We start from the raw sequence: 72,089 nt of genomic DNA, 5'->3' as shown, positions 1-72,089 counted from the left end.
AGGGGGAGGCTGCTTTCTGCCTTTAAAAATGTTTCTCTATTTCTCCTTTAGGGAAATACAATATTCCGCCTTTTTTTAATATTTCCCCAAATATTTCATTCTTTGGGGGGGGGGAGCTTCCCACAGTGTGAAAAGCAAGGGGTGCATCACCTTGTAGAAATGAAATGGTCAGTTGTTTTCAGACGAGCAAAAGGGAGTCCTCCCAGCCACAGTTGCCTTTCTTAGTGGTGTGTTGTCACAACAATAGCTGAGCCAGGCTAAACACGGTTAGGGCAGAAGTGCGAGCTAGCAGGCAAATGCACAATAAATAGCTTGGTCTGAAAAGGTTTTGACATCTTTATCCAAATGAATAAAATTGCCAACTTGTGAAAGGGCAGCATTGTTGGGTTCTTTCAAAATAAAATAAATAATACGCTGAGCTGGCCCAACACAGAGGGATCCAAGCTGGAATTTTCCTTTCTGGGATGTCAGACTGGTTTTCTTCTCGCACTTTACTTGCATGGAAACTAATGAATATTATGATGCTCTCTGGGATGCTGAAATTTATTGAATCCCCCACAACAGCGCTTTATCGACTGATAAAGTTGTGCAGAGCAGAACTGTGCTCAGAGGAGGAATTATTAAAAACTCCCAGGGAGATGAAAATAGCTCCGGGTTTCAGCAAAAGAGCACAGCTGGAAATGAGGATATTTCAGCAGTTAAGAAACGGGTAAAGATGCCTGTGCACCGTGGGATGAAATATCCATCTGGTTCAGTTCCAAGCCAGGAAAAAGACACTGGAAACATGGAGGCTGACTGGAAAGATGGTTTAATGATGAAGCAGAAGCACCTGTTTGTGGTTCTGGGCAGCCGACCACATGGAGTTGAGAGTGGGTGGCTTTTATGCCTCCTTTTGGGCTTTGCATTTGAGCATCCTATTCCTGTGCAAGAACATGTGTTCTATTGGCTGTTGTCAGACTCCCATGGGGCCATGTAGGGGTTATGTAGGGGTAATAGCTGGCTCTAAAGGCGAAGTACAAACCCTGGGAGTTCATCTGAGCTATGTTTGGTTGAGGTTTCTGAGGGTGATGCAATGTCTAAAAGGGTTTTGGGTAATTCCTATTTTGGCTTAATGGCTTAGTCCTGGTTTGGCTTTTGGATGAGGGTATTTGCTTATGAATAGAGCTATCTAGTTCTCAATAAGCTCTTTATCTCTTAAGTGCTGCAATCTGCTGAGATCTATTAAGAAAGTTGGGGGCTGCTTTCTGTTTCCAAGAGCATGTTTCTCCGTTCCTCCTTTAGGGAAATATAATATTCCACCTTTTTTTTTTTTTAAATATTCCTCAAAATATTTCATTCTTCTAGGAGAGTGGTGGGTGCTTTCAACAGCACACAATGTCCCAAATAGCGGACTGCCTCAGACAATACATTTAAGCTTCTCCGACCTGCCTTTTCCCCTCCACAAGGGACTTGATTTACTTCACTTGAATGAAATAGCCGCTCTGGAATCTAAGCAGGAATTCACCAGGGATTTCCAAGCAACCGTCCAATTTCCAAATATGGGAGCAAATAAGCAAGAGAAGCACTGGAACCAGCATCCTATGACAGAAGGCAGGAGGTCCTGCCAAGATTTCCAACTTCAGGGCCTCTTTCATGTTTCCTCAGAAAGAGGCTCTACAGTTTTGGTCTAATTAAGAGGTTGGGGGTGGGGTGGGGGAATGAATGGCATGCAAAATACCCTATAAGCTTAATCTTTCTTTTTTTAGTGAATTGTACTCAATGCACAATAGTTTAGTTTAGATCTGTGATGGCGAACCTATGGCATGCATGCCACAAGTCTCATAGTTTATTTTTTTCGGTTGGTTGAGGCCTTTTTTGGCCTCCCAGAAGCTTGGAAAAAGCCTCTGCAAGGTTTTCAGGCGAATTATAGGCCTGTTTCGTCACTTCCAGTATCACAGGAAGTGACAAAACCGGCCTATAATTCGTCCTGAAAAGCCTTGCAGAGGCTTTTTCCAAGCCTCTGGGAGGCCAAAAAAAGGCCTCAAACCAGCCGAAAAATCAGCTGTGAGGCGCAGTGCAGGTAAGGGGGTGGCAGGGGGTAGAATTGCATATGCACATGCGCAGGGGGCATGGGGAGGGGGGCATGCATTGTATTCTGGGTGCTGGCATGCAAGTGGGTGTGCGCTGGTGCGCATGCAATTTTTGGCACAGGAGCCCCCAAAAAGATTAGCCACCACTGGTTTAGATAGTTTAAAATTCTTTTATTGGCCAAGTGTGATTGGACACACAAGGAATTTGTCTTGGTGCAAATGCTCTCAGTGTACATAAAAGAAAAGATACATTCGTCAAGAGTCGAGAATCATCAGGTACAACACTGAATAATAGTCATAGGGTGCAATAAGCAATCAAATCATACTAGGAAACAGTCCATATAAATCATAAGGATACAAGTGGCAAAGTTACAGTCATACAGTCACAAGTGGGAGGGGATGGGTGATAAGAGTGATAAGAAGATTAATAGTAGTGCAGACTTTGTAAATAGTTGGACAGTGTTGAGGGAATTATTTGTTTAGCAGAGTGATGGCGTTCTGGAAAAAACTCCTTGTGTCTAGTTGTTCTGGTGTGCAGTGCTCTATAGGCATTGTTTTGAGGGAAGGAATGGAATCAGTTTATGTCCGCGATGTGAGGGGCTTGTAGATATTTTCACAGCCCTCTTTTTGACTCATGTAGCATACAGGTCCTCAGTTGAAGGCAGGTTGATAGCCATTGTTTTTTCTGCAGTCCTAATTACTCTCTGGAGTCTGTGTCTGTCTTGTTGGGTTGCAGAATAAGTCTCAACTTAAAGTCTCTGGCTTCCAAAGGCATGGATTAGAGATCATGCACATCAACCGACAATCCACTGGATCTCTTGGGACTGCCCTCTTCTGCTTCAACCCAAAGCAGCTCCAACTGGAATCGGTCAACACCAAGATACTCCAAGAAGCCCCCAAAAGAAAGAGGCCATCAAAGCAAATATTCCTATTTACTTAGAAACGCAAGGAAATTCTTGTATGCGTGACAATAGAGATGGGGGAATCCAATAATTCACATCACTCCACCCCTGTTATTGTTGCTCAGATATTTCAATATGAGGGATAATTAAGATCACCATGTAATTTATTGTCTAAACCAGCCAGGACACAATTGGTTTGCATGCCATGTGGCCAGCAGCGTGAAATATTTCTCCCAAGGAGTTAGCTGCCCTCACCGCTTGGACACAAGCGTGGTCATTGGCCATCTGGCAGATTTAAAACACATCAACACATCAGTGAGATCCCTGTTCTCTTCACATGTATTCCACGTGTGATTAGAGAAGATCTTGGTGGAAGATGGAAGTCAAGAAGCCCCCTGAGGCACACCATGGCAAGCAGTCGGATGTTTTGGACTCAGTGCCTTGTTCCTTATGTTGTGGGCTCATTGTTTGTTCCTTGGTTCATGGACTTATTTTCCGGTTCCCTTGCTTTGCTGGACTGGGCGCAGCCAGAGGCTGCTGTGTCTCCCTGTGTGTGCGTGCACTTTGCTCTGGAACTTGCCAAGAACATGGGAGCATTTGGGGGAAAATTTGGAGCATTGACTGTGTGACCTTTGTGCCTTGTCCTGGGTCATCACACATGTAGGGCTTTAAAGGTGACACCCAGCGTCTTGACTTGGCCCCAGAAGCAAATCAGCAGTCAATGCAGCTCCCACAGGAGAGGTGATACATGTGCACAAAACCATGCAGGCCATTATATTTTAAACCAATTGAAGCTTCCAGATCTTAAATGAATTTTCCTAAAATCCATGGTTGCAAATAAATGAATTGCTACTGTTGTTGTTGTTAGTTGCGAAGTCATGTCTGACCCATTGCAACCCTATGGACAATGTTCCTCAAAGCCTTCCTGTCCTCTACCATCCCCCAGAGTCCCTTTAAGATCATGCTGACTGCTTCCGTGACTCCATCCAGCCACCTCTTTCTCTGCCATCCTCTTCTTCTGCTTCTGCCCTCCATCATTTCCAGCATTTGGCTCTTCTCCAGGGAGTCCTTCCTTCCTTCTCATGAGGTGGCCAAAGTCTTTGAGTTTCCTCTTCAGGATCTGGCCTTCTCAAGAGCAGCCAGATTTGATCTCCTCTAGGACTGACCGGTTGGATGGCCTTGCAGTCCAAGGGACTCGCAGGAGTCTTCTCCAGCACCAGAGTTCAAAGGCCTCCATCCTTTGGTGCTCAGCCTTTCTTATGGTCCAACTTTCACAGCCATACTCCTCAATAATTGTCTCACTGCTTTCAGAAATTAAAGGGTTACAAACCACGAGCAAGAAACAGAGGCCATAAAACAACATTGAGCTGATTTGATAAGCCATCGAGACAGAATGACCATGGATATAATTTAAATTTGTTTGAATGATGAAAAGATTAACGTTTATTGGATCTAAACCTGGGTTTGAGAACGGTGAACATATTGGGTGGAAGGTTATCACGATATTGCAAAAACATATCTGAGCAATGAATTTGTGAGCGATGTTTTGACTGGCATGCTTCTAAAAAATTATTCATTTCCCCCAGACAAATATTAAGGCTTTGCCTTCTTTGGAGAAGCAAGATTAAAGGCATATTGGCATTGCATTTTTAAGCCACTCTGTCTGGTTCTCATGGCAATTTAAGTCTAAATCATAAATATTCAGAAGAACCTGTCTGGGATGAGGTGGGCTGGGCTCCCCCTGTGAGATTGCTGGCTGGCGCTTGGACCTTTCGGTTCCCAGAGTAATAATGGCTGGTCAGGGTATTTACAGAGAATCCTTGACTCACAGCCACTCATTTAGTAACTGTTCAAAGTTACTGTTATGGCCCGTCAGTGACCAGCAGAGCTTGCAGCAGACTCAGACAGTGAGGAGGTTGGGGAGGATCATGGGCCAGTCCTGGAGTCTGGGGAAGGTTCTGACGAGGGCTCTGCGTCGGAGGCAGAAATGAGGCCAGGGCCATCCGACAGTTATCAGCTGCCTTCAGAGTCGGAGGTCAGTGGGGCAGAAGAACATCTGGAGCCTCTTCCCAGTGTGTGCATGTGCGGAACTGCCAGGAGAAGGGAACAGTTAAGGAACAAGGGTCAACTCGGGAGTAAAGGCACAGGTGGATGGTGAATGGCCCTTCCCAGAGAGAATAAAGAGGAGCAAAAGGACAATATTGGAAACAACATCAAACTCCATCAGATAAAATGATTATCGAAAAAATTTCAAAATGTGCAGAAATGGATAAACTGACTTTGGTGCTAAAAAACAAAGATACTTTACTATATTATAATAGCTGGAATTGTTGGTATAATTGGATTGATCAAATATAAATTATATATCATAAGGCATAAGAGAAAAGTATTAATCTATAATAATGATATAGTGATATATGTAAAGAACAGGTGTGTGTATATGACATAAATCAAAGGTTATGAAAAAAGATCTTGCAAACTGTAAAAATAAGAATGCTTTTAACTTTTCTTTTTTTCTAATTTTTTCTTTCTTTTCTTTTCTTTTCTTTCTTCTCTTCTTTTCTTTCGTTCATTTGTATATGTATTGTTGGTTGGTTTTAATTGTAAAAACTAATAAATTATATTTTTTTTTAAAAAGAGCGAAAGGAGAGTTTGCAGGAGACAATTAGTTCATTTAATTAGTCTGAAGATTTGTTCATGACTCTCAAAGACTCCTTGCCAAGTATTTCCTAATACAGCCTTACTCTTGGAAGTTATGGGCCTGGCAACTATCCAAGCCTGATAAGGTGTGTGGTTATAAATTACTCTTGAAAGGCTATTTGCCAAGACTTTGCTGGATGTGAATGATAGGAATCAGGGGTGGGATTCAAATTTCTTAACAACCGGTTCTGTGGGTGTGGCCTAATTTGTGGGTGTGGCTTGGTGGTCATGTGACTGGGTAGGTGTGGCTTGCTGACTGGGCATGGCTTGATGGTCATGTGACTGGGTGGGCATGGCTTGTATGTAAATATTATAAATATTGATGTAAATATTGATTTTTTTAATAAAAAAGAGCAACTTTTACTCAAAAGCAGGCAAAACAGGCAGTTGAGTTGCTCACAGAATCACAGATTCACTTAGAGATCTATCTATCTCCAATCGGCTACCTGAGTCTGACTCTGCACTGAAAAGTGGAAGCTTCAGTCCTAAGGAAGGTTCCGCTCTGCTTTTAGATTAGCTAGAAAGCAAGAAATCCAATGATTTCCTGCTTTCTAGCTAATCTAAATCTCCTGGCAGAGCAGAACAGCTGAGGGTCCCCCCCCAAAAAAGGAAAAATAGCAACTTACCAAACGGGGCAAGTTGGATGGTTTGCATGCCAGGTAAGAAGTGAGTGGGCAGGGAGGGGAGGGGCCAGCCAGTGGAGTGATTTGCCGGTTCTCCGAACTACGCATGTGTGCAGCGTTTGCCAGAAATCAGCTGTGTTGCCTGGACAGCTGACGAGTGCTGTGCAGGGGTTGAAAATCATCTTGTTTCCTGCTTTTTCAACCTCACCTGTGCCTCACAAAGCACCTGAGGAGGGAAAAGCAGGGAAAAAAGGACAGCCTAGAGCAGGGTGGGCAAACTACGGCCCGCTGGACACATCCGGCCCGTTGGTCATTTAATACGGCCGCCTCTGAAAAAAATATTCCTCTCTGAAAAAAAATTGGGGCCGGCCAAAGAGACCGCCCGCAGAAGCCTCCCCAACTGGCCAGGTGCTCTCCTCCTTCTCTGCCTCCTTCTCTGCCTCTCCCCTCTTGCTCCTCACAGTTGCCCTGAGCTGGTGCGGTTCTTTACTTGGGCAGCCAGACACCCGCAGCAGCGCCCGCAGCAGCAACAGTTCTGCCCGGGCTCTGCTCAGGTGTCCAGCTGGGGCTGTCAGGAGTTGCTACCACCGGCGCAGCTCCGCGCGGCTCCAGTCCCACGTTGCCTTGGGAAGGGAAGGCAAAACCAGGAGCCGCTGAGCCTGAACCTCCGGTGCCGCTGCTGCCGTTGCAAAGCACCGCCGTGGCTCTTCCTTTTTGCCTTTCCCTTCCCGAGGCAACGTGGGACTGGAGCCGCGTGAAGCCGTGCCGGCAGTAGCAACTCCTGACTCAGGGGCCTCCGAGGGGAGGGAAGGAGGAGAAGAAGGGGGGAAGGGGGCGATTCCCAAAAAATCTTGTGCTGACCCGGCCCGTCTGTCAAATTTTAAAAGTGAATCGGCCCCGAGCCAAAAAGTTTGCCCACCCCTGGCCTAGAGCCCGGGCAAGCGGCTGGGCCAAACACCAAGCTGATTCGATGTCAGCTGCTCTTTGCAGCTACAGGTTCTGTAGAACCGGGCTGAACTGGTAGCATCCCACCCCTGATAGGAATTCGGGTTAGCCTAAATAAAAAGGGTTTTTGTCGGGACGAGGAGTCTGCTTCGTGATTTGGTGAAACCTAGGTCAGAACAGTTACAACACTGAAAAAATTGACTTTAGGATTGTTTTTCTCACCACCATTGCTGCATCCCCATGGTCACGTGATCAAAATTCGGATGCTTGGTAACTGGTTCATTTTTATGATGGTTGCTGTGTCCCTGGGGGGATCACAGGGTCCCCTTTTGCGACCTTCTGACAAGCAAAGTCAATAGTGAAGCCAGATTTGTTTCATAACTATGTTGCTGACCTAACATCTGCAGTAATTAAGTAAGGCCATAAAATGGGGCAAAACTCACTTAACGACTGTCTTGCTTAACAACAGAAATTTTGGGCTCAATTGTGGTCATAAGACGAGGACTACCTGTACTGCACAGACACGTAGATGGATACACACACACACACACACACTCCCTATAGCAGTGGTCCCCAACCACCGGGCCCCGGACCGGGACCGGTCCGTGGATCGTTTTGTACAGGGCCGCAAAGAATGTTTGCTTGGGCGCTCGGTTAGTTAAGAAATGCCCTACCCAGAGAAGGAAGTGGTGCTGGAGGAGGAGGAGGAGGCAGTAGTGGAGAAGCAAGCAACTCAGGGTGCTACCGCTGTGGCGGCTTTGCCTGCGTTTCCGAGGCTTCGATGTTGGGAGAGGCAGCAAGGGCTGGAAAAGGGGAGAGCTGTGCAGGCTCCGTCTCCTTTCCTTCCTGCCTGCACGTGGGGGGAGGAAAGAGAGAGAGCCGGGAGCAATTCAAGGCTAGAAAACTAATGAGAGCTGACGACGGGCACTGGGGGAGGGGACTGTTGTTGCCGCCACCGCCGCTGTGTGTGGGAGCCCTGCATCTCAGGGACTTGAGCCGGGAGGCGCAAGAACTGCAAGTAGGAGCGTTTGATGATTTTGAAGAACTCCTGGAACATGGTAGATGGGCGTTTTGTAGGTCTCAGTGAAAGAGTGAGCTTTGTTTTGTCTCCTTTCCTTCCCTGGTAATGCGAGAGATACTTTCTCTCTTCCCCCCCACCCCCAAATAATCACTGGCTGTGGCTGGGTTTGGCAGCGAAGTGCTAAAGAGAGTGAAGTGCCCCCAGGGACACATTTCCTTGCCTGTCTCCAGGTGAGGCTGGAAGAGGCCCCCCCCCAGCTTTTCCTCGGCTGCAGATCTGAGCCTCTCAATCCTCCACCCAGGATCTGAAAGGAGCTCCCACTTTCTCCCCCTCCTCTCCCCCAATTAATCACCAAGAGCAGCAGTCCTTCTGCAGGCAGATGCCTGCTGAGAAGCCCCTGGAGTGGCAGCCAAGGGGCGCTTCCCCCCAAGGAGAACAAAGCATTCTGCACAAACAGAAAAATATCCACCATCCTAAGAAACCCTAAAGACAAAATCGAGTTAGAAAACCAAGGAGTATACGAAATCCCTTGCACCGCCTGCCCCACCACATACATCGGACAAACTAACAGAAGAATAAGTGCACGCATTGAAGAACATAAGAACTCAATCAAAAATGAAGAACCGACCTCTTCCCTGGTCCAACACCTCAAAGCCACAGGACATGAGATTGACTTTAAAAATACAAGAACTATCGCCAAAACCGAACACTTCAACAACAGAATAATCAGAGAAGCTATAGAGATAGAAAAATGCCCACATAGCATGAATAAACGAGATGACACCTCCCGCTTACCAGCCATTTGGAAACCCGCCCTCACGAACAGACGAGTACCTAACATGAAGAATGACACCAGACCCACACCCACAAGGGCCACACAAGATGCTACCACCACACTTCCACGTAGAAAGCAGACTCACACCCACACAGAAGATGAGACACAACCACAGACCAGAAGCCGCACTGCAGCTGCATCACTACCCGCTTCAAACCCCTCCGAGCCATACATGAAGCGAACTGACACCCACCATGAAGATGCAGCACGACCACGAACGCAAAGCCAAACAGCAGGATCACAGCTCACCAGCTCAAATCCCCCAGCAACTAAGACTAACCTGAGCACAACCAAGCCCCCACCTGAACAGAACACACCTCCAGCCAATCAGAACACGACCAACCCCCCAACCAATCAGAACACAGCCAAACCCCCGACCAATGAGAACACCCCCCACCCAATCAGAACACAGCCAAGCCCCCACCCAATCAAGTCACCCCCACTAGCAGTTAAAAGGAAGAAGCAGCTGCAAGCTCACATTACTCTGAGAAGCACAGAGCAGAAGACACAAGCCTGAAGATGATGAATGAGACTTCATCGAAACGTTGCTTAGATACTTCCAATTTTACACGGGAGAAAGCCCGAATAACCAAAGATACACACACACACACACACACACACACACACACATGTAACATTAACATAAAAAATATATTAAATATATTAGCTTTTTTAAAAAAATTCATATTAGTGGTCCTCGGGATTTAAAAGTATGAATTTGGTGATCCAAAAGGTTGGTGACCCCTGCCCTATAGTATGTATGTATGCAAAGTTTATACAAAAAGTTGAGAGCATCAACATACAAGCACCCCAACCAGCTTTAAAATAAAATTTCTTTTTTCAAGAGGACTTTTGTGGTTTTCCTTCAAAGTCATTTCACTTCTCATCCAAGAGGCTTCTTCAGCTCTTTCCTGGAGTTTCCTGAGCATGTGCTGGTGACCAAAAATCAGATCACGCCAGTGAGCCATGCTGCAGCCATTCCCTATTGGCTGGCATTTAAATGTCAGTGCCTCTATTAGAATAGAATTCTTTATTGGCCAAGTGTGATTGGACATACAAGGAATTTGTCTTGGTGCAAATACTCTCAGTGAACATAAAAGGAAAGATACATTCATCAAGAGTCAAGAATCATCAGGTACAACACTTAATGATAGTCATAGGGTGAAATAAGCAATCAAATCCTACTAGGACACAGTCAATATAAATCGTAAGGATACAAGCAACAAAGTTACAGTCATACAGTCAGAAGTGGGAGGGGATGGGTGATAAGGAGTGATGAGAAGATTAATAGTAATAATAGTGCAGACTTTGTAAATAGTTGAACTGGACAGTGTTGAGGGAATTATTTGTTCAGCAGAGTGATGGCATTCGGGAAAAAAATGTCCTTGTGTCGAGGAGGGCGGAGCTGGCATCGCGACGATACGGCATGCAATCTTGGAGGTCTGAGATCGCTGCCGATATCTTTGCTCCTGGACGGTCCTATCGGATCTAAACTGTCCCGAAGAGATGGTGAAAGTGAAGAGTGCATCCGGTCAATCTCAGGGATACCGCAAAGTCCCTGGTAGATCGAGGAGAAGCTCTTCTTGCCAGTGGCAAAGAGGCAGCCATTAAAGCTGCTGAAGTTGGGACAGTTCCGAAATGGAAGAGAACAGAAAGAGAGAGCGTGCCGCTTTGGTGAGAACTTTTTCTTTATTGTAAGATCTGAAAGGACACCCTAAGGAAAAGAAAGAATCTGTAAAAGTTTTAACAGAAGTGATTAAGTGGCGATTTTAAACAGGAATGTCAAAGTAATGTTTTTTTCTCATTGCTGGATTTTCTATACATGATCTTATATTTTGAAACTGGACTGGTTTTTTCTTTTACATCTATATTTTTTTTTTGATTTTGTAATATTTTAGGCTAGAGGCTCCCTTTTAGTTATTTTTTTTTTAAATATCGTTTTCTTTTTTTTATTCATTCTTATTATATCTTGCTTAGAAAAGGAGGGGGAAAGTGAGAGCAAAGAAACTTTGTAACACTGCCAACTAGAGGCTTGAAAATATTCTATTTCCCTGCGCATGTGCACACGATCACCCCCTGCGTGCCATCCATCTGCTCATGCATGCATGATCCCTCCATGTGCCACGCATCTCTGTACATGAGCACGCATCTCCCGCGCACCCGCGCACCTCCCGCGCATGCACACCAGATAACCGACAATCAGCTGTTGGGTGGCGGCGGCGTGCACACATACAGAGTGGGGCTCTTCCTGGTGAGCTCTCGCACGCCGGGGGAAATGGCTCTGCATGCCACTTCCAGCACGCCTGCCATAGGTTTGTCCTCAGGGCTCTAGGTATTCGCTGATTCGTTGCTTGATTAAAGAGTGCTTGAATAAATCCGTAACTCTCGTTCTAAACCCTACTGCCCTCTTGTAGTAAATAAGTCATGAGTGTTGAACAGTTAATGCATTTCTCAGAAATGAGCTCTATTGAAATCAGTGAGTGACTATTTGCCACCTGATACGGCAGTGTGTGAGGGTAACTACCTCCTCTGAAGTAAACCCCATTGAAGAAGCAACATTTGGTCCCAGGGAAAGCGGGATGGTCAGCTCTTAATGCTTGTAGATTTTTTTTCAAGCTGCTTTGCTCGATAGCTAAGGGGCTGAGTTTTGTTGACCTTCCCATCCCTTTCCTCACCCAAAGTTTATTTTGCATTGTCACTTAAAGAGGAAGAAGTGGTTTTCCTGCCCTATTTCTATCCCTCATCTACAGCTCGTGGGTAGGCTGTGAAAGTTGCACAGTTCATGCCCCTGCTTCAGCTGATAATGCCGAAAAGACTTTTCCCGCTTCAGATGAGAGACGACCTTGGACTCATCAGGGTATTTTGCAAATGGAAGGATGTCTTCCCAAACGAAGAGTGAAGCATCTGTTTTCAATTTCCACATGACTCGAGAGTGAACTATGCACTCATCTAATGATGAAGTCAGCCTTTCAAATACTGTACGTCCTTCAGCAGCGATGTAAAACAGTCAGGCTATTCTTTTATCTTCCTTCATTGTTATCCATGTTAGAGAAATCACCATGTTCCGTGTGGAAAAATGGGAAATTGGCTACCGAGTCTTTGTAAGACAAGGCAAATGTTGCAAACCTTGTGAATTTTTAAATGAGAGTTTGTGAAACTTCAGTGATTTTTTTAAAGAAGTAACTTTAAATTCTTATTTTTTTTTCAGTTGGAGTTTCCTCAGTTCTTTCTTAGTGAATCTAGAGTGCTCTATATTGGCACCATACTACTGATGAACTTTGAGGACTGCTCTTCCTCCAAAATATATGTTTTGCAGAGGTTTGTCTGAAATATCCTTTTTTTTTTTTTTTGAAACTTTTAAAGCAGCCATGTTGCTTTTTTCCTGGATTCAAACAATTTCCTTGGGCAACAATAACTTGTTCTTCCTAACACCCATTATTCTTGAAAGCACGTCTTATTCCTGAAAATGTGTTTGTTTTATTCAAATTCATTTCTATAATAATTTGATGTTTCTTTATATAATACATAGCATGATCAGATTGCATATTTTTTAAATAAATGAATATGGAAAGAGGGGAACAGTGACCCACCAAGTTTTTCCCCCCCCACATCAAGTCAAAAAGATTCACCACCATTGAGAAACATGTTTTTGCACAAAGGGGCCATGCTAATCTTCTCTGTATTGTTCCAATTTTAGTATATGTGCTGCTGCATCAAGTCAAGAAAATATTGGACGAAAATACACATGTGGTTAGAAAAGATGATTAAGCAGCCTATAGAATTGAAACCAGAAATATTTTTGTTAGGTATAACACCAGAAAGCTATGACAAAGGGGCTATATATTTAATATTACATGCACTGACTGCAGCAGGAATTGTATTTGCACAATATTGGAAAAACAAGAACACTCCATCAGATGAAAATATAATTTGGAAAATATTGGATTGTACAAAGATGGATAGTTTGACCTTGAAAATAGAAGATAAAGATGATGCAGAGTATTACTTAACGTGGAATAGGTTTTATCAATGGTTAGAGATAAGAGGTAGAAATTAGATGAAGAAAGAGCATTATGTTCAAATTAAACATGAACGTTGTTTATAACTATAAGTATGCTAATATAATCAATAGGATTACAAGCTAATATAATTATAAATATCATTAGAATCATTTTGTTGTACTATTACTATTGTTATCTGTAAATATGTTACTGTTTTCTTTTCTTTTGTAAAATGGCATGCCCGGACAATACACTGTATTCAAAATATTTATATATAAATAAAAAAAACTTGAGTTAGGAAAAAAAGAGAGAGAGAGAGACATGTTTTTGCACCAGAGGTGTGCAATGCCTTGGATTCGCTTCCCAAAAAGGGCTTTGGAAGAGCCTGTGAGTGCACACAGCCACTGCATGTAACCTCTTGCCAATGGCAGAAATAACATTCTGGACTGGGTACAGTGTATCTGTTTTAAGGAGTTGCAGGCAATGTCTTTGCTGTATTCCTTTTTGGAACCCCATCCAGCAAACTGTACAGTCCTCATTTTAATGGAATATCTTGCATGAATCTGTAGGAAGTTAGCAACCACCCATCTCCTAGAAGAATGAAATATTTTAGGAAATATTAAAAAGGCAGCATATTATATTTCCCTAAAGGGGGAATGAAGAAACATGCTCTTGGAAAGCAGCTTCCACCTTTCTTAAGAGCCCCCAGCAGATATTTTGTGCCCATTGAGAAAAATTGGGCCAGCCTATCTACAAAACAAAAGACCTTTAGCCCCAGGGGAATGGGATTAAGACATGACCCCCTCAGGACATAATAGGATTAGCCCACTACCATCTAGCAGCAGAGCTCACCACATTGCACCGTCTCCTAAGGACATTGCATCAGCAGCCCAAACTGCAACCAAACTTAGCTCAGACAAACTCCATGGGAGTCTGACAACAGCCAATAGAATACGTGTTCTTGCACAGGAACAGGAAGCTCAAGTGCGAAGCCCAAGAGAAGGTATAAAACCCCCTCACTCTCAACTCCATGTAGTCAGCTGCACCAGGACCACAAACATGTAGTTCTGCTTCATCAATAAATGGACCCGCTTTCCAATCAGCCTCCAGTGCCTTTCTCCCAGCTTGGTACTGAATCAGAGAGATATTTCTTCCAACAAATCCATGTGTGCATATACAAGTAGATAACTAGACTGTGTGGAATCCCCATAAAATTCTGTGAATGAGATGAGATATGTGAAGAATTAAGGGCCTCATCTGCAATATCTTAAGCCTTAGTAGTGGTCAGAAGATAAAAACATTTTTTCAATGGCAAATGCCTGCTGGAAAACATATCTCCAGGGTCAAACTCTTGTAAAACCTTCCCCTTCCCCAACAAATACTTTTACACCTCCCCTGTCTGTTATCAATATTTATCTCAAAGGTGAAAAATGAGCAAGCCCATTAATGTCTCTTAAATGCTTTTAAATTAAAGAAGAAAAAAATAAAAGAATTCTTGGGTGGCCTACTTGAAATCGAGGGCTGGCAAAAGTCACAATTAAGTGTTGCATGCGCTGAAAAGCACACCTCATTTTTCAAATCTTTGTTCCTGCATGTTGTTCCTAGCAGAATCCTGGAATCATTTTTTCAGAGCCACATGATCCCTTCTGCTACTTTTTTTTTTTACAGTAGCTTCATATATAGACTTTATCAGGTGAACTTTGGCCTCTCAAGACAATTCAAATTTTATGCACTAGTCCCTGCAGAGTCAGTGGCTGTTCCGCGTAAGAGTCAGATGGCATTTTCCCCCCTGTTCCGATTGTATCTGTTCACAACATTAGCCTCGCTTGGACTGTGAAAGTGTGCAGTCAAGCTGTTTGGTCCCTGCTGCATCTTATGGTTTTTGACATCAAGTCACAGCCAAGACACAACTGCTCAGTGGTGGGATTCAAATTTTTTTTTTACCACCAGTTCTATGGATGTGGCTTGGTGGGCACACTTTGCGCGCGCGCAGAGGGTTTGTTACTGACTTTCTCCTGCGATTCTGCACTCCCTGTGTGTTCAAAGCTGATGCGTGGCAATCCATTGTGACGCGCGAAGCAGCTGAGCTTCAAAACCAGGAAATAAAGGTCAGGATAGAGCTGGGGTGGGTGGGTGCGTCCAACAGCTGATCATCGGAGCAAACTGGTTCACTCACAGATGATCCGCGGAGCTACCAGTTTGGCCGAACCAGGCTGAACTGGTAGAATACCACCACTGCAACCGCTGAACATGATCTCCCACTGGTGGCAGGGAAACAATCTGAGGGTCAGGGTTCCAGAAAAGCCAACTCCAATTAAAAACTCCGAGACAGGCATTTTCTCAAAGTTCCCTTTTATTAGAGTAGGTATACTGGCACATCTGGGAAATCCCGAATCTGAAAGTTCCGGGTTTCCCTCTAATAAGTAAAACATTACAAATTCACCCCCTGAACACATCATTCCATCACATGCCCCAACCACCATCCATCCCAACTTGAGACATCCCTTTAATCACCCCTCAGCCAGGTGCAGGAATGACATGACCTTGGCGTAGAAGAAGAATGCTATTATGTTTAATCACATACGCTCCATGCAATTCCCCCCTCCCAAATTCCCACTCTCAATCAAGAATGTGGCAGCGTGGAAGCTTCTGGTGCTAATATGGCTTCCAAAGCTGACACTGAGCTGAAGTTTCAGTGGAAAGCAGCAGCTTTGTAGACCCTGACCAAAAGACATCTGAACCCATGAAGGCTTCTGCACTGTTCTTCTGGATTTGCAGGTTGTCTAAGGAGCCACCGGGTGCAGGTAAGCGGAGGTGGAATTTCTGGTTGGATTTAAACACAAAGACCATAATAGCCCTGCCAAAGGGCTCTGCCAAAGGGTATCAGGGAGGTGGGGGAAATAAAAAAGGTCAAGTTGTCCTTGTTGCCTGTGGATTCAATGATGTGGTCAGAGCTGCCACCTAGACATTTCTCACCTTCTCAGATCCTCATTTTTCTTTCACACAATATCCAAACAACAATTAGCTAAGTTAAATGATACATTATTCTGTTAAAGGTAAACATGAATGTACTCTATCAAATTATACATACATACATACATGCATACATACATACAGTGGTGGGATTCAGCCGGTTCACACTGGTTCAAAGGAACCAATTGTTAAACCCCCCTCATCCCCTGCTATCAAAGTGGATCCTGGATGCTGCCCTGCACTGCAATGGAGAAATGGGCAATGGAGCGGCTGCCATGAGGGAAGGAGAAGGTCGTTTCCCCTCCTTCTTCTCCCTCCTCCTCCTCCTTCCCTTGTGCCAGCCCTCCATTGCAATGTCCTCATTTTACCAATCTTGCTAGCATGGAAGGCTGGGTCAACCTTGAGCTGGTGAGACTTGAATTGCCAAACTTCTGGCAGTCGGCAGAATTAGCCTGCAGTACTGCATTCTAATCACTATGCCACCACAACCCCTAAGTAGGGCCTCGTGCTGGTTTCACAGCCAACGTTTCCACCTCTCTGGATATGCCTCGGCCTAACAAAGTCAGCCGGCTGGCAAGTGGCCTCTCTTCTTTGATGCCCCAACTGTCTGCCCACTTATTGTCTTTAGCCCCACCACGAGACAAAGGCAAAGCTATTTGATCCATCCTTCAGATATTCATAAGTAGCTCTAGAGGAAACAGAATGGTGGAGCCAACAGCCATGGCCTTTCACATGATCTTTGATTGGTATAAATGACATGAATTATTTCAGTCCTTCTTCTCTAGAAAAACTGGGGGACTGAAGATCCTACTAGCCAGTTTGGTCTAGTGATTGTGGGCTTGAATGAAAAGCTAGGAAATTGTGAGTTCTAGTCCTGCCTTAGACACAGTGCCTAGCTGGGTGACTTTGGGCCAGCCATTTTTTCCTCTGCCTTAGGAAGAAGTTTAGCAAGCATACCAAGTCATTCCTAAAAGGAGTCCCAAGAAAATAGCGAAGATGGAGAGTGGTCAGCCGGCAGTCGTTCACATAGTTGTCACAGCAACATGACCTTGATTTCCAGCCCTCATTAAAACATTCTGGGTGTTTGTAAGTGAACATGGTAACCAGCTTTTCAGACTGTTGACATTTAGGAAAAATGTCTCGAACACAAACAGAAATGCTGAAAATGGAGGAGAGCAGTCGGGACGCCACAGGCATCTCTGGCATGAGTTGTCTCGAACACAAACAGAAATGCTGAAAATGGAGGAGAGCAGTCGGGACGCCACAGGCACCTCTGACATCGAGCTGATCATGCCCCCCCTGGCCACACCTACTCTGCCCCCCTGAGGTCAAACACACCCTGATGCATTCCTCAATGAAATCAAGTTTGACACCCCTGCTCTAGAGACAACCCCTAGGAACTACAACCATAAAAGGTAATTTGTAAATAAGGGCAGAGGGCCAGAGGTGGTATTTAGCCAGTTCTGACAGGTTCTGGAGAACCGGTAGTGGAAATTTTGAGTAGTTGAGAGAAATCCCACCTCTGACTGGCCCCACCCCGCTCTCTTCTCTGCCTCCCATTGAGTCCCAGCTGATTGGCTGAGTCTGCTTTGTTGTCCTGCACAGGAGAATAGAGCTGGAAAGCAGGTTAGTGGGGTTGGGAGGGAATGGGGATTCTGCAGTATCCTTCCCTTGCCATACCCACAAAGCCATGCCCACCAAGTCATGTCATGCCCACCATGCCACACCTACAGAACTGGTAGTAAAAAAATTGGAATCCCACCACTGGTCTATGCCTATGTTGCTTCAATTTTTTGTGCAATTAGAGCTATCAGATCTGGGTTGCAAGCCATCTCTGTGTTTCTTTACTGCCTTCTGATGGGCCATCCAGATTTTTGTAGCCTAGATGTCATAAACTTAGTACAACCACGCACTGCTCTGAGCTGTTCTTGGTTCCACAATCTCACTTCTACCATGAGACCTTGTGGAACTCCTTCCTGGCTTGCTTGCTGAACATGATGCCCCTGCTTCCAGTTTTAGATAGGCTTTGCCTCATATCTGCTCTCAGCCCTTTACATTTTCCCTCAGATGGTGTCCAAAAACTCTAGAGACTGTTGGATCATTAGGCAACCATCTTGCCTGGTTCACTGGAGCAGTACATCACCCAAATGATGACCGTCCCTAAAACAATTTGTTCTTTTCAAAAAACCAAAAATAGCAAGGACAATTTGATAGCTACAGCTTTTGATATTTTAGCTTGCTGTTTTTCATATAGAGTTCCTTCTATCATTTTTTAAAAAGTTGACAGCATCAATCTTATGAAGGATTATTTATATTTTTATTTGAAAAGCACCTTGAGTTGACTCGACACAAGATGGAATTATTTATGGGAGATGGAGGCTTTTGCTGCTACTGTTGTCCTCAGCTGCTACTATATTTATTTATTTTATTTTTCTTGGTTGTTTAATTTTGTTTAATTTTTAACCAGAACCACTAAAGATGTGAGATGGACAAGCTGATTTAAATAAATAAATGATGCCCCTCCAAAAAACTCCTATACTGTGCTCTGCTAATTGTTGAAAAGTTCATACTTTCTTAAATGAATCGGAAAGTTCATTTTTCCTTAGCTGCTAATTACACCTTGTTGTAAGCTGTCAAGGGTCACCTGATGATTAAATGGATGGCATATAAATTTAATAAATAAATTAAAACAAATAACTGTACAAATGCAGCTATGGACACTTAAATGGGAACATGCCATATAATGCATCTAATATATAACAGATATGATATATGAATAGAATAGAATAGAATAGAATAGAATAGAATAGAAGAGAAGAGAAGAGAAGAGAAGAGAAGAGAATATTGGAATAAAAAATAGAATAGAGAATAGAATAGAATAGAATAGAATAGAATAGAATAGAGAATAGAATAGAATAGAATAGAATAGAATAGAATAGAATAGAATAGAATAGAATAGAATAGAATAGAATAGAATAGAATAGAATAGAATAGAATAGCAGTAAACAATAAGTGGTAATATTTCAGCATTTTACTTAATAATCCTAGGAACATACGGCATCAAAAGTGTAAATACTAATTATCTAATTCCTTTTATATCTGGTAGATTTCCACATCCATCCTTTTTTTCCCCTTCTAAATCACTGCTGTGGATTACATTAGGGAATGTTGGCAGAATCCTTTAAGAATTTTTCCTCTCTCCTTCTTTCAGTGCAGCATTTAATAAACTCTGACAAGTGGCAAATACTTTGTCTGTAGCATTTTTTGCCATAGTTAACTATACGACCATGCAGCTTCTTTTGTTCAGCTGATGGGGACATCCCTGGGCTGGGTTCTTGTGGTAATAGGGAAGAGGCAGAGAGCACAAGCATGACCTCTGCCTTAATTTTAAAATAGTTACTTTAAAAATATGATTTAAACTTTTGGCATTTTCTAAACCAGTCAAAAGGCAGTAGCATTTCACCACGAGAGAGCATTTCACGGAGTCAGCTATTGGTGGCACCATCTTGGATGACTGTTTATTAGTTTATCAGTCAAAATGGCGGCCAGGAGTTTGTAATCAAAGCCTCACCCTTGTCATGGGTGCCTCCCCTGAAAATGTCCCTCCATGAGACGTTTTCAGGGTAGAAAAGAAGTTTTCACTCCTTTAACCTCAAACTATCCACTATTGACCTCATCCCATTCCTAAACGGTCTGTAAGGGGCATGCGTAAGTGCACCATCGTGCCTACCATCCCTGTCCTATTGTCCACATTTATTTGTACCTATTTCCTGTATTCTTGTAAGAATCCTGTATTCTTATTCATATTCATGTTTATACTTATACCTATTATCTTGTAAGTGATTGACAAATCAAATAAATAAATAAAATAAATAAAGAAATAGTCCTCTGTTAGCCTAACAACCTGGGGTTTGTGCATCATATACTGCAGCGTTACTGCATGTAGACAATCCTGGGTGTGTATGGAATTCATGTAAATTGGCTGTGTTTAAGATTCCTGCAAGACGAAGCATTTAAAATTTACATTAAATTATAATTTAAAAGAGAAGTTTTATAAAATGATGTATCACTGGTATTTAACACCAGATACGGTAAGTTATCTAAGATGTATAAAGGTATGTTAAATTAATGTTGGAAGTGCAAAAGTAAAGAAGGGGCTTTTTATCATTGATGGTGGACATGTGTCAAAGCAAGTATGGTTCATATTTTAATACAGAACATTTTGAAAATGTAGATAAAGATGAAATCAGAAATTTTCCTTTTGGGACTAATGGAAAAAGAATTGAAATTGACACTTTGTTACTATATATGTTGACAGTAGCAAGACTATTGCATGCACAAAAATGGAAGGACACTTCAATTCCTACCATGCACAAATGATTGCAGAAGTGATGGAGTTGGCTGAAATGGCAAAATTGACTATTTTGATTAAAGAAAAGAATATAAACACTTTTGTTTCCACACTGAGGCTGCTTCTGAACTTTGTGCTTGAAGTGGTAAAGAATGAAACTTTGATTTGGGGTTTTACCAATTAGACTGACAGATCCTTATAGGAATGGCTAGTTTATATCAGTATGAAAAAAAACAAAAAGTTGTGATTTGATGTTATGTTAATGCCTTATTTTACTGCAACAGAGAGAGAGTTGGAATACTTCTTTTTTTTAATCCTTCCTCACTTTTCTTCTCCCTGCTTTCTCCCCAGTGTTTTCCCATTTTCTTTCCTGTTTTGTATCTTATCTTACAAAATAAAATGTTAACAATTCAAGATTCCTGCAAGTATTTTTGCATGAATGCAGCCAACCGAAACCATGTTTGAAAACTACCTCATATTGACCATGTTTCAATCTACCTCATATTGACTGGACCCTAAATGATTGTACAACTGAAATCATACACACAACTTTCTACAATGCTATTACAAATCTGGGACTGGAACAACTAGTAACCAACAACACTAGACTAAACAACTGCCTCGATCTCATCTTCTGCAATAGTTTGAATTTAATTTACGGAATACAAACTAAAGAACCCTTTTCCAGTAGTGACCACAATATGATTGACTTTTGTCTCAACATACGTCCACACAAAAATCACCACAATGATGTAATCCCCAATTGTAACTTCAAAAAAGGCAACTATGATCTTATAGACAACGATCTCTCATCCCTTGATTGGCAATCTCTATTCACTGGATGCAATACTGTTGAAGACCATTACAACATATTTTTACTTGAAGTCAAAAGAGTCATCAAACTATATGTATCAACAACAACTCCCAAAACAAAACAAAAAAGCAGATTACCCATAACAATAAGGAAACTTCCATCCAAAAAGAGATCACTCTGGCGGAAAAACAAATCTGGTCACGTTGCCAATTTCAAAAACCGATACAAAAATTTATGCCACCAGATAAAGACCGAATGCACCAATTATCACATTAAACAAGAGGAAAACCTTCTAAGCACCAATTCCACCCGTGCTTTTTACAATTTTGTAAACAACAAACTAAAAGACTCAAGGTCCATCCCTCCCATGATAGGACCTGATGGTAAAGACTGCAACGACAACACCATTAAAGCCAACATCTTTAACACATTCTTCGGCTCAGTATTTGTAAACAGCAATGGATCATGCCCAGTATTTCCTAGCCGTACCACAGATAACAACAATGATCTAATACATATCGATTTCACAGAAGACAATGTTGAAAAAGCACTACGCAATCTAAAACCATCCCTATCTATTGGACCGGATGGAATATGTGCCTACTTCTTAAAAAAGCTATCCAATGCCATAGCCAAACCTCTAAGCATAATCTTTGAAAAATCTTTCAGGACCAGCTCCTTGCCTAACCTATGGTCACAAGCCACAGTCATCCCCATCTTCAAAAAGGGAGACCCAAGCCTAGTTGAAAATTACAGGCCAATCTCCTTATGCTGCGTCACCTGTAAAGTCATGGAATCAATTATTAACCAATCCATCATCCTCCACTTAGAGACAAATAACCTACTCTCCAATAAACAATTTGGTTTCAGAAAAAAACTATCCTGTAATCTGCAACTCTTACACTGCAAAAACATATGGACGACACAACTCGACCAGGGCAAAGCAATAGACACAATCTACATAGACTTCTGTAAAGCCTTTGATTCAGTGGTACCACGACAAACTACTCCTAAAAATAAAATCCTATGGTATCTCTGGACAACTGAATAACTGGATAGAAGCATTCCTGTCAAACAGACAACAAATGGTCAAAATTGGGAGCGTCCTATCAAATCCAGTACCTGTCAATAGTGGTGTCCCCCAAGGCAGTGTTCTAGGACCAACTCTCTTCATACTCTACATAAATGACCTCTGTGATCATATTAAGAGCAATTGCGTTCTCTTTGCTGATGATATTTGCTGTTCAATACCACAGACAATACTGCTACCCTACAAAAAGATCTTGACTATGTATCAGAATGGTCAAACAAATGGCAACTTCAAATCTCAACAAATAAATGCTCTGTCTTACATATTGGCAAAAAAAAATCAGAAAATGAAATACAAGCTGAATAGTCAAGATCTTGTTGATGACCCAAGCTCTGTAAAGGACCTTGGAATACTCACCTCTAATGATCTAAGTGCTAGAGCCCACTGCAACTACATAGCCAAAAAGGCATTAAGAGTTGTTAACCTAATCCTACGTAGCTTTTTCTCTGGTAATATCACACTACTAACCAGAGCATACAAAACATTTGCTAGACCAATACTCGAATACAGTTCATCAGTCGGGAACCCACATTACGTATCTGATATTAGCACAATTGAGAAAGTCCAGAAGTATTTCACAAGAAGAGTTCTCCACTCCTCTACTCATTGTAGAATACCTTATGCCACCAGACTTGAAATTCTAGAACTAGAAAACCTTGAATTACGCCGTCTTCGGTCTGACTTAAGCATGGTATATAAAATCATACATTGCAATGTCCTACCTGTCAATGAATACTTCAGCTTCAACCATAACAACACAAGAGCACACAATAGATACAAACTCAAAGTTAACCGCACCAAACTTGATTGCAGGAAATACGACTTCAGCAATAGAGTGGTCAATGTCTGGAATACTCTACCCGACTCTGTAGTTTCTTCCCCAAACCCCAAAAACTTTAACCTTAGACTGTCTACTATTGACCTCACCCCTTTCCTAAGAGGTCTGTAGGGGGCGTGCATAAGTGCACCAACGTGCCTACCGTCCCTGTCCTATTGTTTCTCTTATTCTTTTATTTTTCTTATATATACCCATTTCATGTATTCACAACTATGTATACACTTATACTTATTATCTTGTAAACAATTGGCAAATCAAATAAATAAATAAATAAATAAATAAATAAATAAATAAATAAATAAATAATAAAACTGCCACTAAATTCCATCCCAGACAGACAAGGGAGGGGAGGATGTGAACAACCCAAGTGATTACTGCAATTTATACTTTGTCTCCCCCAGATGGACAATGACCAAACTGCCCCTTCTGACAGAAAAAGGAACATTGGTATAAAATGATGGCTAACCTGAAGTTTAAGAAATATGGAGATCGCTAATCCTGTTGAAGAGTTGTATGATCTAGTAACACCATCAACTGTGATTAATATGAAGAATAGAAAGGGTTCTGTCTCTGGCATTATTTGCTGCGAATGTGCCACATCTTAAACATTAGTGGGGAATTAGAATGAAAGTATTTCCTTTCTCATCGCAAACTCCTTATTATGTTTCTGATCTCCTTTCTTGGTTTCCTGGACCTTAGAAAAGCCAGAACCTGGGGTGAGCTTCAGCCAGTTCTCACTGGTTCAGGTGAACCAGATGTTAATTTTACGTCCGGTTTGGCGAACTGGTAGTTCCAATGGCCCCGCCCACCCTGCTCCACCCCTCCCAGGAGTCCCCACATGGCCTATTTTGTATCCCAGGTAAGTGTAGGGGGTATATGGAGCTCTGGGAGGTGGAAAACGGGCCTATTTCTGGCCTCCAGAGAGCCTCCGGAGCCTGGGGAGGTGGAAAATGGGCCCTCCACAGCCCTTTTTCGCTCCCAGGATGGTGCAGGATGCTGACTAGGTCACAGCCACCATGGCCACACCCACCCATCAACTGGACAGAGAACTGGTTGTTAAATTATTTGAAGCCCACCACTGGCCAGAATCCTATTGCCATCTAGATTCCATGGCTTCCTGGAACATGCAGTGCCTGGTCTGACCTCCTGGGGGTGGGAAATGCCTGAAATGTCAACCATCCCAAGAACTAACCAGTGGTACTGGTTCATTCATTTGCAGCATGGCCAGCTGGGGAATTCTGGGAGTTGAAGTTCATGTGTTCTTAAAGTTGCCAGGATTGAAAAACATTGGCTAGTCTGCCAGAGAAATTCTGCCTCTATCTATTACCCCAGGCCTTCGCCTCCTTTCCCCATCATTTTCTCTAATTATGAATGGCAAAACCTATCACTTTACCGAACGTTTTTATTACCCAGGGAACTGCTGTAAATCCTACAAACTTGAAATCTGGCATGTATGTTCCTCTTGGCTTCTACAGAACTGGTCCCCTGGTCCCCAAAAGGGTGACGGCCACTTTTCTAGCACAATGAACACTGACTCAAGACGATTGCCCGAGATGGAGAAATGGTACCCCCACCTATCCCCCATTCATGTACAGAGGTTGGTCCCTTCGATGGGGGGGATCACTGCTCCCCTCTGGTAGTAGAATAGCTTGATCCTACCAGAAAAGGACATGGGGACACGGTGGCTCAGTGGTTAAGACAATGAGCTTGTTGATCAGAAGGGTTGGCAGTTCGGCAGTTCGAATCCCTAGCACCGCGTAACAGAGTGAGCTCCCATTACTTATTCCAGCTTCTGACAACCTAGCAGTTCCAAAGAAGTAAAAATGCAAGTGTCAACTCAAAAAGATTTATCTGGTCTTTTAGAGTTGACAGCAGAAAGGGAGTGGGGGAAGTAGAGCCTTCCTTAAATGCTTTCATAGATCATGGCTAGGCGGCCGAAGCTTCTGGCATGCAAGATTATTTCTGGAGAGCATGATTGATGACTCTTGGCTATGGATGTGTCCCATTGGAGAATGTACATCCAGGTTGTGGGGGGGAAGACTAGGGTCAAGGGTGAAATGAATGATGTGTCTCAGAGTCGGCTGCACTTAGGTAGTGCCAGCATGTTCGCACCTAATAAATCTTTTTTTAAAAAACTCTGTGAGATGTGGCTAGAGACTCATGATTTGAATGGAGGTGGATGTCGGAGCCCTGAGTAGAAAAATTGAGACCACTTTGGTGGTAAGGTAAGAGTGTTCCGTGCACCTTCGGTGCTTAGTCATGCCGGCCACATGACCACAAAGACGACTTTGGACAGTGCTGGCTCTTCAGCTTTGTAACGGAGATGAGCACCGCCCTCTAGAGCCGGAAACGACTAGGATGTATGTGCAGGGGTAACCTTTACCTTTACCTCTACCTTACCAGAAGAACACCCCAAAGAAGACACAAACATCTGTTTTATTAACAGGGAATTTTATTGGTTGTTTAAACCTGTAATATATATATATATATATAATATATATATATAAACAATAAATTAAATAAAGTAAAAATATTAAATAACAAGAGAGGGTGCCAGCCCCCATACAAATTATCTGTTCATGGAATAAAAGAATATTATAAAAAGCTAATACTATATTTACTAAACAAGTAAATCGCCAAACTATACATTAAACATTTTTACCTCACTACTCGTGTTGATCCAATTCCATCCTTGTTCAGGTCATATTCAGAGATGGTAGATACATTAGGAAATTGGGACCTTTATGGAATTATCCCTGAGAATACATTTTGACCTTAAAACTGCAGGCATGTCTGCATTGCCAACTTAATCATTTTGGTATTGCTCATAATTTTTTCAAAGACTTCTGAGCATCCCATTACATTTCTAATATTCCATCTCTTCAAGCCCTCTCTTCAAGGACTGTTTCACTCTTTAGCTCAGCTGAGTTGATGTTTTATCTTGTGCCTCATGCTACTGAACATTGGTGGAATTTGACACGTAATAAAATGTAGCCACTTTACCGCTAAACAATTACAGTCGGACCTGTCATCAAGAAAAGGACCAAGGGTCCACAGAAGTTTCTAGAAGACCAAGATGGAGGATGCTGAAGTACAATGACGATTTAACAAACATTGAACGCAACACTCTTTATCTCGTGAATTTATAGCAGGGAAATGTATCTCTAAACATTATAATTTCAATTCCCCCCCCCCAACACTTGCTTCCTAAGGCTTTTAAACAAAATGTCTAATGCATTTCTGACCTTTTAAAACAAAAGTAATACCAGAAATAGTTTGAGTTAAGTTCAAAACATTTACCAACCATAGCTCCAATTCATTTCAACTGAAGCACTTTCTGATGCCTCCACTTTTTTAAATTCTTGAGACATTCTGCTTCCTCTCTTACTGAGCAGAAATGGCCCAGCCAAAGTTATCTATGGACCTAAAAACTTTCTATTATTTTAGAAAAGATGGGCCTGCTTGCTTAGAGCAATAATTGCAGACTCTAATCTTGGAGTTTTAATAATGTCATCAGTAGCACATAGGTATTCCCAATGTTTTTTTTAACCACATTGCAATTATTTCAAATAGTACATGGCACAAAAACTTGAGGATGTAAAAATATTCCTGGGTGGACCCTAAATGGATCATTTGCTTAAAACCTTATTATTATCTCCACCATAGTTGGGAAGATGCTAAGAAACAAGTGCCAAGACTGGTTCCCATGTAAAACACAACTAGAGTAAAATCTATTAGTAATATTTAATGTATCGTCGTATCTACACTATTATTTTCATAGAAACTGGAATGTTAGTAAGTACTGAGGAACGATTGCATTTTTAACCTCAATATTGCATCAGATTGCATTTTCAATTTTTTTTAAAAAAAAAGGCAGTTAAAAAGGCAGCAAAATAATATTAAGCAAATATCAACGTGGCAGTGCAACCCCAGTTAAAAGTCTTTTAAATTTCATTCAATACTGTAACATTTTAAAATAACATCAAATTGTACATTTCTGTACAATGGCACTAGCCATTAGTAAGTTATCAATTTTAAAACCTTACTCTTTTTTTAAAAAAAAAAAACCCACTAAAATTGTATACCACCAACTCTTCTGGTGGGACATGATTTAAATCCCACTTAAATGTCTTTTTTGAGAGTTAAGTAGGGTGGGTTTGGCATGGGATAGTTTTTGTATTGTTCCCAGCAATGGCTTGAGCGCCTCTCCCTCCGAGAGATACATTGCCCGAACTTTAACAAATGATTCCCACAAGCCCTTGAGAAGAACCATCAACTCCAACGCAGGGCTTGGCATTTCAACACCTGAAAAGACTTGGCTCAAATCCCACGCATCTGACATCATGGTTGACACCAAGCGAAGGAAAACACACACACCCTTCCCTTTTCATTTCGGAGGGTAGAAACTTTTGAAATGGATTCTGTTCATGTTGACGTCAATCCAAGGGATGTATCTGCTGACTCTGGTGTACACGCCAGGCTTCCTTTCCTTCGCACAGCCATCTCCCCAGCTGATGATCCCATAGAGAACCATCCTGCCATTGGACATGCAGGTGAGGGGACCACCTGAATCTCCCTGGAAAAACCAAGCAAGACGGAAGGTTATCAGCAAGGGAAGGTAGCATCGTTTGAAAGTACAATTTCAGTTGGGGTCTCTTGTGTTCACAGCAGTGACTTTGTTGTGGCCTGTGAGCTGCCGGCCCCTCTGGCAGCCAAATCAGACGAGGAGGAGGTGTGGAAGTCAGGTTGCCTCAAGGCAACCTGAGAGCTCTGAGGGGGAAGAGGGAATGCGGCTGTCAGAGAGAGAAAGAGAGAGAGAGAGAGAGAGAGAGAGAGAGAGAGAGAGAGAGAGAGAGAGAGAGAGAGAGAGATGAAGGCTGGGCCATCCATCAGCCCTCAGATGGAGAGGCAACAGACCCCAGGTGTGGAGGAGGCTGATGAGGAAGAGGAGGAACAGCTGGTTCCAGTGTCTGACATGCGGATGCTCAGAAGGCAGAGGAAAGGAGAGCAGTGGAAATCTATGGGCCGGTTCTTGGGATGGAACAGTCACTGCTGCTAATGAAGCCCCACCCTAGCTCTAGGGATAAAAGGCCCGGTGAAGATGTGATAGACAACTATTTATCTCCCTGCTGTGTGAGAGAGACTTTTTGCAAAGGCTGCTGGTACTACTAATCAAGGGAACATTTATTTAACTACAGGGGGTTTGCCGTGTTTGGGAGCCAGGTCAGAACGGAGTTGTTTTCTCCAGGGACAGGAAGAAGCAGTGGAAGCTTCGGCCCTAAGATCAAGGATCTCATCTTTACCAGATCCCTGAGATCCACGGGAAAAACCAGCCCAACGGAAACCACAACAGAGACAACTTGAGTCTTGCTGTCCAACTTGAAGGCCCAGTCACAAAACAATGTATGAGAAGCCAGCTGACAAAGGGGCCTCTAGACCCTTCTTGGCCCCTTGCTTCTTTCTGGGCATTTCTAACCAAGCATCACGCTGCGGCCTCTCACCACTTCTATTTTACAAGCAGGTTTATGCTGACGAGCAACACCATGGAAAGAACCACTAATACTCAAAAGATGCAGTTCAGTTTTGCAGTACGCCAACTGTGTCTCATGTTTCAACCAGGAAGTAAAGAGGGGGAGGGGCAGAACTTGTTCCCTGATGGAAAGTTTCGGCACGCACACTCCTGTCCATGGATGACCTTCAACCAACATGCTCGGTGTTAAAAGCCTGCTTAGCAAATCCTAGCTGCTTGTCCAAACAAGTAGAGATAGTCCTACAATACAATTGAGCCCAAAATTTCCATGGCTAAGCAAGACAGTGGTTAAAGCGAATTTTGCCCCATTTTACAAGCTTTCTTTGCCACTGTTGCTAAGTGAATCAGTTGTTAAGTTAGTAACACAGTTGCTAAGTGGAACTTGGTTTCCCCACTGACTTTGTCTACCAGAAAGTCGTAAAAGGTGGATCATATGAGCCTAGGATGTGGCAACCCTCATAAATATATGCCAGTGGCCAGGCATCCGAATTTTGAACGTATGACCCGGGAGAACAGTTGTGTGAAAAAGGGTCATGTCACTTTCTTCAGGGCCACTGTAACTTCGAGTGGTCACTAAGAAACTGTTGTAAGCCAAGAACTACCTGAATTATCCAGGCAAAGAAACCATACTGAAGAGCCTCAATGGCACAGTAGTTAGAGTGCAGTACTGCAGGCTACTTCTGCTGCCTGCCAGCTGCCTGCAATTTGGCAGATCGGATCCCACCAGGCTCAAGGTGGACTCAGCCTTCCATCCTTCCGAGGTGGGTAAAATGAGGATCCAGATTGTTGGGGGCAATTGGCTGACTCTGTAAGCCGCTTAGAGAGGGCTGTAAAGCACTGTGAAGCGGTATATAAGTCAGTATATAAGTCTAAGTGTCCTTCCTTCCTTCCTTCCTTCCTTCCTTCCTTCCTTCCTTCCTTCCTTCCTTCCTTCCTTCCTCCCTTCCTCCCTTCCTTCCAAAAGTTGACTTAGCCTTCCATCCTTCCGATGTGGATAAAACAAGGACCCAGATTGTTGGGGGCAATATGCTGACTCTGTACACCGCTTAGAGAGGACTGTAAAGCACTATAAAAGCAGTATCTAAATCTAAGGGCTATTGCTATTCAGCACTGATTCAGCCTTCCATCCTTCCAAGGTGGGTAAAATGAGGACCCAGGTTGTTGGGGGTAATTTGCTGACTATGTAAGCCGCTTAGAGAGGGCTGGAAAGCACCGTGAAGCGGTATTTTGCACAACATTCTTGGAGACTCTTCCCATCCTGCTCACAATCTTTGTGAACTGTTGCCTTCTGACAGAAGATACAGAACAATTAAAATTTGGACCACACGTTTTCTGAATAGTTTTTATCCCAGAGCTATAGTTGCACTTAACAATGAACTTAAGGACCACCATCAGCGAGCTATTGGACATTATTACTTGGTCTGCTGTGTGGATGTTTGTGTGTTTTTAGGGGGTAGGGAACTTGGTGGGTGGGGAGGTGTTTGAGGATTGTCACTTATGTGGGCATGTTGAGTCTGGTCTCTTGGTGTTATGTGAATTTCATTATATGTGTATACTGTGTATATTTGAACAATGACAATAAAGTAATGAATAAATAAAAAAATTAAGTGCTATTGCTATTAATGTATTGACTGGGTCTACCCAATGTGCTAATGAATAGTTGAGTGTTGATGATATATTGTGACATAATGTTCCACCCATCTCAGATTAGGCAAGCTTTGTGTATTACACAGACTCAAGTCTACTCTGCGTAGCCCTCTTCACACCAGAGTATTCTGTAGTTACCAAGTGTGTAAATGACCCCTAAACAAACTTACACTGCAGGAGTCAGTCTTCCACTCTGAGCCTGAAGCGCAGAGCATGTTCTCGTTCACCTTGTGACCCTCGTAGTATCCTTTACACGTGGACTGGGGTATTAATTGTACACTAGCTGATTTCAGGACTCGTGAGTAGTAAATGGCAGCTGTAGACAAAAAACAGAGAAAAGCGGTGTGGGACAAGATGCATATTAACTTTTTTTTACTTCAGAGAAAACAGAAGGGAGTGAGGCTTTCCACATGCCCAAACCTTGCTTGTAACCCACATTCCAACCACATCTGCAGAGTCTATTCTTCACAAATTTGAGGCTTTGCAAGGTTGGAACTGCAGATATGGTCCAGAGAGTCAAAATAGGGGCCATAATCACTTGGTCAAAGCTCCACCCATTTCTCATGCATCACATATTAAAAATAGGCGGAGCCTCAACCATACTCTGGTGGCCACCATCTTGTCTGGTTTTTTTCTCCATACTCTGAGATGCCTGAAGGAAGGAAGGGAAAACCACCCACTTACTTTTGCTTTGCTTTCCATAGCCAGAAACTTCACAGTGGGAATGGTCTCTCAGCATTAAATTCTCCGAGGGCAAGCAGATGGTTTTGACAATGGCCGACTCTTTCGCACATTGGCCAGAAGATGACCTGATCTTCATAAGGGCTAAAAGAAGAGAGAAGAATTAAAAATGAATATAGCAAAACTGTAAAAAGTTGCCTTCAATTATTCATCCAACAAAACCTAATTTGTATTTAATGCTACTTATTCCAATCACTTTTCCAAATAATTTAATGTGTTTTAGCCTGCATGTGTATTAAGTCACATTTATCTGTTGATAAATTTATTTCCAAAGTTAATTTATAAAATCCAAATCTTTGGTCTTCCCCGGCCTCCAAACAATCATTTTAGATTTAATCTCAGCTAGAAAATATACTGTAGCTTTCAAATAGTTCTGTTTTCTTAACTCAGTCCAAGAAATAAATATTAATCAATTAGCATTGATCCCCATCAGATATCAGTCACACTGGACTCAAATTAGCTGGATTCGTACTTAATACAATGAACCAATGGGACTTTTGTTAACTTAAATGTCACTTACTTCGGTAGCCCTATGCTAAGTCTAGGCAAATTTAGAACTAAATACATATGCAACAACATTTCTCCCTCATTTATATCTAACTGAACTGTGAATCAAAGTTTCTGCACACAGATCTAAAACCAGAGCTAAGATAGCAATCAAATTAACCCTGAATGATTGGTTTCTGTCTAACTCTAGTCTCCTTAAATATTAAACTGATCTCTTTTAACCAGGGTTGGGCCTCAAAAAATGTAGCAACTGGTTCTCTGCCTGACAGAAGATAGAAGAAAGGTGGGCATGGCCTAGTCTGCCTCCTGCACCATGGTGGTGGTTTCCTCCTTCCCAGGGTCCAGAGGCCCTCTGGAGTTTTTCGCCCTCCCCGAGCTCTGTGCGGGCCCTGCACTTACCTGGGATACAAAACTAGCCATGTGGAGACTCATGGTAGGGGGGGGGGCGCCCCCCTGGAGTCTCCAAGGGTGGGATTTACCAGTTTGCCAAACTGGACATAAAATTAGCAACCGGTTCGCCTGAACCGGTGTGAACCGGTAGCAGTTCACTCCCTGCTTTTAACTTTCTACACATACACTCTTTCCAGAAAAAGGAGAGTTTGACTATACTGATATTAATGTTAATATTCTCAAAAAAAAAATATTGCTAGTGAATAAACACCTCACTGGCTTGGAGAAAAAGGGAAGAGTCCATTTGTATTCACCCTTTTTCCAAACCGTTATTTGTGGTCACCATCCCCCCATATTGTATTTCAGCATGAGAATCCAATCAGAAAGTTTTGTGCTGGGCAGGAAGACAATGCAAAAGGTCACTCACCGATATCATTGTTATAATCTCTGTTTTGTTGCGAAAACGCCTCGTGAATGATGAGCCTCTCCACGCTAAATTCTTGATCATTTGCATTGCTAGCATTTGTTGCAGATCTCCCCAGCCTAACTATGAGCCTGGAAGTATCAGAGCCACTGAAAAAAAAGGGGGAAATAGGGTACAGCTGTGAATTTCAGAGAGAATTTGAACCAAGCAATTTCATCCTGTCATTGTTTACTTGTTAAACTTTTACAATTATTTGACTCATTGCATTCTTTGCACAGACCCACAAAGCGCTTCATAAAAATTCAGCAAAGTCATTTCTTAGCTGTCCTTGTGTTCAAAGTAGTCCTTGCCCCATTTTTCCATCTCCATCCAAAGTCAACCTCAAGGAGCACAAAATCTGTTTGGTTTTCTGGGTGGTTTGTTTTTTAACCTGGGGGACAATTTTTTTTAACATTAACTGGGAACAGAGCAACGCTAAAATTGCTACCGGTTTGGTGGAACGGGTGGTAAAAAAAGCTCTGATGATCAGCTGAAAGGAGAAAGAAGAGAAAAGGGCAGGATCAGCCCTCCCACCTGCCCCTGTGCTTTTCTCTTCTTTATCCTCAGCTGGTGTTTGGAAAGCTGCACATGCGTGTTAGGTGCACGCACACATGAAGTGCGTGATCACCAAACCAGTAGGGAAACTGATAGAATCACACCACTGGAACAGAGGCATGGAAACAGGATACAGAGCGGGACTAGGGCTGCTAATTCAAGGAGGGTTATATAGCAGGGATCTCCAACCCTGGCAACTTTAAGACTTGTGGACTTCAACTCCCAGAATTCTGGGAGTTGAAGTCCATCAGCCTTAAAAGTTGCCAAGGTTGGAGACCCCTGGTATAGAGCACCTGATCTCATCTGGGTCCTGAAACTGAGCAGGTCCGGCCAGATTAGTCTATGGAAAGGAGATCAGAGGAAGGATAAAGATCAAACTGGGTATTAGGAAAACATCCCAGAAGATAAGAACAAATCACTTCCATGCAGTTGCTAAGAGATTGTCAGAAACTGAACTCCACTTGAAGGAGACTTCACTTTCTAAGTGAATACAGAATTAACAACATAAGCTGCGGTCGTAAGTCTGTGTTTGGGAGAGTAGGTCTTTCCTAATTTTATTAAGGTAATTACTTCTGCATAAGTCCAGGAGATTATTTTATATCAATCAGAGGACTACCCTCCTTTCACTGATGTAGAAGCTGACACAGTCCAGAAAATTGACTTGGCAATGAAGATGAGGCAAATGATGTTTGGGTGGGGTACATGCAGAGGTGGTATTCAGCAGGTTCTGACCAGTTCTGGAGAAATCCCACCTCTGCCTGGCCCCGCCACCTTCTCTCTGCCTCCCATTGAGTCCCAGCTGATCGACTGAGTCTTCTTTGGTTGCCCTGTACGCAGGGCAAAGAACGCAGCTGGAAAGCAGGTTAGTGGGGCGAGGAGGGAATGGGGATTTTGCAATAAGCTTCCCCTAGAAGTGGAGGGGGAATGGAGATTTTGCAGTATCCTTCCCCTGCCACACCCACCAAGCCACGCTACGCCCACCAAGCCATGCACACAGAACCGGTAGTAAAAAAATTTGAACCCCACCACTGGGTACGTACATGCCCGAGAAGCAATGTGCTGCTGTAAGGACCCAGCAGGGGTCAATGAGGCTGCCACCACAAAAAAACTGGTTCCCTCTGGAGTGGAAGATGCTGGCTATCCAAGGCTGGGTTTCAATAGGGGCCGTCAGACCACCCACAATCTTGAAGTTCCTGCTTAAGTGCCTCTGACCACACGTCCTGCCTATGAAACGAAAGAAAACAACAACACATTGCTAAAAGGTGTGCTCCAGTGACCACAGGCAAGCCTTCTGCCCTCGTCACATTACACACAAAACGTTAGATTCTCCATCATGGGAAATTTCCTCCACAAGGGCTTATTTTACTAAAGCAGATTCTCAACTAGCCAAACGTTAGCAAAAACCCTTCCCCTGCTCTGTATCATTTTACACTACAAAATGAGAAGGGGTTTTCATTCTGCCTCCACCAAACAAAAAAACCTTGCATATTAGGGAAGGAACCTAGCAGGTTGGATAGGGAGGAGGTTGAAAGACGAGTGTGTTTGTACAAATATTTTTGCACCTTTCTGCTAAGGCTTTTTAGAAATTGAGAAGACACAAAAGGTTACGAAGATGTTTGAGGTTGACAACACCTGGAAGCAATATGCTTGCCCTTCCTTGGGACCAGTTCCATTCTCTTTTACTTCTCAGTTATGGGGACATCTGTGCCCCTGCAGCTGATTCACAACTGAAATTCTCCCAGCTCTCCCTGTTGAGTTTGCAGGAGCTCCAGCTGAAGATCACCTGAAGATCCATGATGCACACACAACCTCTCTTTTAGATAAAGCTCCCATTGCCCAGACTTGCAAATTGGGTTAAAATGGGCTAAAAGGGGCTTGGCAAAGAGAAACTCTCTGGACAATGGATAAGCTATGGAGAAAACCTCCCTCTCACTCTGGGAACACTTTAAGCTCCTGTAAATGCAGCCCTGGTCAAAAGGGTCCAACAGAGATTATACTACCTGAGACTTCTCAAGAAACAACTGAATGGAAAACTGCTGGTGACCTTCTACTGCTGCACCATAGAGAGCATTTTAACTTACTGCACCTCTGTATGGTTTGCCAATTGCACAATGACAGATAGGAAAGCACTCCAGGGGGTTAATGTCATTGGCCAGAGGATCATTGGTTGCCCTCTCCCCTCTTTGGAAGAGCTTTATAGCTCCCGCTGCCTTAAGAAAGTTCAAAACATTCTCAAAGATCCATCTCATCCTGGGCACCCTTTTTTTGAACTATTACCATCTGGCAGATGGTACAGGACAATAAAAACAAGGACAAATAGGCTGAAAAATAGCTTCTATCCCAGGGCAGTAACTCTATTGAATTCTACTTTATAGTGTAATATTAATGCAATATCATGTTTTCAATTCAATTGCATAGAATGTGAAGGATGTGTGTTTGTGTTTTATTTTTATAGTTATAACGTACACTGAAGCTGGCATTTAATTTCTTTTGTATGAGGTGCAATGACAGTAAACAATTTAATTTAAAACAAACCACTTAAAAATGGACCGCCCTAAGACATCCATCACTTCTGCACTACAGTAGAACATCTTACAAACATTTTTAAAAAGCAATTGTCAAACAGGACTTTCTGGTTCTCACAATAACATTTGGATCCTCTGTAATATAGTGTACTTTGATTTTAAGAGGGGCACATTTATCTTTTTTTTCTCTTTGTTTTTCACATACTTAGCTATTTTCGTGAATGTGTCAAGTTGGATTTATAGAATTTAATAATATTTAAAGGTTTACCTTATAACATATAGCTTTTTCTGTGCATTTTTCTAAATGTCCACATTTTTATTGCATTTTTGCCCACCAAATATAATATACAAATAAAAGTTCTTAATATAATGCAAAAATATATAATGATATGGCAAGCTGACTTCATGTGAATGTAATTAACATCTCTTCCATCTCCCATTTTGGATCTCATCATATCTATATAACAACTTACCGTTTTGACATGTGGGTATGTCACAAGATGTCACAGATGTGAGATATCCCTTCCGAACATAGCACCATGGCTTAGAACGGCCGTCTGGATTCCTAGAAAACCATAAAGCATCTTCATAAGGATTAACCCTCGGAAAGATCAAAAATGACCTCTATGTGTCAGTGTTCCAGCAAACCTCCATTCCAATCAGTAACTCCGAGACAAATATATCTCAAAAGTACCTTTATTAGAATAGCCCCAGGTACATCTGTGGAATCCCGAATCTAAAAGTTTTGGGGCGTTCCACAATTCCCCAAACTACAAATCCACCCTCCCCTCTTGGTCATCACATGCCCCAATCACCATCTGTCCAAAGGTAAGATCCTTATTTCATCCTGCGCTATACTCAATGACCTTGAACTAACAAAAGAATTTTATTTTGTCTACTCAGAGCTACTTAATTGAAATCACCCCCCTCCCACTTTCTCAGGCTATGTGGCAGCATGGGATATGGCTTCCAAAGCTGACACTATGGTTCATTTTAAAGGTTCCTTACAGCATTAACCCTGCAAGAACTTCATATAACCATTTGACAAAAGATGATGATTCCTGAGCCTTCTGACAAAGAACTTTTGATTGATGGCATGTTGCTGCAGCCAAAAGTCCTTCTCTTATTTAGCTGATAGAAACAAAGTTAGCCTTGTTACCTGGCCACCTTAAAGAGACTGTGTCAAAGAAGGGGGCAGGGGGGGAATGAGTTCTTCAAAAGTTTGAGAAGAATATGTCTGCATATGTCTCTCACCAGAGTTGCAGAATCTGTATCATTGCTTTTATTCATGCAAAACATCAGAAGCAGGAGTGGGTTATTACCGGTTCTCCCCAGTTTGGGCGAAGCGGTAGCTAACTTTATCCATTTTAATTGCTGGCTTGGGAAACTGGCAAATCCGACCCCTGGCTGGCCCCACCCACCTCACCTCGCCCCTCCCAGGAGTCTCCATGCAGCTTGTTTTGGATCGGTACAGGGCCTGTGCGCAGCCTCCGGGAGGGTGAAAAACGGGCCTCCCTGAGGCTCCGGAAGGGCCTCCGGAACACTCCAGATGGCTCCGAAGCCCAGTAAAAGCTGTTTTCACCCTCCCGTAGGCTCACGGAAAGCCTCCGGAGCCCAGGGAAGGCAAAAACACGCCCCCCCGAGGCCATGGTACAGAAGGCCGACTAGGGCACACACTCACCATGGCCATGCGCACCTAGCAACTGGGCAGAGAACCAGTTGCTAAAATTTTTGAAGCCCACCCCAATCAGAAGGCACCATTCAAATGTATAGATGGGAATATGGAAGGCGGAAAATATGACTCTGGTTGCAAAGGGCAATAGATGATACACTAACATTATTACCTGCAATAGTTGTGTCTGCCTAAACCAAGCTCCAGCGAATTTTCCACGTGCGCATTGTAGGGCCGCCTCTTGACTAAGTGGGAGTCCCAAAACAGACACTTTTCCCCATTCTCGTTCTTTGACTCAGTCCCTCTGTAGTCGGTGCCATCCCCAGTGTAACATCTGGTTTCAACATCTGAAGGAAAAGGAAAGAGTCAATGCTGAGTCATGACTGAGAGAGGAGTGCGGATTTCAGAACCTGCGCAAGGAAGTGTCAATTTCCTCCCTTTAGGTCATTGTAACAGCCTCCTCCAGCTGCAAGAGGCTTGTGCAACCACGAAGGAAGGTGCAGCAGGACCGTGTGAAAGTACAGAGACGTGTGTCTGAATGCCAGATTATCTTATCCAAACCAGTTCCCCAACTGAAGAAATTGTGAAGTACCTATATCACAGTGATCTCCATCATATCCTTCAGGACACAAGCAGGTCTTAATTTGAGAAAACAGACCATAACTCAAGCAAGTTCCTCCATTCAAACAGCCACAACCTGTAATCAGATATTTTGGGGGAAAAAATTCATTTTTATTCAAACATAAATATGTAGTATGTGTTATGTACACTAGGGATTTAGTGCAGGGGTGTCAAACTCAAGGCCTGCAGGCCGGATCCGGTCTGTGGGGTGCTTGGATCTGGGCCACAGGGTCGCACTGGAAACAGGGAAGAACCAGCTCACGGTGCCTCTGCCAGTGAAAAGGGAGGACTGCGGGCAGCCCTCCCGAGCTCCGTTTTTGGCTGCGACGGCCTCCTGCAGGCCTCTGGCAATGAAAATGAAGCTTTCCTCAGAAAATGGAGCTAATTCAACGTCCTGCAGTCCAGGCTCTCCTGGGCTCTGTTTTTGCTGACAGAGGGCTACAGGAGGCCGTCACAGCCAAAAACGGAACCCAGGAGGGCTGCGTGTGAACTGCAGGATGTTGAGCTAGCCACGCCCAGCCCAGCCACGCGCACTCTCCCCCCCCCCCAGTGAGGTCAACTGCAACCCTGATTTGGCCCTCAATGAAATCAAGTTTGACACCCCTGATTTAGTGGACCCAAATTGCCCTCCCCCCCCCACTGTGAAAGTTGCTGCTCCTTAAAGGTTAAGGGCCAAACACGTGGTGACAATTTGTCATTTGCTACTTGACCAAACCATAGCAGTCTTTAGAGTTAACAAAAAAGGAGAAAAGTTTATTTACCTTTGTAGTCATATTTAATTTTCTTCGGCAGCTTCTGTTGTCTCTGCCAATGATAAGTCTAAAACAAAACAACATCCATAAATACACACATACATGGATCAATATATTAACAACTATTTTCTTATTTTGATACAGCTACAAAACAGGATTTTGTTTTTCCTCATGAAAACTCTGGATCCCATTTATTTTCTCCAGTGAGAATAATTGAGGGAGAGTTACTGGTAGATGTTAGCATATATATGCCCTTCCAAACATCGATTTCCCCAATGGCACTATGTAAAAGGGAAAACAATGACCGCCTACTGATGGAGAAATCAAATTAAACTGTATTTAAGTCATGTAATCAATTAAAATTTATTTGATTAAATGTAGCTCCTTACAAAAAATTGGTACAGTTCTCTGCTCGAAAAGAAAGCTATGGGTTCTAAAACATCTAGATGGTTCTAAAGCTATGGGTTCTAAAACATCTAGAGATTAAGGGGAAAGAACAAACTGAATATTATATGAATTGGACTTATTTTATAGAAGGTTAGAGAATAAAAACGGAAGTTAGAATTAAAAGAAGGAGATCAGTGAAATATAGAAAATACGTCAAGACAGACGTAAACAATATGATTATTATTGTTAGTATTATGACCATTAGGATTATGTTTAATATTATTATTATATTCTTATTAGATGATATGTTAAGAGGGAAAAATGAATAGGTTTATTAGTTTCAATACTACTATTGTAAGATTAGAAAATCAATATCAGTGTAATAAATATTGTTGTAAATTTTGATTGTTATTGCAGCTATTTATTCCCAGACAACACACTGTTTAATGGAAGATGGAATGTTCATATCTATCTATCTGTCTATCTATCTATCTACAGTATATATATAGTATTCAGCTTTGTTCGGTATTTTCCCACGTCATTGTAGTTGTGCTTTTAAAGTTGTAGCAGCTTTGGCAGAATCTCATCTGCCATCATCAGGCTTCTGTATTGTGTTTGTCTGTGAGCCAGACTTTTTGTCTGACTCACAGATGAACACAAAGTCTGACTCACAGACGAACACAGTACAGAAGCCTGATGATGGCAGATGAGATTCTGCCGAAACGTTGCTACAACTTTAAAAGCACAACTATAATGACATGAGAAAATACCCGAACAAAGCTGAATACCATACATGTAAGTACCCGTGAAAACGTAAGAATATATATATATATATAATGTGTGTGTGTGTATGACATGTAATGAATTAAAATATATTTGATTTAATGTAGCTCCTTAAAAAAGTTGGTACAGTTCTCTGCTTAAAAAGAAAGCTATGGGTTCTAAAACATCTAGATGGTTTTTTTTAAAAAAAGACACAGCAGCAAACTGTAGGTAGCATTCACAAATGCATCTACAAGGATGTCCAAATACTAAAATAATTTTGTGAACACATGTAGAGCAAAGCTGGGCATTTTATAGTTCCCTGGGCCACATCTGGCTTTCCCTGTCCAGCCCATGTGAATTGCTTTTATTTTGAAGGCAACTGTTATTTTTTTCCCCAATTTATGTATGTCCATGCATGCATCTTCCCAGGCTTGTTGGTTTGACCCTCCACAATAGTTCCAGTTTCTCATGTAGTCCCTTGGGAATATAAATTGCTCCCTTCCTCCCCCTCCAGGGACCTAGAGGTTTCTCCTACATCCTTAGATGAGCTGCCTTCAGGGGTGTACCAAGGATATGGTTAAGAGAGAAAAAAAAAGCCAATATGGCAGCTGCAAAGATATAATTAAAGCTCAGCTTGTTTTGATGTATGGGAAGAACATCAATCAAACCATTACAGCAACTGACTTGAATTTTTTTTTTACCACCCGCTGAGGATAATCCTGTCCTGATGTTATCAGCAAGACTGTCATGCCCCTGTCGGAGTCTGAATCCAAGGAGAAGATGAACAGCTGACAGGGAGTGGGAGTGTGGCTCTGTTGGCTGTGGAAGAAACTGGGGAAGGGCAAAGTCCGGCTGCGCAGAGCAGGGGAGAGGTAGAACAAAGGAGAGGGGGTTTGGAGGAAGACCCACCCCCTCCTCATCCTAGGGCACACAGGGAGGAACGGAGAAGGGAGCAACATGGTTGCACGGCTTATGGGGGAGAAAAAGGCCCTGATTCCCTTCATTAGCCACAGCTGGGAACACAGTGTATAAGAAAGGCAGGCTGCGTGCGGCAGGCTGCTGGGAGCAAACGTGACTTTAATCCTGTGTTGACATGACTTATCTGTGTTCCCGGCATCTTCCCAACCATGTGACTTTTGCCATGCCTTCAAGTCTGAAATTCTTGCTCCTGCCCTGCCAAACTAATTACTTCAGTTTGGCTTGTTTGGACTTTAAGTTACAGTTTGTGTGTACCTTGTTTTGGACTTAATTTTCTGCAGTCAAAGGCTGTTCCTGGGAGTTTTTCTCCAGCCAGAAGGTAACCTGGACATTGGGGGCAAAGTTGGAGATAATAAAGGGACTCTTATTGATTATCTGACTGTGTTGCCTTTGTGCCACGCCACAGGTCATCACAAAGACATTCCCTAAACTACTCTACAAAGAGCAGGTCAAAGGCAAAAGAAAGGAAGGCCAGAAGAAGCAAAAACCTAGAGTCCAGTATTTGGGGAAATATGCAGAATATATAAAAAGAAGTAATCCAAGACCAGAAGGGGCAAAAACCAAAATGCTGAGGTCACTTACTGCTTTAGAATAAACCCATAACATGGGTAGCTCAGTTACAACAAGTGCCAACTCACTAACACATCATCAGACAAAACATTGTCTACGTTGACATGTGAAAAGCATAAGGAAGCAACGAAAAAAGGGCTAAAAATACGTTTAGATCATGGGTAGGAGTGGAAGTATCACGTTTATGTTCAAAAATGGAAGTAAATCCCAGCCACTGTCAGTTGTATCACTGGAGCTGTATCACTGGAGGGTTGCACAACCTACCGAAGCTGCCATCCCTGCGACAAATGCGCTCAGCATGACAAAGACGATGGCTCGCGGATTCATCCTGTTAGGCAACAGGTTCCTATTTGCAGTGACTTTGCTTCTTCTTTTTTGCTGGACTCTGAAGAAAGAAAAGAAGAAATTTGTCATTTGGGGCAACTCTTGGCTAAACCCTTTTGTCTCCATTCCTGGTTTTGGAGACCGATGGAGTGGTTGACTCAGTATGGCTTTCCTCTTTAGCCATTTTGAACTTTATGAATTAGAGACTGTGGGAATATTAGATCATTAGATTAGTGTCATTAAGGGAAGTACACCAATATATTCTTTATGAATTTCCTCATTGGTACCTACCGAATCTTGTGTTTTCACTTCTCCAATTGGACACCCGAACAAAAAGCAAGATGTAAACATACTAGGAAACAATAAAAACAACTTATATTGTTTTTATTGTTTCCTAGTATTTGATTGCTTATTAGTATCCTATGACTATCACTAAGTGTTGTATCTTACGATTCTTGACATATATATATATATATATATATATATATATATATATATATATATATATATATATATGTATATATGTATATATGTATATATGTATATATGTATATATGTATATATGTATATATGTATATATTATGTATATGTGTATATATGTATATATGTATATATGTATATATATTATAGTATAGTATAGTATAGTATAGTATAGTATAGTATAGTATAGCATAGCATAGCATAGCATAGCATAGCATAGTATGAGCATATGCACCAAAGACAAATTCCTTGTGTGTCAATCACATTTGGCCAATAAAGAATTCCTATTCTATTCTATTCTATTCTATTCTATTCTATTCTATTCTATTCTAAATCTAATAGCCAATCATACCTTATAACCACACAGATGAACTATATAACCAAAGGCCCCAAAGGGGAAAAATTCTGCTAAAAACAGCAAAATCAAATAAAATATTGGCTCATATCGAAGTGGACAGCAAGTAAACTGAGTTACAATATGGAAGTAGCCATTGGCATGGGTTTCTTTAAAACTCTAAGTTCCAAGCTTGCCCCAAATATTGTATAGTGTGGTCTCTGTATTAGAGACCAGAGGGTTCCAATCACATTTCCTGCTAAACCCAGATTGGCAGTTGATGGTCTTCTAAACTTAGAATCAGGGGTGCCTAGAAATGAGATGAGGTGTGGCTAAAAAGCCCAGATGATGGTCCATTTCGAGCCTCAGTCACCCCATTGTGACCACCAACCTGACTTTTTTGGAACTTTTTGGGAACTTTGTCTGCCCCTTATGTTAGGGTAAGGAAGCTGATGCCAAACTACTAATTGAAGCTCCGGTTTTATCCCTCAGATCTACTTAATGGCCGACCACTTTCCATCAAGATGAAACACGGGCACAGTACAAAAACTAATGGCACATGGGCTATCAAGAGAGTTGATATGGTCCTTGCTGCTGGATGGTTGTGCCAAACACGGCAGTTCTGCAAATATTAAGTAAAATCAAGTTCCAGGCAGAAATAAACAGCTCCACACCCAGGAAGCAGGGTTGGCTGATAGCTATCCCTGCTTACATTCCAAAAGTTAAGGAACGTTTGGACTAGATATATTTTACTCTCAGCATTTATTATACCTTAAGGAACAAATTCTAGGATGCATATAAGAAACCTGGAACTAGAAACAATGAAACAGTGAGAATCTGGAAAGAGTGCAGAGAAGAGCAACCAGGATGATTAGGGGACTGGAGACTAAAACATATGAAGAATGGTTGCAGGAACTGGGCCTGGCTAGTCTAGGGAAGAGAAGGACCAGGGAGCAGTCTTCCAATATTTGAGGGGCTGCCACAGAGAGGAGGAAGGGGTCAAGCTATTCTCCAAAGCACCTGAAGGCCAGACAAGGAATAATGGATGGAAACTGAACAAGGAGAGATTCAACCTGGAAATAAGGAGAAACTTTCTGACAGTGAGAACAATCAACCAATGGAACAGAATTTGCCTTCAGAAGTTGTGGGAGCTTCATCACTGGAAGCTTTCAAGAAGAGACTGGACTGCCATCGGTCAGAAATGGTGTAGGCCAGGGTCTCCTGCTTGGGTGGGGGTTGGGGGTTGGACTGGATGACCTTCAAGGTCTCTTCCAACTCTGTTAATCTGTATTCTAAATAAACCCACGTTTTTTTTTCCTTAGGGATATTCATAACATATAAATCTTACTCTTGCTTTATCAATATTGAACAATATTGAAGAATATTGAACAATCTTTGCCTGATTTAATATTTTTTTCCAAATTTTAATCTCTCTGCAACGCAAAACATAGCAAAATCATTGTGCAGCGGTAGTAAAATAACCCTGTAAACAATTCACTAGCTGCTCCTGATCCACAATTTTTTGCAAATTTCTGAAGGTTTTAAAAAACTTACAAAATCTGTTTATACCGAGATGACAATGGAGGAAAGATCTGCATATTACCAAAGTGAACAATATCGGCAATCACAAAATACTACAATGAGTGAACTGGATATTTACAAGTAATAAAAATAACAAGTTTGAGGGGCAATATTTTTTTTCTCCCATAAATCTTGAAATCCATATTTTTCCTGTATATTAAAGATGGGGATTTTAGAAATTGGACAGAATCTTTATATAGCTCTAGCAATGCAAATGTTTTGAAGTAAGAATGTGTGCATGAACAGAATTACAGATTCCTGCTGCATTAATACTAAGACCTTAATTCCCCCAAGTGATGATCTTATCTTTACAACTCCAGTGGCTATTTCATTTCCCAGCATGTAGAGACCAAAGTACCATTTCCATTAGATGTTAGGAAACCAGCAAATATATCATTTTGTTTGCTAAATTAGGTGAGAAAGCACAACTTTCCTGATTCGGGAAGTTGTTTTGTGGAAAAGTGAAAAGGCAACAGGATAAAAGATGGTTGAATTTAACTACCCGCTTCAAGCCACTCACTTCAGGTTGTTTTATACATTTGCAAAAGTTACTTCAACAGGAAAATAGGGAACAAACTGTATGTGAAAAAACAAGAACAACTGCTGACTCTCATAAGCCAGTCTGCTGTTGTTTTTGTTAGCTTATTATGTCACATTGTGCTTCTTTCATTCTCACAGAGGGTTTTAACCATTTAGAGGATTAAGAAATCCCCTTAGATAGAATCCTAAGCCTATTTACTCAGAAGTATACCCCAGTAAGTTGTGAAGACCAGCAGTTTAAGGCTCCAGTTTTCTGCGTTATTGGCTTGAAGCCCACAGAAGTTTACTTCTGAATAAGCAAACGTAGAACTGATTGCAATCGCCATCTAGAAGCCTTACTTCAGCCTCACTGCAGCCGCCAGCTTTTAGAAAAAGAGAATTCAAAGAAACATCAGATCAAATTGTGCTACTTTGGCAGGAACAGAGGCGTCTTTTGGCTTTATCCATTCTGACTCAGGATGCTCAGGGAGAACATAATCCCGTTTGTATATCTCTGAATGATTTACAAGAGGGTAATAAGAGGTTTCAACCTCTAGTAGTAATAATTAGTAATACCTTTTTAAGCTGCTTCACAGATGAAGTCAGGAGAATTTGGCAGAGCATGGGCTTCAACATACTTTGCTCTTCATCCTGATAAGATGTGTACCTGCCTAACTTACTTTCACATCACCTGCCAAGGACATGGTCTACATATGATGCTCAGCTGTAGCTCTCAACCTCTTGCAATGGAGGTTTCTGGAATGCCACCTGCTCTAATGGGGAACTAATCTATTCTGAGAGCCCGAGATCAACCCATTCTCCCATTAATGGGATTTATCTATACATCCTCCATTACTCTACAGGTCTTTCTTAAGGACATCAAGATCCTAATCAGATCAAATCTTTTTTTTTTTTTTAATCTTCCGCAGTCAAACTCTGAACTCACCGCATGTTGCTATTAAATGTGTATTTGTGTTTATTTCCATAGTCATAACGCACACTGAAGATGGAATTAAATTCCTTGCACCAGGGGCAACATAAACTAAACCTAATCAGGGCAATTCCTAAAGAGTTCCCTTCCCAGCCCTGCAAGATCTTGTGTGGGACTGTGGTTGTCTCCAAATTCTGGAGACTCCGCTGATCCCACTCAGGACTTGCCCCTGGCCAAAAAGGGCCAGTTGGCCAATAGCTCTGTCACCTCCGTTCCTTTTATCTATGCAAGCAGATTAAATTATATGCAGATTAAAAGCTCGGTCAGGGTGCTGCAGGCAGGCAGGCAGGCGGCTCAGAGGGCTTGTATTAGCAAGTCTCGAACTCCGAGGTCGCCCTTTTAAAAAAAAAATTTCTCAGGCGTTTGGGAGGCGGTTTGTCCCCGGGGCATTTTTTGGAAGCCCGTGTCTCCTGACTTCCCAGGCAGAGGCTGGGATTCTCTGCAACAAGGAAGTTTCTCTCTTTCCTCCCAGAGGCGTTTTGCCGGTTTCCCTGCATCTGGCGCAAAAGGGCTGCAAGGTTGGACGGGTGACAAAAGCGCACTTTAGGGATTTCGCCAGCCGCAAGGAGAGCGAAGGGGCTGCGTCGGTCCGGATGGGTTGCAAAGCTAATAAGATTCAAGCCGAGAATCAGGAGCGGGGTTGGGGGGGAAGCGAGGACTGCACCGGCCAAGAAAGGGAGCAAGGAAGCAAGCAAGCAAGCAAGCAAATCCGGCGACTTTAACCCTGCCCAGATTAAAATCCAATCAAATTGGCAGAGATGCGGAGGAAGCTGCGCGCAGTCGGGGGGAAAAAGAAAGGCACAAGTGCAAACGGCGACCATGGCCCTGCCTGGAGGGAAACCGGCGTGCAAGAGCAGATATTTGGGGTGGGGGCGGGTATGGAGTAGGGGGTGGGGAGAATTTGGCTCACATTCAGAAAAACGGAGCGGCAGCTCTGTCGAACTCCGAAGGGTTTCTGAAATGCGGTGATTGTTTGGGGGGTGACACTGTAAACCGCTTAGAGAGGGACGCAAAAGAACTACGAAGCGGTGTATAAGTCTTACGTGCTATTGCTATTGTCTCAGCCTTCCAAGGTGGGTCAAAGGAGGACCCAGATTGTTGGGGGCAAGAGGCTGACTCGTAAACCGCTTAGAGAGGGTTGCAAAGCACTGTGAAGCGGTATCTAAGTCTAAGTGCTGTTGCCATTGCGATCCCTCCTGTCCTCCCGCGCAGAGTCGCGAGTCCTAAGGGTGGGAGTGGGGTGTGTGCGTGTATGTGTATGTTGTCCCGATGCAAAACACCTCTGCACGTGCAATAGGGCCAGCGACAGACACACCGCGAGGACCTACTAAACTTTGCAAACTTAAGGTTAGAGCGCTTCGGTTCCTCCTGCACGCAGGAACGCGCGCCCCTTCCCCCTCCATCAGGTTGGAAACGCGCCATCACCCCCGCGGGGCAAGGCGAGCGCGAAAGGATCGCTCTCTCGCCTCACAAGCAGGAGGCTGTGGGTTCGATCCTAGATAGAGGCTAATATTTGGCGTAGACTCTCCTGCTGAAGCATTGGGGGTTGGACTAGATGGGACCTCCCAGGTCCCTTCCAACTCTTTGTCATTCTATGAAGCCAAAATCGCGGGGAAAAGCAGTTAACAGTATAGCAGAAGAGTTGGAAGGGACCTAGGAGGTCTTCTAGTCCAACCCCCACTGCTCCAGCAGGAAGCAAAGCAAAGCAGCCGCTCCCTTCCCACGGCCGGGGAGGGGGGCTGGGAAAGCCTCAGAGCCGGACCCCTCAGGCGGTCATCCCCGGCAACTTACCAGTCTCCCTGGAACTCCGCGGCGTTGGCAACAAAAACTAAACCTGCGGCTGGGAATCCAGGCGCTGTCCAGCTGCCGTTTCCCCCCACAATCGGATGGCTGCCTGCCTCTTTGGCTGCCAGCGCCGCAGAGCCCATATATCAGCCCCGGCTCGGGCGCTGATTGGCCCGCTGCCGCCGGTCACGCATTCCAACTGGGTGACGAGAGCGAGGCCCCGCCTCCCCGGGTGGGAAGCCGGGAGGGGGGGGCTGCTTTCGGAGAACGGCGAGCCTCCTTCACCGTAGTGGGTGAGTCAGTGGGGGAATTCTGCCGGGCGGGCGGTTTTCCCGCTTCTTTGCCGGCAGCGCCTCAGGGAGATGCTCGGGGACTCGAAGGGACCGTGGAGTGAAGGGGGACGGGGGAGTTCCCACCGCCGGCGTGGAGCAGAGGAAAGTTTCCTGAGTAACCCCCACCCCCGAACGTTTGGAAGCAAACCCCGAAACTCTATGCAGGGCTCCCCAAACTTGGCAACTTTAAGACTTGTGGACTGCAACTCCCAGAATTCCTGAGCTAAGATAATTGGAGGAGGAATTCTGGGAGTTGCAGTCCACAGTCTTAAAGCTGTCTATATATCATAAATAATCAATCAATCTATCTATCAATCTATCAATCTATCAATCTATCAATCTATCAATCTATCTATCTATCTATCTATCTATCTATCTATCTATCTATCTATCTATCTATCTATCTATCTATCTATCTATCTATCTATCTATCTATCCATCCATCTATCTCAACGATCTTTAAACTTGACAGCTTGAAGACTTGTGGACTTCAACTCCCAGAATTCCTGAGCTAAGATGACTGGAGGAGGAATTCTGGGAGTTGAAGTCCACAAGTCTTAAAGCTGTCAAGTTTGAAGACCCACCTCCTCTACGGAAACTCTCTGGAGAATTTGAGGGGGGGCTTGGAATACACCTTGGGAAAGTCTCCCAACTTGGCTGGCTGGGGAATTGTGGGAGTTGAAGTCCACAAGTCCTAAGTTGGCCGAGTTTGGAGGGGGCTACGACAATTCGCCACGGCCCACACTCAGCTGCAGGACAAAGAGTCAACACTAAAGATCAAAGAATTGGTGGGAAAGAGCAGGGCTCTCCAACCTTAGCAACTTTAAGACTTCTGGACTTCAACTCCCAGAATTCCTCAGCCAGCAAAACAGGCTGAGGAATTCTGGAAATTGAAGTCCAGAAGTCTTAAAGTTGCCAAGGTTGGAGACCCCTGGGATAGGGTCATTAAAAGAAAGGGTGCAAAGAGGAAGGGACTGTATCAGTGGTGGGATTCAAACTTTTTTTTACTACCGGTTCTGTGAGCGTGGCTTGGTGGGCATGGCAGGTGAAGGCTACTGCAAAATCCCCATTCCCTCTCCACCCCACTAACCTGCTTTCCAGCTCTGTTCTCCTATGCAGGGCAACCAAAGAAGACCCAGCCAATCAGCTGGGACTCAGTGAGAGGCAGAGAATAGATGGGGACGGGGCCAGTCAGAGGTGGGATTTGCTGGTTCTCTGAACTACTCAAAATTTCCACTACCGGTTCTCCAGAACTGGTCAGAACCTGTTGAATACCACCTCTGGACAGAATGAAATGTGAATGGCAAAAACTTAAATTTTTATTTATTTATTTATTTGAAATTAGAATTAGATTAGCAGAACTTGGAAGGGACCTTGTAGATTATCTAGTCCAACCAACACCCCCCCCGCCGCCCAAGCAGAAGACGCTACACCATTTTGGACAAATGGCAATCCAATCTCTTCTTGAGAGTCTCAAGTGATGAAGTTCCCACAACTTCCAAAGGATAAATTGTCCTGCGGCAAGTTTTCCCTGCAGTGAGCTGGCCGTGATCAGTTAGCCATAGCAATTTGGCCATGGAGAGTTGGCTGTGGCAAGTTGTCCGATTCCCTCCAAGAAGAATAGATCTACGGCGATCCCCATGGATGGTCTGGCAGAAGCAGAAATCCCCCCTTCCTATGGAATTAGGAGGACTCTTCACACATTTGCGTTGCCATATATCTGCATAATTCATGTGACAGCTGCAGAAGACGAGCTGCACTCTACTCCCTTATAAAGTTGCATGAATAATTGTCGCTATTGATAAAATGACTAATACTTTCATTTGGTTATGTTGCTTTTGCATATTGCTTAACATCACTAAATAGTTTATACATTCATAAACAGTAATTAACTATATACATCCATAGCAATCAACATATTTCCCACCTTCATTCATTCCTTTTCCACAGGTATTTGCAAATAGATGAATGCTTACCCCATTAATTCAAAGCAAGCAGACTCTTTTTTTTCCTAAGCAGTCAGCATTGTCATTAATTCTTCGGTCTTCAAACAGTGCAATATTTTCTTTACATTTATCATGTTTCTCTCATTGCATTTTTGTCACCTAGAAATATATATATTTTTCCCCCTCTTTGGATCACATTCATAAGGTTGCACATTTTTTTAAAATCAAAAGGTATCCCTGATTCTTCCATTATTGTGTTCACTGGGGCATAAACATGAAACTATTGCCAACCTGTGGGTTCATACACACCCAGACCAACCTTGATGAAACCAATTCATGTGTTGCAACATACATTTCAGTCCTGTACATTCATAATGAAATCTTATAACTTCCCCTGCAGATGAATATGATATCGATAAGATCTGACCACTTCAGATTCATTGGCACCTTTCCCATACTTTTAGTTTCATAGACATGTGACGTAACTTTTTCCCTTCCTTCTTATTTGTTAATTCATGCTCTTTACCGCCTACTCCTCCATCTCAAGTCACCATATTCTATATGGCATGCCATGGTCATTGTTCTGAGTTCGGCTTCCCCAAAAGCACGAAGCCGACTCCATGTCCCAATAAAACCCCTTTTATTTGGTTTACTGTGAATTCCTCTCCAGCAAAGTCCTGGCCAACAGTCTTTCAAGATAGTTCACAGTTACAGACCTTTATCAGGCTTGGAGAGCTGCCAGGCCGATATCTTTCAGATGCCACATTGTAGCAGACAATACTTGGCAAGAATGCAGGAACAGATAGATCTTCACCCAAATGAACTAATTGTCTCCTGCAAAACCCCACTCCCCTTTCGCTCCTCTTTTATTCTTCTTCTTAGTAAGATAAAGAAAATTACACCTGTAGCCCGTCAATTTTGGCTGTGCCACAAGCACTACCAAAGCTCAGATTCATACAAAATGTGTGCTTAACATTATTCAGTTGAAAACTGGGGCTCTAAACTAGGATTTCTGTCTTGCAAGCCCACATATTATTGTCCTTATCCTATTACTCCTGTACGAGTTAGATCTCATATACTAACATGCTCATTAGGCACAAAACCAGGGTCACCACTATTACCCACTTTAGAGGTGTGTAATCTGTACCCACAAGGACTGAATACTGGGACAGATCCAACAACATTCTTAATATGATGGCTGAAGCTTACTTCAGCCTGCAAGATTTCATGTTAAATTATGTTGTAAGCTGCCCAGAATTCTTTGGATATGAGATGGGTGGCAAATAAATTTTATAAATAAATTATAAAGTAAAACATGAAAGAGTTGTCACTGATTGGTTGCCAAACCATGTACTATGTCCAGATATTTTTTAACTAGTTCTTGTAGTTTTAACTACTTCTTGCAGCATCTTCAGTTTGAGGGGTGTAAGAAGTGGCCATGTGGGTGCTTCCATGTTATGACGGAGTTCATGTATCTCAGGCTTGATGTCCTTGATTTTGTCAATAAGTCACCTGAGATGGAACCAACTGCACAATGTGGCAAGGCCATCGTTCACAATAAATATGAGAAGAAATTACTAAATATTTTTCTGTGGGAAAAAAAATACTTCCTTTCCTCATTCATACTGAGCACTCCCTGAGTAAAGGTAAAGGAAAAGGTTCCCCTTGCACATCCGTGCTGGTTGTTTCCGGCTCTAGGGGCCGGTGCTCATCTCTATTATAAAGCCGAAGAGCCAGCACTGTCCGAAGACGTCTCCGTGGTCATGTGGCCGGCATGACTAAATGCCCGAAGGCGCATAGAACGCTGTTCCCTTCCCACCAAAGGGGTCCCTATTTTTTTTACTTGCATTTTAATGTGCTTTTGAACTGCTAGGTTGGCAGAAGCTGGGACAAGTAATGGGAGCTCACTCCATTATGCGGCACTAGGGATTTGAACCGCTGACCTGCCAACCTTTCTGATCGACAAGCTCAGCGTCTTAGCCTCTGAGCCACCATGTCCCAGAGTATTCCCTAAATATTCGGATGCATAATCCTCCTTTGGCATCCCTCGTTCTCATGAAACCAGCCTTGTCCCATCCTCACATTGTAAGGGAAGCATCCAAGTCTTCAAGCTTTCCCAAGATGTCTGCAGGGAGGTCAAAGAGTCAAAATGGTGGTTGCCACCGAACACCTGAAGTCCCATTCCGTTTTTACCTATGTTTCATGTGCTACTATTGTTGTGTTGTGGCTGCCACTTTTACTCTTTACTCTTTCCTGTTTGCCAAACACTATCCATCCACAAAACCTGTAGGAGAGATGAGAGTGTGTCGACTAATGCACCCTTTCTGTTGCCTCAGCATTGGTTGAATTATGCTACAGATTACCTACGAGGGAAGGCTCCAGTGAGCAAGCAATCATTAAAAGCTGGCTTTATTGTAGAGATTGTGCAAGGATCAATGCTTGCATGGGGTAGAAAGTTTTGACATACTATTGATTTAGAACAGTGGGGAAAGATTGGGAATACCAATTATAAAATAACAAAACTGATGTGGCTTACAAGGAAAACCAACACAAAATATTCTATCGTTGGTATGAGGCGCCTTCACAATTGGCTAAGATCTATCTGTGCAATCAAGGGTCATCCTGTGTCGTGGCCATTATCTCGGGTTTTTTGGACCCTGCTCTGTGGAGACACCTGGTGAAATCACAGAGGCCTGGTGTTGCCTCTGGACGGCAAGAGTATCTATGTGGAAACCTCTGCAAAAGTAACAGAAAAAGTTAAAAAAAAAAAAAGTAAGCCAGTTTGTTATTCGATATCCTTTGTTGAATGTGTATGTCCTTGACCTGATTATTATTATTTTTTTCTGGGCAAAGTAGCAATATAACCTGGCACTAAACAAAAGCTGGGAAATCCAGTGCTTGCTTCTTTTTTAGAAGAAAAGTCAATGGCACGCAGCCAATACTTACGCAGAAACAGATAGGAAGGTGTATCAAATGAAGGACAAGAGCTACTGGACCCAGGAGAAGGAGCAAGAGAAAATTAAGAAGTTAATGGCAATAGGATTCTGCAAAATCGCATTGAGAAAACAAACACAGCATCAACACTTCAATGTCATGTAATTATGATAAGAGGAAAGAAATTCTTTGTGCTTGAATGTTTGCTGCCATAGCTATCATATGTTCTCCTGTCCCTGAACTTTTAACCACATTCTCCCTCCTTCATATCAAACCAGCCCAAAAGGCAGCGCATCCATCTTTTCCTTGATGGGTTATTTCCCACCAAAATTAAAAAAGAGAAGATCTTAATCTGAATTGCAGGGGATATAATGACACCAGCCTGCTACTTTCCCATGGGTTCTGGGCTGCCCACTGGGAAAGTGGAGTCATTTCACTCTGCTCTCTCCCCAAAGCAATTAAAAGAAGCAGTATTTCATCTTTAAACAACTGAGAACAATCCTGCTTAGTCATGGCCCAGGAGAACAAAGGAAGCATTTCTTCCTTGAATTGAAACGAGAAAATGTAGGATTTCATCCGGTCCTGTGAATCACTAGTAGCAGTTCAAGCATAGATGTGACCGGGAGATAGATAGTCAGTCAAAATTCAAATGTGGGGTAAAATCTGGCTTCCGCCACTATGGAAGATAGTCAGTTTTCCATTTTGAGCAAGGACTACCATCTCAATGTCATTTTACCTAGTTCCTAGAAGTGCCCACATTGCATTTCCCCCCCTTCTGAATAAAGCCCGCCAACTAAGTCGATTCAGAAAGAGACTGGGTTTCCAGAGTGTGGAAACGTAAAAACCATAATGATTTTAAAGATTATGCACTTTTCCTCCCCGATCCAGCAGCCTAAAAACTCTTCCAAAGGATTCAGCGGAAGGCAAGAGGGTTAGAACAATTCCAGTATGAAGGAACAGGAGGGGTGAGAGATGTAATGGCTTGGATGCAGGGGTGGGATTCCACTGGTATAACAACTGCTTCAGTGAGGTATTCAGCAGGTTCTGACTGATTCTGGAGAACCGGTAGCGGAAACGTTGAGTAGTTTGGAGAACCGGCAAATCCCACCTCTGACTGGCCCAGCCCCCATCTATTCTCCGCCTCCTATTGAGTCCCAGCTGATCGGCTGGGTCTTCTTTGGTTGCCCTGCACAGGAGAACGGAGCTGGAAAGCAGGTTAGTGGGGTGGGGAGGGAAGGGGATTTTGCAGTATCCTTCCCCTGCCACACCCACCAAGCCACGCCCACAGAACCGGGAGTAAAAAAAATTGAATCCCACCACGGTGTGTTCTAAACAAAGGCATAAAGCACAGGAAAGAGTAAGGGCCGGCGGGTTCCTCATCGCAGTGATCTGGTTCAGAGCGAGCTGAACATCAGAACAAGGGGTTCGCCCATACCGATAGAATCCCACCCCTGCTTGGATGTGAATGAAGTTGCTTTGGATTTGTTAAGTGTCTATGTTCTCCAACAGTGAGACCCCCTGTGCAGGATCAGGATTATGCTTCAACACACTGGAGCAGGCACCTGTGATGACCCAGGGCATGGCACAAAGGCAAACACAGTCACATAAGTAAGAAAAGTCCCTTTAGTGCCTCCAATGTCCAGTTACCTTCGGCTGGAGAAAGAACTCTCCCAAGAACAGTCTTTTAAGTGGAGGAAATTCAGTTCGAAAACAAAGTACATATAAATTATAAATAAAAACCAACACAAACCACGCTGCAGCAATTAACTGGACAGGGCAGGAGAAGGAATTGTACACTTCAAAGGCCAACAAAACACACACAGTTGGGAAGATGCCAGGAACCCAAACAAGATAATACACGATTTATTTCCAACAAGTTGCTGTGCGCAAACTCCCTTTTTAAACACTGTCTTCCCAGCTGCAGCTAATGAAAGGAATCAGGGCCCTTTCCTCCCCAATAAGCCATGGAACCCATGTTGCTCCCTTCTCTATTCCTCCCTGTGTGCCCTAGGATGAAGGGGTGGGTGGGCCTGGGTCTTCCTCTGAATTCCCTCTGCCTTGCTCTACCTCTCCCCTGCTGTGCCCAGCCAGACTGTGCCCTTCCCTAGTTTCTTCCACAGCCAACAGAGCCACACTCCCACTCCCTGTCAGCTGCTTGGCCTCCCCCTCAGACTCAGATTCTGACAGGGGCATGATAGCACCCCTTCCCTTAGTCAGGTCTTTGGTGCAATGGTTAAGCATCAGGTGAGAAGCCAGGAGACGGTGTATTTTAGTCCTGCATTATGCACAAAGCCAGCTGGGTGACCTTGGGCCTATTACTCTCCCAGCCCTAGGAAGCAAGCAAGGAAAAACTACTTCTGAAATCTTGCCAAGAAAACTGGACAGACTTCTCCAGGAACTTGCCAGGAATCAACCCTGACTGAAAGGCACTTTCCAAAAGTACATTCTCTACTGATCAACTCTCTTTTGAATTGAGTTTGGCCTATTGAGGATCATTTAGGGAACAAAAACTAAATGCATAAGTGGCTGATGGGTAGGGGCCAGTGGGGATATCTGCCTCAAAGATACCTGTGAGTAACTACCTGGGGATATAGTGGATTGCAAACTGCATCCAAGCCAGCAGGGCAATTGGGCTGCGAAAAAGGCAGCTGCTGATATTAGGCTGCATCCATTGAAAAAGTTTTTAAAGCAGAAAGAAATATTTTTTACATAGGCGAGGTAAAGGTAAAGGTTCCCCTCACACATACATGCTAGTCGTTTCTGGCTCTCGGGGGCGGTGCTCATCTCCGTTACAAAGCCGAAGAACCAGCACTGTCCGAAGACGTCTCTGTGGTCATGTGGCTGGCATGACTAAATACTGAAGGCACATAGAACACTGTTCCCTTCCCACCAAAGATGGCCCCTATTTTTCTACTTGCATTTTTTATGTGCTTTCGAACTGGTAGGTTGGCAGAAGCTGGGACAAGTAATGGGAGCTCGCTCCATGACACAGTGCTAGGGATTTGAACCACTGAACTGCCGACCTTTCTGATCGACAAGCTCAGCGTCTTAGCCACTGAGCCACCGCGTCCCTACATAGGTGAGGCTCCCCTTCAAATGCAGGGCCTAACTTTCGGGAAGACATTTTAAGAAGAATTCGAAGCAATTGGAACAGGCTCTGAGAAGGCCAGTGCAGGACAGAAGGAAGGACCTGGAAACAAATGTGTGGCTTTGGGAAGAAAAGAGGCCTATGGGATGGGAAGCCTTCTTCAGGTTAGAAAAGGACCTGTTAAGACCTTCCTCCCGTATTCTAGAGTGCAGGACCTGAAATCCTGAGTTCAGATTCCCATCTCCCTCCAGCTGATTAAAAGAGGGTGCCCAAACGAAGGGCATTGCTATCCTCAACCCCTTTTAGTACATGTTGTATGCATTTATTTGCAATGTGAGCAGTGGTGGGTTTCAATTTTTTTTCCTACTGGTTAAGAAAGCCCACTTTGCACGTGTGTGTGTGCAGGGCTCAAAGACCTCCCTCTGTATCAAAGCTGGTGAGCTGTGCTGTTTTTTTTAGCTCAGTTGAGACGCGGCAATCCGCTCTCTGCACAGATCAGCTGAGCTAATAAACAACAGAATGTAAGGAAAGTTAAGAGCGGGGGCAGGTGGGTGGGCCCAGCCAGAGGTGGTGTTTGCTGGTTCTCCTAATGAGTCCAAATATTTGCTACCGGTATGTCAGAACCGGTCCAAACCGGCTGAATGCAACCTGTGAATATGAACACTTTTACAGAGGGAAGCTGCTTTGCTAATAAAGCCGTCCCTTCTGCTGCAGCAGCCTTTGATGCTGGGAAGTGGTTTTACTCCAATCCAGGTGTGTATCGCAACAGCCCTAGCCACAGTTGCAGTGTGGGAACACTGCATGTATGTAAACACTGAGTAGTGAGGAGAGGAAAGAGGAACGGATCCTTGGAGCAACGCGGATGGAGGAAGGAAGAAACGATCCAGGCACGATCCTTGGATAGCTTTTTCTGCAGAGATTGTGAAGCAGAGTAGAAACTAACGGGAGGTTGAGATCAGGTTGGCTGATAAGGTTGCTCATGCCCCTCTGAGCATCCTTCAGTCGCGAGCCAAGGCTGAGTAAGGCTTTGCTTCCACTCAAGAATGGGAGGTGGATTAAAATCAGAGCAGATGTCCAACACCCTCAGTGTTGCAAAGACAAAAAAAGAGGGGAAATCTGGCTTCGTTCCAACATCTGATTCAGGAAAAGAGTCAGGAAAATACAGTTCCAGCTCTCAAAAGGAAACAATATCACAGGAAGAAACAGGTGGGTGTAGCTGATCCAGGAAAGGGGAACAGGAGTGTGTAGAGGGACCCTGAAATTAGAGCGATGCAAAGATCCTTGTGCAAAATAGAAATGCCTTCAACAGCATTTACATCTCTACTGCCGCCTTTTCTGGATGTTTAAACATCTTGTATGAAGACGTATTCTCAGAAACTCCAAGATCTGTGCATATATTTTTTTATAAACCTCCAGCTGGTCTAATCAAAACATTTATTGTAATATAGAATAGAATAACAGAGTTGGAAGGGACCTTGGAGGTCTTCTAATCCAACTCCCTGTTTAGGCAGGAAACCCTATACCACTTCAGACAAGTGGTTGTCCGATCTCTTCTTCAAAATTTCCAGTGTTGGAGCATCCACAACTTCTGGAGTTGTTCCACTGATTAATTGTTCTGACTGTCAGGAAATTTCTGCTTAGTTCCAGGTTGCTTCTCTCCTTGATGAGTTTCCACCCATTGCTTCTTGTCCTGCCCTCAGGTGCTTTGGATAATAGCTTGACTCCCTCTTCTTTGGGGCAGCCCCTGGGATATTGGAAGACTGCTATCATGTCACCCCATGTCCTTCTTTCATCGAACTAGTCATACCCACTTCCAGCAACCGTTGTTCATATGTTTTAAGCTTCCTGTTGACAGCATTCCAAGTCCCAAAATATGAAACAGTGTTGTTGCCTTTCTTATTGTATCAACAATTTTCTAAAGAAAACTGATAAACTTGACATCAGCACTTTTGGCCTCTGGAAAAGAAAAAGTTGAGCCACTGCCAATTTCCTGTTTTGGAAAGAGGATCTTTGAAAGAGGCCTAAGTAAATTCCCAAAATATCTGCTCAGCGGCTTTCAGACCAGCATATATCAACAGAGTTGGTCCCACAGGATAGATAGCAAATGTCAAGAATGTATTATTTCCAATAAACATCAAAATTTGGTGTCTAACTGGAGCCCTATCAGGAAGAGTTAAGACCCCTTCCTAGATCATGTTTCTCACATCTATTGAATTCAGGCCTCCTTCTGGATTTCTTCTAAGTTCCCAAGTTGATCTGCAGTGGTTTAATCAAACTTCTTTTGCAGAAAGGAAGCCTACAGCTCTCCAGAAAAGGCCCAGTGGCTAAGAAACTGAGCTTGTCGATCAGAAAGGTCGGCGGTTCGGCAGTTCGAATCCCTAGCACCACGTAATGGAGTGAGCTCCCATTACTTGTCGCAGCTTCTGCCAACCTAGCAGTTTGAAAGCATGTAAAAATGCAAGTAGGAAAATAGGGACCCCTTTGGTGGGAAGGGAACAGTGTTCCGTGCGCCTTCGGTCATGCCAGCCACATGACCACAGAGACATCTTCGGACGGCACTGGCTCTTCGGCTTTGTAACAGAGATGAGCACTGCCCCCTAGATCCGGAAATGACTAGCACGTATGTGCGATGGAAACCTTTACCTTTACCTTTAATATTACTGTTAGAGGAGAAATAGGTTGGGTGTCCCATGTAGTTTTCACAACTTTGGGAAAACCTTAGGAAAAGGTGCAAGCAAAGGTAGGACAACCTTTCTCTTAAATGTAAGAAATTTCCTCTGTGAGAGCTGTACAGTTCTGCAGTGCCAGTCGGCTTAACTCATCTTGAACTTTCCTCTTCTCAAATTTTACCGGTAGGAAGCAGGAAAAACCCAACTTAGGAGAGAAGTCCAGCTGCTGAAGGAAGTGAATTTTGATGACTCAGTGTGCGAGTTTTGTGTGTGTGTTGAATTGTCCCTTCCCCACCTCACATTCCTCCTTTCGAGTAGATAATAAATTTACTGATTAATCAAAATCACGTCAACATTGTGCTTCTCTCATTCAAGCACAGCAATCCAAAAAATTGGCAACTTTTTTCATCCACTGTGGAGCAGCACATGGACCTGAGTCAAGATACCAAAGTAGTAGTCACATGGTCCTTGGTGCTGCAAGCTCTTTGCATGCTAGTTTCCAATTGATTCTTCCTTTGCTTAAAGCTCTGCAAATGGCAAAGATATGTCCCTTTTTTGTGTTGAAATATAAACCGTGATTAAAGACACAAAATAAGAGACTCAGCAGAAAGTTATGCTCTAAAAATAGCCTGAATATTTCTTTTTAAAACCTCTGGTCTAAATTCTAGCATTTGGCAACTACAATTCCTATGCTGCCTGTTATTGGGTTGATCTAACACCTCATTTAGAGCAATTTAATGTAGATTCTCCTGTGCAGGGCAACCAAAGAAGACCCGGCCGATCAGCTGGGACTTGGGAGGCAGAGAATGGAGGTGGGCAGAGCCAGTCAGAGGTGGTATTGGCCAGTTCTCCAAACTGCTCAAAATCTCCGCTATTGTTCTGACCCAAACCCTTTTCCAATAAAACAAACACGAACCAAAGGGAACAGAAACCTTTTAACGATTCTTACGAATCCCCGGTTAAAAGGCTGCTGCAAACTAATCAACTTTGATAAGCACAAGCCTCGCCAAAACTATGCGAGGCTGCCAAGAATAACAGATAGAAAATATTTTACAACACAAGAGTCTTGTGTTCCAACTAAGATACTGCAATGTCCACAAGGCTCAAGTTTCAAAACGTCTTTGCTTCCTGCAAAGAACGTCCGATTCACAGCTGGCTTTTATCTTCTTGAAGGAGGGGCCATTACCTTGCAGCCTTACACCCGAGTCACCCGTGCTGCTGCAGCTGCTCTTTCCTGCGAGCAGCCCTGCACGCATGCGCACTTGGCACAGGCTCCTCGGGAACCTCCTCATTGCTGCTGCCAGCCCCCACAATCTCTGAAGGCAGCAGTCTACTCCGTAATGGTCCTGGCCCCCCATCTGAGTCCTCACTCTCCTCAGCCGTCTGCACCTGCTGCTGGCTAACCACAACAGCTACTGGTTCTCCAGAACCGGTCAGAACCTGCTGAATACCCACCTCTGATAAGAAGCAAAGCCAAAACGGATCATCTGAGGTTGTTATTATTTGAACTTCAAGAAACACAGCTGGTACAGAGGAGCTTCCTAAACTGCAAGTCCCATTTACTGAATGAGCAGGTTCTGCCTTACAAAGACACTTCCAGGCCCTGAGGCTCTGATTGCCGCCTTAATTAGATGAATCAGTAAGCTGAACTCCCAGCGGAGTCTGGAAGGAGCTGTGGCATCCTCTTCTTCACCCAGGCAACGAGTGGGTGATGCTTGATTTACAATCTGATCACGAGTGAATAAATCTGGAGGGGAGGGGGTGCAGTTCTACTTGGAAATAGTTCCAGGTAATTACAATTTTCGGTAAGTCCAGTCCACACAGCTAAGTGGTAAGACCAACCTCATCTTTCTGCTCACTCCTTCACGATGGCTTACAGTAATCAAGAAATAATTATCTCGATTTAATTCGTGGAGTTAATGAAATCAACTGACAGAACTAAGAATTAATTCAGATTTGTGATTTTAGTGATCCAAGTGGGATATTTCAGCAAGTTTATGATCCCAAACGTGCCTTCAAATCAACCGTGAATGATATATTTGCAGGGAGAAAAGAGGAGGGTTTGGAATGGCCATTGCACTTCCCAGATTTGAATATTATTGAAAATTTTTGGGGAGATGAGATTTAAAACATGCAGTGCATGTGTGGAGACCATGGGTTTTTTCCTGAACTGGTATTTTTCTGCAAAGAAAAATAAGGGGAAATTCTCAAACAAGAATAGAAGGACTCTTATTTGGCTTCAGGAAACGTTTGGAAACTGTTACTTCTACCGAAGGAGGTATATAACTAAGTATTATGTGGAAAGAGATCTGAACTTTTTCACCTGCCATATTCCCTGTTTTCTAACTTGGAATCTGCAAACAGCTGAACATAAATAATAGGAATTCACCCAAACATGAAGCAAGCTATTGTGTTTAATTATACAATATACTAAATATACCAAAAAGCAGAGACATCCCCCTGCCAACAAAAGTGCGCATAGTCAAGGCTATGGTTTTCCCAGTTGCAATGTGAAAGTTGGACCATAAGGAAGGCTGAGTGCCAAAGAATTTATTTATTTATTTTATTTATTTATTTGATTTGCCAATTGTTTACAAGATAATAAGTATAAGTGTATACATAGTTGTGAATACATGAAATGGGTACATATAAGAAAAATAAAGAAGAATAAGAGAAACAATAGGACAGGGACGGTAGGCACGTTGGTGCGCTTATGCACGCCCCCTACAGACCTCTTAGGAAAGGGGTGAGGTCAATAGTAGACAGTCTAAGGTTAAAGTTTTTGGGGTTTGGGGAAGAAACTACAGAGTCGGGTGAAGTATTCCAGACATTGACCACTCTATTGCTGAAGTCGTATTTCCTGCAATCAAGTTTGGTGCGGTTAACTTTGAGTTTGTATCTATTGTGTGCTCTTGTGTTGTTATGGTTGAAGCTGAAGTATTCATTGACAGGTAGGACATTGCAATGTATGATTTTATATACCATGCTTAAATCAGACCGAAGACGGCGTAATTCAAGGTTTTCTAGTTCTAGAATTTCAAGTCTGGTGGCATAAGGTATTCTACAATGAGTAGAGGAGTGGAGAACTCTTCTCGTGAAATATTTCTGGACTTTCTCAATTGTGCTAATATCAGATACGTAATGTGGGTTCCAGACTGATGAACTGTATTCGGTATTGGTCTAGCAAATGTTTTGTATGCTCTGGTTAGTAGTGTGATATTACCAGAGAAAAAGCTATGTAGGATTAGGTTAACAACTCTTAATGCCTTTTTGGCTATGTAGTTGCAGTGGGCTCTAGCACTTAGATCATTAGAGGTGAGTATTCCAAGGTCCTTTACAGAGCTTGGGTCATCAACAAGATCTTGACTATTCAGCTTGTATTTTATTTTCTGATTTTTTTGCCAATATGTAAGACAGAGCATTTATTTGTTGAGATTTGAAGTTGCCATTTGTTTGACCATTCTGATACATAGTCAAGATCTTTTTGTAGGGTAGCAGTATTGTCTGTGGTATTGAACAGCTTTACATCATCAGCGAAGAGAAACGCAATTGCTCTTAATATGATCACAGAGGTCATTTATGTAGAGTATGAAGAGAGTTGGTCCTAGAACACTGCCTTGGGGGACACCACTATTGACAGGTACTGGATTTGATAGGGCGTTCCCAATTTTGACCATTTGTTGTCTGTTTGACAGGAATGCTTCTATCCAGTTATTCAGTTGTCCAGAGATACCATAGGATTTTATTTTTAGGAGTAGTTTGTCGTGTACCACTGAATCAAAGGCTTTACAGAAGTCTATGTAGATTGCGTCTATTGCTTTGCCCTGGTCGAGTTGTGTCGTCCATATGTTTTTGCAGTGTAAGAGTTGCAGATTACAGGATAGTTTTTTCTGAAACCAAATTGTTTATTGGAGAGTAGGTTATTTGTCTCTAAGTGGAGGAGGATGGATTGGTTAATAATTGATTCCATGACTTTACAGGTGACGCAGCATAAGGAGATTGGCCTGTAATTTTCAACTGGGCTTGGGTCTCCTTTTTGAAGATGGGGATGACTGTGGCTTGTGACCATAGGTTGGGCAAGGAGCTGGTCCTGAAAGATTTTTCAAAGATTATGCTTAGAGGTTTGGCTATGGCAGAGGATAGCTTTTTAAGAAGTAGGCACATATTCCATCAGGTCCAATAGATAGAGATGGTTTTAGATTGCCTAGTGCTTTTTCAACATTGTCTTCTGTGAAATCGATATGTATTAGATCATTGTTGTTATCTGTGGTACGGCTAGGAAATACTGGGCAGTATTTCCTAAATAATGTAAATAATGGAGTAAATAATGTAAATAATGGAGGCCTATGAACTCTGGTGCTGGAGAAGACTCCAGGCAAGGCCATCCAACTGGTCAGTCCTAGAGGAGATCAACCCTGACTGCTTTTTAGAAGGCCAGATCCTGAAGATGAAACTCAAAGGCTTTGGCCACCTCATGAGAAGGAAGGACTCACTGGAGAAGAACCGAATGCTGGGAACAAGCAAAAGAAGAAGGGGACGGCAGAGAATGAGGTGGCTGGATGGAGTCACTGGAGCAGTAGCCGTGAGCTTAAATGGACTCCAAGGGATGGTAGAGGACAGGAAGGCCTGGAGGAACGTTATTCCATGAGGTCGTGATGGGTTAGACATGACCACAACTTACAACAACAACAAAATACAATATACTATTGTAGAGTCTGTCTCAGCTTGTGCTCATGTAGAATTTATTAAAACATATAATTTGATCAGAAGATGCCTACACCTTAGCATACAACTGGACAGTAGCTGTCACGATCAATCTTTTCCAATAATGAATGCTGATAATCTGATCAAAAATATTGGACAATGTTGCATTTTTTTTCCAGAATAAGACTGCAGATTTCTAAACCTATTGTTGAACCTGATCCACGCTGGGATCTGAGGCCTGTATGCTTGACAGAGAAGTTGGAAAAACCATCTCAAAAGAAAGTAAGGATGTGCTATCACCAATTACACTGCACAGAGGTATCCATTTAAGTCAGGGGTCCCCAAACGTGGCAACTTTAAGACTTGTGGACTTCAACTCTCAGAAAGAGAAATCTGGGAGTTGAAGTCCACAAGTCTTAAAGTTGCCAAGTTTGGGGACCTCTGATTTAAGTCATCAAGAGTCAATCTCCATTTGCAGATGCCTTTACATTTCACAATTTTACAATCTGCCCAGGAAAATCGGTTTCATTTGGAATGTTTATTCTTCTCTTATTAACAAAGGTTTCTTTCATTAGTTGGTTTGATGTTTTGGAGAGAAAGAGTATATCTTTAATCTGGAATCAAAGTCCCAAATGGCTGGAGTCAAGATGTTTGAGTGGAAAGCAGCCCATTGGCCCAACAATCTCAACAATGCCTGGCAGCGCTGACAATAAGTCAGGAATTTGCCCAGTGATTCACTTTTGAAGCAGAATAAAAACAGTGAGTAAAAGTGAGGACCTGTCCCCCCCCCCCACTAGAAACTACCTGATGATTTATGGGACTTTCAACTCCTTTCAGCACCAAGATGTTGATGATCTCACCCTCCCCTATTTCCTCCTGTTCACCTGCTGGGCTTTAGTTTCTATTCAGGTGCAGCAATATTTGCATTGGCCTGGTGATACAATCTGTTCATGTTCTTTATGTAAGACATTGTGTGTGTGGGTGTGGGTGTGGGTGAGAGAGAGATAAGAAAAGTCAAGATGGCCACTGCAATTGTATAGTCTTGTTCCTGTGGCACTTTGGAATATTTATCTATTTGACTTGATTTGATTTATACCCTAACTTTAAAAGCAGCAGCACACACACACACACAACCCAATATTCCTTCCTCCTCCTATTTTCCTCATAACAACCCTGTGAGGTGAGCGAGACTGAGAGAAACAGACTGGCTCAAACTCATCCAGCCGGCTTTGTTGTCTAAGGTGGGACTAGAACTCACAGTCGGTTTCTAGGCCCTCACCTTAACTGCTACACCAGACTGGCTCTAACTTTAATCGGGTGCTTGAGGTCTCCTTGGTTTTTTATCTGCAAGTGTTTTTATCCCTGCCTTCCTAATCTGAATGTGCTGATTCTTTGTATTTGGACACCTCATAAATAGTTGATTTATTGTAACATGTAAGTACAATAAAACATATCCAGAAATGCTGTGATACAGCTTTATCTATGAAAATATATACATTATATATATATATTTTACTTCTAAATAACTTCATTTGTTAAGGGCTTCCAACTGATGAAGTGCAATTAAGCTTTTGAAAAAGCTTTTCCTGTATTGTTTTCATGTAAATTACACTAAGAAGCACTATAAGACACAGGGTGGTTTGTTATGCAGGTGATCAGTTTTCCATTTCCAGATTTTTATATTTGAACTTTATTAGGCAAATATTAAAATTTCCTATAAGGTGTCTCTGGTGACCATTCCAAAAACACAGAATATTGAAGCTTTTGCAAACACAAAAGCAGGTGGCAAGTTTAGTTAGTAAGGAAGTAAGTTTATTGTTATAACCACAGGTCATAACCTATAGGATGCCATAAAATGGAGTAAAATAAACTAAAATAGTAAGAGATAAAGATGGTAATTCAAAATGCCTTTGAGATTTTAGAAGTTATAGAAGGTTTTTCAGTTTTCAAAGAGTTTTCATTGACTTTTGTTTTCTTTAAATGTTTTTGTTATAGTTTTTTTTTTAATAAGTTGGACTCCACTGAAAAACTGGAGCCGAAATAAACTATTTATATACATAATAATAATGATTATACATATTTGAAATATATAACATAAATATAATAAATATAGTATAGTACTGTATAGTATAGTACAATACAATTAATATAATTTAATAATAAAATGCAATCTGACACAGCCATTGAATACTCTATTACAATAATCTCAAATGTAATTAAGGCTATTCTCTTCCTCCCTCTCTTTCTCCCTCCCTCCCTCTCTCTTTCTCTCCCTCCCTCCCTCCCTCCCTCCCGCTCTCTCTCCCTCCCTCACTCACTCTCCCTCCCTCCCTCCCCCCCTCTCTTTCTCACATGCTAAAAAAAAACTTCCTACAGGGTGTTACACCTTATTTGATGTGGATTTGTCTCACTTGTTAAATTAGTTTTTGGCCATTTTTAATTGCTCTTCCTTATCATTACAAATCTTACCAGTTAAAGAGGAAGATGACATCATCTTTGAAGCTTTATCTCTCCATATAAGGTCTAAAGTTGGATGGGGAAACTTACCCCAAAACTGTGCCTCCGACATTTGTGAATAATTCTTCCTCTTCTTCTTCCTCCTCTGATTTATGCCTATTTAATTATGAAAAATGAGGGGTTTGGTAAGCCTGCTTACAACTTCCTCTTTTATGGATATCTTACCACCCGGAGGTGTGTGTATGTGTGTGTATGTGTATTTGTATTATGAACATTATGTGAAAGTGTTAGGAGGGAGCAAGTACACCTGTATATCCATTATTTACACAGTTTTAGCTCTTTTGAGCAAAATCTTAAGAGCTACATAGGGTTATCCTTCCTTTCTTGACCTTAGCCATAAACTTCACGGTTGGTGAAATTATTTTATTGAAGATTTTCCCTCAACCGGAAGAACATGAGAGACATAGTTCTGCTCCACACTAGCCAGAGAGATCCGATGTCCTATTGATCGTAGTGGGAGAACAGGTTCTTTGCTGTGGGGGGAAATGTGTGCAAAATTGTGTTAAGGAGCTTTAGATGCAACTAAAACAAAGCTTCTCAAATTTCACACCACCTAAAATCACAAATGAACTCATGTGATTTACCCTCATTAGTAAAACTAAAATGAACCTATCCCCTGAAGTCTAAATAATAAATAAAACTGCTATGATTCTTTATTATTTCCTGCCTTTATGATTTTTATAAATAACTCAAGCAGTGATCAGATTCAAATAATTTAACAACTGGTTCTCTGCACTAATGACTGGCTGGATAAGTGTGGCTGGGATGGTCATGTGACTGGGTGGGCGTGGCCAACTCAACATCACTCACGTAGAGGGGTGCCTTACCTTGCCTGGCTTCTCCTTGCCCCGCCTGAGACAAATGATGAGAGCTCACTCCGTTATGCGGTGCTAGGGATTTGAACCGCCGACCTGCCGACCTTTCTGATTGACAAGCTCAGTGTCTTAGCCACTGAGCCACTGTGTCCCTTTTAAAAATTTTAAATAAAGTCCCTAGAATTCCTCAAAACAACTGCTACAGTTCTTTATGTTTAAAAAGTAAGTTTAACATGGAATTTGATCCCCACAAGAAATTGTTTTTAAGACTATAATTTATTTGGCTTTATTCTTGCTTTCTTGCTTGATTAATTATGTACTTGTCAAGTTGGTGGTAACCCTTGGAAACTACATAAGTAGGTTTTCTCAATGACTATCTGTCCCTAATCTGGTATTTCAGCTCTCCCAAAGACGCAACCATTACCAAAATAATTGAGTCCATCCATGTTGCTCTCCCAGCATAATAGATCTCCCAGAGAACTAGGTCTTCACATAAAGCACCCAAAATATTATAATTTGTGCTGGGTCATTTGTGCCTCAAGAGAGAACTCTGGGCTGGTTTGTTTGATAGTTCATCTGTTTGTTTTCTTCCCTATCTGTGGTGTTCATAGAAGTCTTCTCCCACATTAAAGTTCAAAAGAGTTAACAGTTTTCCTAGCCTGCTTCTTTAAAACCCAATTTTTGCTTCTGTAGAGTATCATAGGGAATACCAGGGTTTGCACCAGGATTAGATGTAGACTAGATACAGTCTAGAATCCAAGCATCTTTTCTAAGACTTTCATTGCTACCAGATCTTAAATAGAATGGAATGGAATGGAATAGAATAGAATTAGAATAGAGTGAAGTAGAGTGGAGTAGAGTAGAGTAGAGTAGAGTAGAGTAGAACAGAACAGAATGCAGAATATAATAGAATAGAACAGAATGCAGAATAGAGTAGAGTAGAGTAGAGTAGAGCAGAGCAGAGCAGAGCAGAGCAGAGCAGAGTAGAGTAGAGTAGAGTAGAGTAGAGTAGAGTAGAATAGAATAGAATAGAATTCTTTATTGGCCAAGTGTGATTGGACACACAAGGAATTTGTCTTTGGTGCATATGCTCTCAGTCTACATAAAAAGAAAGATACATTCATCTAGAATCATAAGATACAACACTTAGTGATAGTCATAGGTTACTAATAAGCAATCAAATCATACCAGGAAACAAATAAAACAATATAAATTGTAAAGATACAAGCAACACGGTTATAGTCATAAGTGGGAAGAGATAAGCACTAGGAAGTGTTATTATAATCTAGTAGTAGAAGAATAATAGTAATAAAGTCCTGGTAAATAAGTTGACAGTGTTGTGGGAATTAGTTGTTTAGTAGAGGGGTGGCATTCGGGGAAAACATCTAGTTGTTCTGGTGTACAGTACCTTATAGCGTTGTTTTGAAGGTAGGAGTTGAAACAGTTTATGTCCAAGATGTGAGGGGTCTGTAGATATTTTCCCAGCCTTCTTTTTCACTCGTGCAGGATACAGATCCTCCATGGAAGGCAGATTGGTAGCAATTGTTTTTTCTGCAGTTCTAATTATATGTGTGTTTGTTTCAGTGATATAGTTAGTGTTTTTAATTCATTTTATAAGACATTAGATTGGCCTGCTTTTTTTTTACAGCTGATCAGTGGTTTGTTTATTTATTTTGTTAAATTTATTGATTGCCCATCATACCACAAAGGTAACTCTGGACAGTTTATAATATTAGAAAGATAAAATATTACAAAACCTATGCACGATTTAAGAAAAAGACAAACACTCAACCACTACTAAAACATGGTATCCCATATTAGCTCATTTTTTTTCCAGACCTTTAAAAATGAGGAACTTATGTAATAACTTTATAAGTAATTAAGGATATGTATTGAAAAAGTGTAACCTCCATGATATTTTATATCCATCTTTACTTGCTTTTTACTTTATACCCACAAACATGCATATAAATAATTTTTAATTTACACCAGAGTATGTGTAATTCAAAGAGAGAACAATGTACGATCTGTTTTTTTTTTCCCCCAACATGGTTAAACCATTGACATCATAGCAATCTGGTTTTCTGGGCACTTAAAGCCTGGCTGCTAAAGGTCTGCTTCCCCACCAGGGGTTGGGTTTTCCCCTCATGCTTTTCACCAGTTGTGGTGCTCAACATCTCCCTGAGTTCACAAAGGAAGGGCGGAGAAAATACAAGCAACTCAGCCTGAAGGAAACTTGAGGAAGGGCTTGGTCAGTGACTCAAAGGAAGTGGAGGAAGTAATAGCTGATATGCTCAGACTTCTCTTCATCAAGTCAGAGCTGATGATTGAATTCCACTTTTCCTGAAAGAGAAGATGATTTCCAGACCAAGTTCATCTATGCTTTAGACCAGGGGCTATTTCTGTCACACATTTTGTCACTTCTCTGAGTGCCGCCTACATGGTGGAAGCAATCGAATATAACCATACACAAAAACACGCTTTAAAATGGGCATGCTTTTTATAGGCACTTCTTTTATTTGAAAGGTGTAGTAAAATTTATCTTTTTAAATCATTGTGAGTTGCAGCAAGCTTGTGAAGGTGTCAGGTCAAAATGTGCCAACCCATTCAACTCTATTTTGAAACCAGAACTATTTACTGCAGTAAATTCCTTCCTTCCTTCCTTCCTTCCTTCCTTCCTTCCTTCCTCCCTCCTTTCCTTTCCTTTCCTTTCCTTTCCTTTCCTTTCCTTTCCTTTCCTTTCCTTTCCTTTCCTTTCCTTTCCTTTCCTTTCTTCCTTCCTTCCTTCCTTCCTTCCTTCTTTCCTTCAACATGCAGAAACATGTGCAGACTGGCAGTACAGTGAGATTTCATCCAGTCAATGAAACTTGTATTGTGGCCATCATAACCCAAACTCCATTCCTTTTGTTCCTTTGGGCTACATTGCAATTCGCACACAAAGAAGGCAGAATTTTGCTGTATATTATCATTTGCAACCCCCATTCACGATGCCTTATTAATAATTGAAGCATTATTTTAATGGGGCAATCTGATTCTGGAATGCAGAATCTGTTTTGCATTTTGATTTAAAAAAAAAAACTCTTGAGATTCAGGAATAAAAGCCAGGGCCTTATCTCAAACAGTTTTATATTCACTTAACCACTTCCACATAAAAATGCTTTATCAATCTGGAAGCATTTCTAAACCTCACAGCATTGGTGATCTTTGCCAAACGAATCTCTTTGGAAACGCAGTAAATCTAGGACTAGTTTACTGTTTTCTTTTAATGCTTCAGCACTAATGGGTTTATTGGCAGCTTTTCCTTATGTTCTGGTTCTTGGCTTGAGGTGAAAAGTTGGATGGATGACTCTTTACTTATCTCTTGTAGGGACCATGGGTTTAAAAAAATATATAGCACCCAGGAAATGTAATACGTAAATATAAATGTAATATGAAGGATGCTGAGGGAGCATGGGCCATTTATTTTATTTCAAAGGTTTTAAGACATTCCATTTGGAGGATAGGAAGTTAGAATGGTGCTCATATGGATGTGTCCCAACAATTCTTTGTTTTAGTCAGAAATCTGCGGGCCACTCTTAGAAATAAGTTCATAATATGTGATGACCCGGGGCGTGGCACAAAGGCAACACAGTCAAATAAGTAAGAAAAGTCCCTTTAATACCTCCAACTTTGCCCCCAATGTCCAGTTACCTTTGGCTGGAGAAAAATCTCTCCCAAGTGAGAGTTGGCCTTTAAGTGGAAGAAATTCAGTCCGAAAACAAAGTACATATAAATTATAAATAAAAACCAACACAGACCACACTGCAGCAATTAACTGGACAGGGCAGGATAAGGAATTGCAGACTTCAAAGGCCAACAAAACACACACAGTTGGGAAGACGCCAGGTACCCAGATAAGCCTCGACAATAAAAGATAACTCACGATTTGCTTCCCACAAGTTACTGTGCATTTTAAACACTGTGTTCCCAGCTGCAGCTAATGAAGGGAATCAGGGCCCTTTCCTTCCCTGTAAACCATGCAACTCACGTTGTTCTTTCTCCGTTCCTCCCTGCATGCTCTAGGATGAAGAGGGGGTGGGCCTGGGTCTTCCTCCAAATTCCCTTTGCCTTGCTCTGTCTCTCCCCTGCTCTGCCCAGCTGGACTTTGCCCTTCCCCAGTTTCTTCCACAGCCAACAGAGCCACACTCCCACTCCCTGTCAGCTGCTCGGCTTCCCCCTCAGACTCAGATTCTGACAGGGGCATGACATAATGTTTCCGTACTGACCCATTTTCCCCCAAACTTCATAATTTAAATCTGGAAAGAAATGCAGCTTTTTAGTTGTTACTATCGTTCAGCAGCTAGGTTAAAAATGTGTGCCAGTGGATTTTGTGAATCATTTTGATTATTTACCGGTAGGTTTCATTCATACTTTTCCCCCTTCTTCCTTTATTTGAAGAATTTCTTTTTTTTTTTTTTTAAAGGGAGAGGGGAGGGAATGCCAGAGAGAAACTGCAGGATAATCCTTTGCATATTTCCTAAAGAAGCAAAACTTCCTGAGGCCAGGGGTGCTCTTATTTTCTCTGATCAAGGCCATGGGCTTGTCAAACCCACCATTGCTGGGATGTCACATGCATCATTAGCACTGTCTGCCAATCGGAACCCCCCAAAGGTCCTTCCTAGCAGCCCGTCCCTGCAGCATCTCAATATGGTTATAACAATTTGTGTGAATTATTAATATTTTGTGATCCAAGAAATGGGAAAGAAGACTTCTGGCGATACTATGAACGGGAAAGAGAAGAAATCCCAGTAGACTCTTGTAACCAGATCTCCAGAATTGCTTACTCAGGCTCGTTGACCTCATGGTTGTTGTCATAATCAGACGATTAGTGATCAGGCTTATTTTCCTACAAAAAAAGAAAAAAAAAAGACATTTCTTCAGTAAGGGCCAGGGAAAGCCAAATAAAAATCATTTCTTTCTTGAAAAATCACAGGGCTTTGTTTATAGGTTGTATTATAGCCAAGTTCTTGATCCTTCCAGAAGACTTTCTTGATTTGGGTACCAATTAACCGAGGGGATGGGAGGCCAGTTTCTTGTAGGGGTGCAACCCTCTGGAGCACAGGTGGTATTCAGCCAGTTCTGACCCGTTCTGGAGAACCGGTAGCGGAAATTTTGAGTAGTTCAGAGAACCAGCAAATACCGCCTCTGACTGGCCCCGCCAACCCCATCTCTTCTCTGCCTCCCATTGAGTCCCAGCTGATCGGCTGGGTCTTCTTTGGTTGCCCTGAACAGGAGAAGAGAGCTGGAAAGCAGGTTAGTGAGGTGAGGAGCAGTGGTGGGATTCAATTTTTTTTCTTTTACTACCGGTTCTGTGGGTGTGGCTTGGTGGGCGTGGCAGGGGAAGGATACTGTAAAATCTCCAGTCGGAGGTGGTATTTGCTGATTCTCCAAACTACTCAAAACTTCCGCTACCGGTTCTCCAGAACTGGTCAGAACCTGCTGAATACCCACCTCTGGTGGGGAGGGAATGGGGATTTTGCAGTAACCTTCCCCCGGGAGTAGGGAGGGAATGGAGATTTTGCAATATCCTTCCCCTGCCACGCCCACCAAGCCACGCCCACAGAACCGGTCATAAAATTTTTGGAATCCCACCATTGCTCTGAAGCTCTACTTAGTAGCATCAAGCCCTTTTCTTTGTTCTGATGTAAAAATCACCTTCTTTGTGATAAAGAAGGAAACTGTTCAAATAAACTGAAGGAAAAATAACAGTTAGTGTAAAGAAGAACAGCTTTCTAGCTTTTGCAGACTCTGTTGTCTCTCTCAGAA

General features: G+C 42.6%; 1 protein-coding gene and 1 pseudogene across 1 annotated transcript; both read right to left on the bottom strand.

The window, feature by feature from the left end:
* Positions 1-12,712: 12,712 nt before the first annotated feature.
* Positions 12,713-12,812, bottom strand: LOC113416418 (U6 spliceosomal RNA; annotated as a pseudogene).
* Positions 12,813-25,596: 12,784 nt separating this feature from the next.
* Positions 25,597-47,425, bottom strand: PLAU (plasminogen activator, urokinase). The gene is made up of 11 exons (XM_026674201.2): positions 47,286-47,425; positions 41,530-41,650; positions 38,575-38,632; positions 37,785-37,889; positions 37,365-37,539; positions 35,994-36,085; positions 34,036-34,219; positions 32,405-32,550; positions 31,024-31,164; positions 30,510-30,655; positions 25,597-27,738 (listed from the first exon to the last, which is right to left on the bottom strand). Exons 2-11 carry the CDS (start codon positions 41,590-41,592, stop codon positions 27,550-27,552), a joined length of 1,299 nt encoding a protein of 432 aa, XP_026529986.1. The 5' UTR covers positions 41,593-41,650; positions 47,286-47,425; the 3' UTR covers positions 25,597-27,549.
* Between the last annotated feature and the right edge of the window lie 24,664 nt (positions 47,426-72,089).

This window comes from Notechis scutatus, chromosome 4 (assembly GCF_049901735.1).
Source record: "Notechis scutatus isolate UNSWTSFEM ecotype Mainland chromosome 4, rNotScu1.2, whole genome shotgun sequence".
Taxonomy (NCBI): Eukaryota; Metazoa; Chordata; class Lepidosauria; order Squamata; family Elapidae; genus Notechis; species Notechis scutatus.
Note: the sequence above shows the minus strand (reverse complement) of the source record. Positions and strands in the feature narration are given on the sequence as shown.

What these genes read in the sequence shown, in the direction of transcription:
- PLAU (XM_026674201.2), bottom strand. Translation starts at nt 41,592, where the DNA reads ATGAATCCGCGAGCCATCGTCTTTGTCATGCTGAGCGCATTTGTCGCA. An exon ending in AGATTATAACAATGATATCG is followed by an intron (nt 31,165 to 32,404) that starts GTGAGTGACCTT and finishes CTCTTCTTTTAG; the next exon opens with CCCTTATGAAGATCAGGTCA. An exon ending in GGAAGACTGACTCCTGCAGT is followed by an intron (nt 27,739 to 30,509) that starts GTAAGTTTGTTT and finishes TGGTTTTTCCAG; the next exon opens with GGAGATTCAGGTGGTCCCCT.